The sequence below is a fragment of the Diceros bicornis genome, chromosome X, assembly GCF_020826845.1.
Source record: "Diceros bicornis minor isolate mBicDic1 chromosome X, mDicBic1.mat.cur, whole genome shotgun sequence".
NCBI classification, from domain to species: Eukaryota; Metazoa; Chordata; class Mammalia; order Perissodactyla; family Rhinocerotidae; genus Diceros; species Diceros bicornis.
The window spans coordinates 81,477,671-81,549,759 of record NC_080781.1 but is presented as its reverse complement, the minus strand read 5'-3'; positions in this window follow the sequence as shown (position 1 = coordinate 81,549,759).

Sequence of the window (72,089 nt, the reverse complement as noted above, 5' to 3'; positions counted from 1 at the left end):
TCAGTTAAACAATTTAACTTTACACCTCAAGGAAGAAGAAAAAGAACAAACTAAACCCAATGTTAGCAGAAGGAAGGAAATAATCAAGATTAGAGCAGAAATAAATGAAATAAAAGCTATTAATACAATAGAAATGATCAACAAAACTAAGAGTTCTTTTTCGTAAAAGAGAAACAAAATTGACAAATTTTAGATAAACTAACCAAGAAAATAAAAAAACAAGAGGACTGAAACAAAATTATAAATAAAAGAAGAGACATTACAACTGATTAGCTTGAAGAAATGGATAAATTCCTAGAAACATACAACCTACCAGGACTGAATCATGAAGAAAGAAAATCTGAAAGATCAATAACAAGTAAGGAGATTGAATCCTTAATGAAAAATCTCCCAACACAGAAAAGCACAGGACAAGATGATTTTATGTGCAAATTATACTAAACATTTAAAAAGGGATTAGTACTAATCTTTCTCAAACTCTTCCAAAAAATTGAATAGGAAGGAACATTTCCAAACTCATTTTATGAGGCCAGCATTAACCTGATTCCAAAGCCAGACAAGAACACTACAAGAAAAGAAAATACAGACTAAAATCCCTGATAAATATAGACACAAAATCCTCAATGAAACACTAGCAAGAAATATTCAACAACACATTAAAAAGATGATAAAACATGATGAAGTTGTATTTATCCTTTGGATTCAAGGATGGTTCAACATATGCATATCAGTAAATGTGATACATCACATTAACAGAATGAAGGATAAAAATCATATGGTCATCTTAATTGATGCAGAAAAATAATTTGACAAAATACAACACTTTCATTATAAAATTCTCTAGAAATCAGATATAGAAAGAATATACCTCAAATATAATAAAGACAATATATGATAAGCTCACAGCTAACAGCATGCTCAACACTGAAAACCGAAACCTTTTTTCCTAAGATCAGAAATATTATAAGGATACCTACTGTTGCCACTTTTATTCAACAATGTACTGGAAGTCTTAGCCAGAGCAATTAGGCAAGAAAAATAAATAAAAGTCTTCCAAATTGGAAGCAAGAAGCAAAATTGTCTCTATTTGCAGATGACATGATCATATATATACAAAACTCTAAGACTCCACCAAAGAACTGTTAGAACTAACTTTTTAATTAAGGTATTACATTTTTCAGACCCCAAGTTTCTGTTGGGCTCCTTTTTGTAATTTCTCTGTTGATATTCTCATTTTGTTCATATGTTGTTTTCCTGATTTCCTTTAGTTCTTTGTCCATATTTTCTTTTAGCTCATTGAACATAGTTTAGCTAGTTGTTTTAGTTTTTTTCTAGTAGGTCCAGTGTCTCTGCTTCTTCAGGGATACTTTCTCAAAATTATTTTCTTCCTTTGAATGAGACATGCATTGCTTTTTCCCCATACACATTGTTATTTATTGTTCAATATTGGTCCTTTGAAAAAACAGTCACCTCTCCCAGTCTTTGCAGACTTTCTTTGTGTTGGCATAGTCTCCAATTAGGTGGACTTGCTCTGAGCCTAGTGATTCCTCAAGATGGAAGCTTAATGTTTTCTCAGGTCTCTTCTGAGTGTGCATCTTGTCTATGTTTGTTTTTGGCTTTCTCCAATCAACCATATACATGGCTGCTTTTGAACATCTACACACCTCAAAGAGTTTTACCCCACATTTTCCTCAGTGCCTTGGGTGGTCTATTGTATGTCTTCACCTGTAGTCTCTTGCCCCAGAACCCTTCAGCCCTTTAGTATCCCTTTAGTTTTCACAACCAGTGGCTGTTCCAGTCACTTTTCCCTACCTGAGATCTGAGTTAGTCAAGTCAGAGACCAGTCTTTCAGGCAGAGTTCAGACAGGTTGGAACATTGCAAACGATGTCTGCTCTGCTTCCTCTTGTTCAAGGGAAGGAATTGGAATCTGGGCTGCTGCCTGCTCCAGATCAGGATCGATTGCACTGTGCCATGGAATGGGTGGGGCAAGAACAAATGAAAACCACATGAAATTTTCTAGTGTTTTGAGTGTGGCTTTTTTTATGATTGCATATTTGCTTGATTGCTGTACATCTTTGTCTTTTTTCCAGATTTTCTATAATGTTAGTTCAGCCAGTTTCTAGTTGTTTTTTGATGTTTCTATTGGGGAATGAGAACTGGGAGCTTCCTACTCTGCCATTTTGTTCCATTTTGCAAGGATATTTTTGATGTATATAAAATTAAACATAGAAAATAGTTTCAGTGTTTTAAAGATGTTTTCCTTTTGTTTTTGCTTATACAGTTTCCAAATGGGAAGTCTATAATCATTCTTACATTTGTTCATGTGTCAGGGATCCCTTGGCCACTCCCTACATACAGTGATTCATTAGAAGAACTCAAAGGAACCAGATGTAGTTGTATTCATGGCTATAGTTTATTACATTGATCATCAAGGGATAAGACACATCATTCAGAGTTTGGAGAGATTAAGAATTATTATGTTTGCTTCCTCCTCTGAGGGAGCACACTTGAGTGTGATCTTTTCTTCAGCAACAAAAATGCAAGAACATATGTTCAATGTTTCTGGCCAGGGAAGCCCATTAGAAATTAAATGCCTAAGGATTTGGATAGGGGCTGGTCATATAGGCACTGTCTATCAGGCACAACAACCCAAATTTCAAATTCCTAAAACTAAAGCAGATTTTTAGTGCTCCAAGCAGGCAAAACAACCTCATTGGTGTAGAGAGACTTCCAAAGGCCAATTTCCTAGATGACAGTGAAAGGACAGCCATATAAGTAGGCTCTTTGCAAGATCAAACTTGCTATGTTCATTCCTACCTGCACAGTCCAACCCTCTGGACTTTGGCCAAGATATCTTTACTTCAAAACTACTATTAGCAAGACTTCAGGCAGCAGAATGAAGCCAAACTTCAGTATTCACATCAGTCATGCTCTCTAAGTGTCCTGAACTTAGCCAGTTAAAAGAAATCCCATTAACCATACTGGTCTTTCTTAGAAGTCAGGTGGCTGTCTCTTGTTTCCATATTAACTTTTTAGTATATTAACCTTTTTCATCTGTCCTGAAGCATTGATACAGGTATAGCAGAATATACTAATAATTTGACCAGATGTCACCTTCACCTGCAATGCAGAAGTCTATGGAAATCATGTTATCTATAACAATTCTGGCCAGTGAATTGATGCTGACTTGAATGACTTTTACATCTGAAGAAATGGCATAATCACTTCAGCTAAAATTAGGGGACACATACAAGGATCATAATTCCAGAAGGCACACAAGGGACCTCTAACACAGGTATTTTTTGTAAACAAGTTTTAATTGATGTTTTTGTATACTGTCTAGCAATACTTTTTTGTAACTGGAGTATTGGTCCATTTGTATTTATTATTATAACTACATATTGGGATTTATTTCTGTCGTATTACTTTGTGCTTTCTATTTGTCTAATTTCTTAAATTCTCCTGATTCTACTGAGTTTTAGTTTATTCCATATTTCACTGTGGTACTGTTTGTTTGTGATTACTCTAATTAATTTTAAGATGTATACTTAATGTAGCAACATATAAAATTAACCCAAATCTTCAACTTCCTCCCAGTTCATATAAGAAACTAATTTTCCCTCCTGGAAACTTCTGATACTCATTTCCACAACCCTGTGCCATACTGTGTTGTGGGCATTATGAGGTTTCTTAGCCTTTGGGTTTGCAATCTGTAAAACAGTTTCGGATATGCCTTTGATTATTTAACGAATAATTGATCACAAACAGAAAAAGTGGTTGTAAAGAAAGGGTAGAACATCAAATATTATGTTTAATTAAGCTTATTATTTTTACTTTTTCTGTTGGCTTATTGTTTTCAGCATCCTAGTCCTTAATATTCTCTGATGATAGTTTAAATGAAGCGTGCAGTGTAATTGCAAATGCCCCAATTACATAATAAGTGCAAAGCAGAAAGAAAGTTGTTTTTAGGAACTGATTTTTAGCTACACCTCTACTAAGGAAAAAATATATTGTGTGATTAGCACTTCTAAATGTATTTTGTTGTTGTTGTTGTTGAGGAAGATTGGCCCTGAGCTAACATCTGTGCCAATCTTCCTGTATTTTTTTTTCCCTATGTGGGACGCTGCCACAGCATGGCTTGATGAGTGGTGTGTAGGTCCACGCCCAGGATCTGAACCTGTGAACCCCGGGCTGCTGAAGCAGAGCACGCAAACCTAACCACTATACCACTGGGCCAGCCCCTAAATGTATCTTTTTATCATGTCATGATTACTGAAACATTTCACATAAAACACAATTGGGAGAAATAAAAAGTGCTCTTTAAGATATAGCTCGTTAAATCTCTACATGTAGTAATCAAAGAACATCACTGAAAATTAAGAGGACAGCTTTTAAATGGTATCCCATTCCACCCTCATCTAATTGGCAGGATCAACATCTAGGGCAGAGACTATGCATGCAATTAATAGTATTACCAATTATTGGATTATTTTTAATGGACAACTCACCAATTTACATATGTAACTTAATAATTATGTTGCTATTTCAATTGATCATCACATATACATACAAATGCACTATTAGGGATGCAATTTGCAGTGGATATGAGCATACAACTTTTTCATCAATAGATAACTCTGCTCATTTATATGTGAAAGATAGGTTTCCATATTTAAAATTGAATAAAAACATCACTTGGATATGAATATTTTTTAAACATTATTGGAAAACCATCATAAAATAATTCCCCCCAAATGTGGTATAAAATGTGCCAGAAAGTTGTGTTTAAAAATTATATTCTCACTGGAAATCAATTATCCAGGCACAGTTGCCTAGTTACAAACAATCCTAGTAGATAAGCTGTTAATTAAATTGTATAGTTTTTATGACTTGTAAAACTTTCAGAAATAGTCCATTGAGATTTAGCGTAAGCTGTAATTGTGTATATAATCATAAGTTTTGAGTGCTAACTTCAAATTCATATTTATATAACCTACTGTGAGTTATAACTGTGGAGTATTAAATTGTTTGGATCTCATTCATAAGCAGTTTTGTTCCTCACTCCAATTTGTACCTAACAATGTATTAGACACTCTGCAAAATTTATTTTACTCCTCCTGTGCTACTATTACTACCATTACATTAGAACTATTAATACTAGTGACTCTTTGTTTTGTTTTTACTATATACCAGACATTAGGCTAAGTGGTTTATAAATATTATTTTATTTAATCCTCATAGCAATTCATTGATGTAAGTATTCTTATTTAATTCTTTCATAAATAAGGAATTGGAGAGTTAAAGTGAAAATGTCACTCAGCTATATGCATCATAGCTAGATTTGATCTTTCTGAATAAAGAGTCCACACTTTGTAAGCACTTTGATATACTGACTCTTTATAAATATTGTGTTTCATGTTCACAATATTTTTTCTGAGAAAAGTGATATTTTTTCCTATTTTACTGGTGGGGACACATAGCTTATGAAACTGTGCATTCATTGAACATGATATTTAAAATACATTACCAAACTTTAGCAAAATGCTAGTTGTCATGAATATTGGTCTTGTTTGGCTAGTACAAACCCAGTGTTTTTACCAAGATTTGGGGAAAATACACAATCTATACATAGATCACAAGACTCCATGTAACATGTCAATTGGGGTGATGCTATTCTAAATGGAATATTTTATCAGTATATTTACATTCTTTTTCTTTCTAGTTATAGGACCTGGGATAATATGAGTTTTTCAGCCTCAATTTCATTATAATAGAATGTGGTTAACAATATTGTCCCTGAATGCTTGTGAAGATTAAATGATAATGATGCATCAAAAAGAGCTGGCAGCATGCTTGGCACATAATAACATTCAGTTGATGTTAGCCCCATCAGTTCTTTGCTTTCTTTATTTAAACCCTCCACCACTATTTTGACTTGATGCTTATAGTAGTGTATCCTCACTATTGGCTGTTGTTTGTTGCTTTCACTTTAAACAAAATACATTGGTTTCAAAATTATTAATATAAGATATGGAAATTGAGGTAAACTTTAGAAGTGCTAAAACATATAAAGAAAAAACTAGAAATTAAGCAGAATCTTACTATCAAGACATAATCAATATAAATATTTCAGAGCATTTGCCTCCCAAGATTGTACTTAGTTTATTCTGGACTCACCTGCTATATGTAATAGTAATAAAAATAGAAAAATAATTTGCAGTAAAACATAATAAAAGAATTCTAAAGTTCATTTGGAAAAAATAAATAAGTGAAAAGAGCTAAAAATTTTTGAAAATGATCAGTGATCTGCCAGATTATAAATGTATATTATTAAGCATCTTTCTTTCCTTTTCTTACACCACATTCAATGCATCAGGAATCCTATCAACTCTACATCCAAGATTCATAGTCAGTCCTCTTTTTTACATCTCCACTTCTACCCTTTGTACCACATTAAGGTACAAAACAGAAGTTTTTAGCACCTCTCATTTTTTTTTTTATTTTAAAGTAGCTATAGTAATTGTTTTAAAGAATGTCTGTCTCATGTTTTTGAATTACCTAATGACTTCCCTTTAGACTCATTAAAAAAGAACTTGGGCTGAGTGAGTAGTAAATAGTATAATGTGACATTTGAATAATGATTGGATTTTTACAAAGATCTCTATTCTATGGGAGAATGTGCATAGGAGAAATTTCCAAACTATTTTATCCACATTAAACTTTTTTAGTCCTAATATTTTCGGCGTTATACTTGAGGACTTATAATATTTTGGGGAGATCTACATTTAGTAGACTAATTAACTACAAGTAAACACTTTGGTAACTGGGTTTTAAGTGGATTTGCTTGATCAAATTCATTGTTATCTGAGCTGATTAGGACATTTTAAAGTTTTCATTATAATGTTTAACAAATATTTGATGTTCTGGTTCTCAAACTTAAGAATTACCACATTACCTTCTACATAAAAATCTTAGAATGTGACATTTCTAAATACATTTTATCATTGACCTCAAGAAGAAATATTTTGAAACATTATTTAATCTTATTGATGATCTATGAGAAAAGGCCCTGTAAGTATGGCCTTGACAAGTCACTTAGGCTCTCTGAATCATACTTTTCTCATCTGTAAATTGGAATGCAAAATTAATAACTAGTTTAATTAAGTGTTCTGTATTCCTCTTCTATTGCTGTTGTAACAAATTGCCACTCACTTACTGGCTTAAAACAGCACATTTGTTTCCAGGAACCAAGAGTCCTTGCACAGCATGCTCAGATTTCACCAGACTGAAATCAAGGTGTTGACCAGGACTGCATTTTCATCTGAGGCTCAGGATTCTCTTCCTTAGCACACTGGTTGTTGACCCACTTCAGTTGATCATGGCTATTTTCTTACTAGCTCTTGGCCTCTCAGCTTCTAGAAGCCACTACAGTTTCTCATCATGTGGTCCCCATAGGCCATGTAGTTTAAAATAATGCTGTCTGCTTTCTTCCAGGTCAACATGAGAGCATCTCTGATTTCTCCCTGTCCAATCTATCAGGAGGGAGCCTCATATAATTGTAATACAGTCATGGGAGGGACTGTCTCACCATGATTGGCCATACAAGGTAACCTAATCTAGAAAATGACTATTCCATTATATTCACCTGTTCCACCCACACTCAAGCCTAGAGTATTTTATAAGGTGTGTACACTAGTGAATGGAAATCTTGATAGCTATCTTAGAATTATACCTACCACAAGTTCAGATTAGTTTGGTTTTAATTAACTGATATTTGATTCTCTCTCCCTACTATGTAAATACATTGAACATGACATAATCACTTCTGTTGTACTTCTAGATATCCTAGGACATATCATCTTATGTAGGATTATCCCTAGATACCTTGTGATAAATTGTTTTCAATATCTTTTCCTCTAAGCTTTTTTTTAGGAACTTTCACATCCTCTCAAACTTGGTTTTGGCAAAATTTAAGTTAGACATTTAACTTCTTAGGGTTTAAATATATAGTGGAAGGAAAGAACGTGGGTTGTAGAATTATGATGGAGTTCAAGACTCACTACCCCAAAATATGGCACTTTGGCACATTGAATATTTTAGGCTAAGTTTGAGAAAATGGCAGAAGCAGGAAGGTCACTCTGCCCTCCCCATTCCTTGCCCTTCTTCCCTGAAACAGGCCACAAAACTCCCATGTGAAAGATACCCTCCACACACCAGGAGGAAGGAAGACATTCTTATTACCAGAGATGGAGAATTTGGGGCTGAGAAATCTGTACAAACAAACCTTGTTAAACAAACCCTCATCTTCCCAGTTACTTGTTCATCACTTGCTACCCCTAGCCCAAACCCCTTTGTCTTATCAATTCTTCACAAATTTATTGTTTCTTTGTCGAAAAGGTATAAAAGCTTCTTGCTTTGGTCACTTCTTTGGGTCTTCATTCTCTTATGAAGGGTCCCAGGTATGTGTAAAAATTTAATAAAATCTGTATGCTTTCCTCCTGTTAACCTATAGTTGTCTATTTAGTTTTTAGACCCCTAAGAAGGCTGAGGAAAGCCTTTTCCTCCCCTACAGTCACATATAAATCAAGTCCAGTTCTGGCTTGAACACAGTAAATTACCTTCTTTACCAACTCCATTAATTCTCTCTGAGACTCAGTTTCCTTACCAAAAACAAAGGGAAATAATACTTAACTCTTAGATTTGTTGTGAGAATAAAATGACAATGAGTGTGATAGCTTTTGGTAAACTCTGTTGCTTGTCACAATGTAGACACTCAGCAAGCCAGTCTTTAATATCTTACTATTTCCAGTGATTTTGATGTGGGGGTTGTTGATTGCTACTTATGAAGGTTGCATTTAAGCAATTATTTATTATTTGCTCAACTTTACATAATGCTACGGAGACTAGACTTAGTCTCCGTACTAAATTTAGTTTAGTTTCTGCAAGTTTAGTTTCTGCTAATGTAAAACCAAAGCTTCTACTAGTTTAGACTTGACTTTACCATGATTGCAATTTTAAAGTGTTTTACTGTTTTAATGGAAAGTAAAAAGTTTCCATATGTATTTAAACATTAGAAAAACACTAAATACATTATTAAAACCTATAAAAATAATTTTCTCTTGTAAAGAGAGAACTTATGTGTCAGAGTGAAATAACTATGATCTGTCCTGTACCTCTCTGTTATTATCCAAGTCATCAAAAAAGAAGTAAAAAACATCTTGTAGTTGGTCACCAAGAAAAGATAAAATACATGTAATAATGATGACTGTTTCTCTTAATAATGCTTTAATCTGAATTATAAAATACTGTTAGTAATTTAAAAGAATGGAGATTTTATCAATTTAATTTAACTTTTTAGTTATCCATAAAATTAAAATATCATTCTATTTTAGCATTATGTACCATTCATTATTTTGATAATTCAGTAGGTCAAATTATTACCCTTACTAAATGTCATTTCAATTTGGTCTTTTTTATACTCAAAAACTTCATGAGACTCAATTATGTTATTTTCACAATCAAATTTTAGTATTTTATTAGAGAATAAAACTTGTCTTTCCAGAAACTAATTAATGTTTTCTTCCTAAAGTCATGTATATAAATTTTATTGAATAAAATAAGATGATTAATTAGAGCAAACTGCTAATGGTTTCTCTAGTGACCAGTGAAATATTAACCGTTATATTTGTTATTCTGTCCTGGGAGAAAGAATGGAGATGCTACATATATTCCATTTTGCATTAAAATATCTCATGTGATTTTCAATTTTCTGTAATATTCGGTTTGTACATGTTACCCATATGTTTTATCTATCTCTTCAGAGATTTGCTTGTGGATTCTGATCTCTCCATATTGAATATATCAGTTCCACATTTGTAGTTGCAATATATAGGAGTAATATTGAAATAAAGCATATGTGAGAAATTTACCTTCAGCAACTTTTTTCCCCCACTGACAAAAATATGTCATGGAGTCATGCTGCAGGAAATTCCAGTCATTTGTTGGCTGAATACAATATAGTCTCTTTTTAAATTATTATTTTTTAACACAAAAATATGATCACAGTATGTATATTACTTTGAAACTCTTTAAATTATTTTAGTAGAATGACATGGACATCATTCTAGGTTAATACTTCCTGTTCAAAATCAATTTTTCCTAGCTACATAATATCCTGTAGTTTGCTTTCACCACAATTTATTCTAATTTGAAAATTTAGTTTTAGCCATTTTAATCAGTATAAACAATACCGAAATAAATATTTTAGTACATATATCCTTACCTACTTTTTAAACTTGTTTTGTTGTTTTTATTTTAGGCTGAACTGCAATGAGATTGCTGGGTCAAATAAATGTGTATTTTTAATTTTACTAGATATTTCCAAATTAGTTTTTCAAATGGGTCTAGAGATGCACATTTCAACCAGCACTATATACAAAGTTTATTTCCAAGGTATTCATCATTACTGAATCTAATTCTCTTTTTAAATGTTTTACAATCTCTTGAGTCAAAAAATATGGAATATTAAGACTTAAAATTGCTATTTTAGTATCTCAGCAAGAGCATTTTTTGTTCCAAGGGATAGATGTCCAATTCAAGTTTCTGAAAAAAGAAATGGGAATCAATTGAATCATATAATTGACAAGTCCATGGGGTAGATATAAAGGCAGGGAAGGATGCAGAGGATCTAATAATATAACAAGAACTTGACTTGTTTCCTATTCTTGGTTTTATATTTATGAATTGATTTCAATCTTATACAGATTTTAAAATTATTCTTTACCCAGTGCATTAACTTTCAAGAATAATTATTTATATTTGAACATGTTTTATATCCACATTTCAATGTTTATTTAGACCCTTCTATATTTTACTGATTTTAGTCCCCAAACTTGTCATTTTTTATCCTGTGTCATTGTTGGTCGCTTAACTGTGCTTCATCTCTTTCTCAGTTACAATATGCTTTCAAGCAACACTTTTCTAGAATGTTTCATGGGTACCATATTGTCTGATGTCTTGTAAATCTGAGAATGTTCTATCACATATGAAAAACATTTGACTTGTTTTACAGTTTGATATCACTACATTTTCCATCAAAACTCTAAATATTGCTACATCATCACTTAGCATTTTTCATTGCATAGAAAAGATATAGAAATGACTTGCTATTTGGTTCCTTTTTAGGTAGCTAAGATTTATTGCATAAATGTGTATCATGCTCTACTTTTATCCTTAAAATTTAAACATTTTGCCTTTGTCATTGCCAATGGAATTTCTAAGTAGAGATCTCTTTTCAGTAACTTTTCCTGGAAATATATTAGTGCTCTTCAAAACAAGTGCTTTTTCTTTCTTTTTTTCTTTTTTTTTTGCTGAGGAAGATTTGCCCTGAGCTAACATCTCTTGCTAGTCTTCCTCTATTTTGTATGTGGGTCACCACTGCAGCACGACCACTGACGAGTTGTGTAGGTCTGCACCCAGGAACCAAAACCAGGCCAATGAAGCAGAGTGTGCTGAATTTAACCACTAGACCACCAGGCTGGCCCCAATGAGTGCTTTTTCAACTCAAGAAATTGTTATGCTCTGCCTTTTTAATAAAGTTTGCTTCTTTTTGTTCTGCTCTTATCTTCAGGCATATCATGTATCATGTAAATATCTTCTCTCTGATCTCCTTATCTGTTGTCTTTTCTTGCATTTTTTTTATCCTTGTTTCCTTTATCTCACTCATGATTTTCAATTTTTGGTCCTTTTTCTCTGAATTTGAAGAGTGCTCTTGCATATCCTCTAAAATATGAATTCAAATTTTATACTGATTCGTAGACATTAATTCTGCTGTTATATTTTGGTTATTCTTGTATTCTTTCTTTATCACATCATGTTACTTTTCATCTCAACTCATTTTTTCTTTACAATTTTATGCTCTACTTTCAAAGTCTATTTTCCTTTTAATTATTTTGAAGGTGATAATATTTTTGTTGAAATTCTATTTTGGATTCTGCATAGATAATTATTTAAAGTATTTATATTTCCAATCTTAGGTATTTTTTCTTATTTCAAGTTGCCATCTTATTTTTTTATCTATTTACTGTCACTTAAGACTATATTTTTTCAGGTTGAGATTTTGCAATAGAGTGTGAATACATCTTAAGTAGGTTCCCTCCCCAACTGTTATAGGCTAAACTTATTCTTGCATCTACTGGTGTGGATCAACTTTATGTGTAGAATTCTCAGTCCAGTTCCTAGTGTACATGTACAGTATACTTCTTAAATACTATAACTAGGAAAATATTTAATTCAAAGGAAATAATGTTAGCAAAGAGATCCCTTTTTCTCCTCTTGTACAAGAACATTAACATGACTGCATAAAGAATAAATAAAGAAGGCAAGAGGAAACTTTTGGAGGAGATGATATGCTTATGGCATGGATTATGGTGATGGTTTTACAGATGTATGCTTATCTCCAAACTCCCACTGCTGGTGGGAGTGCAAACTGGTGCAGTCACTATGGAAAACTGTATGGAGATTCCTCAAAAAATCAAGGATAGAACTACCATATGATCCAGCTATTCCATTGCTGGGTGTTTATCCAAAGGACATGAAAACACCAATTTGTAAAGGTACATGCACCCCTGTGTTCATTGCAGCGTTATTCACAATAGCCAAGACTTGGAAGCAACCTAAGTGCCCATCAAGGGACGAATGGATAAAGAAGCTGTGGTATATATACACAATGGAATACTACTCAGCCATAAGAAACGATGAAATCCAGCCATTTGTGACAACATGGATGGACATTGAGGGTATAATGCAAAGTGAAATAAGTCAGAGGGAGAAGGTCAAATACCATATGATTTCCTTCATTAAGTAGCAGATAATAACAACAATAAACAAACACATAGGGACAGAGATTGGATTCGTGGTTGTCGGGGGGGAGGGAGGGAGGGGGGTGAAGGGGATGGTTCGGTATATGTGTGTGGTGATGGGTTGTAGTTGGTGTTTTGGTGGTGAACATGATGTAATCTGTGCAGAAGTGGAGGTGTAGTGATGTACACCTTAAATTTTTACAATGTTGTAAACCAATGTTGCTGCAATAAACAAAAAATTAAAAAAAAAGAAATGCTCAAATACATTATGTTTTAAATAAATGTAAATTAGAACAATAATGAGTTAATTTCTGCTTATTAGACTGGAAAAATTAGAAAGCTGGTAAATCTGTTTACAGGATTGCTGGGATCTTGAACTACTGTTTCAAGCGTTCCTTTTATTTTTTTTTATAATTGTGGAAAAATACACTTAAAATTTACCATCTTAACTATTTTTAAGTATACACCTCAGTGACATTAAGTACACTCACATTGTTGTGCAACCATCACCACCATTCATCTGCATAACTCTTTTCTTCTTACAAAACTGAAATTCTATCTTATTAAACAAAAACTCCCCATTACTCTCCTCCCCAAACCCCTGAAAACTATCATTTTACATTCTGTCCCTATGAATTTGACTACACTAGATACTTTAAGTGGAATCATTTAGTATTTATCCTTTTATGACTGGCTTATTTTACTTAGCATAATATCCTCAAGGTTCAGTCATGTTGTAGCATATGTTACATGTCAGAATTTAGTTCCTTTTCAAGGTTGAATAATGTTTCAATGTGATTTATATATATATATATATACACATATATATATATATAGTTCCATATATATTTTCCCATATGAATATGTCTGTTTTATGTCAATACCACACTATTTTGGTTACTCTAGCTTTGTAATATGTTTTGAAATCAGTAAGTGTAAGTCTTCCAACTCTTCTCCTTTTTGAAGATTGTTTTGGCAATTTGTGATCCCTTCAGATTCCATATAAGTTTTAGGATAATTTTTTTTATTTCTGCAAAATAATCATTGATATTTTGGTGAGAATTGCATTGAATCTATACTTTGGGTAGCATTGACATCTTAACAATATTAGGTCTTCCAATCCATGAATACTGGATGCCCTTGCATGTATTTGTATTTTCTTTAATTTTTCAGCAATGTTTTATAGTTTTCAGTTTACAAGTCTTTTGCCTACTTGCTTGTTTATTCCTAAGTATTTTATTCCTTTTGATATTATTGTAAATGGAATTTTTCATAATTATATTTATTGATTGGTCATTGTTAATGTCTAGAAACACAACTGAGTTTTGAATGTGATTTTGCGCAATTTTTCTGAATTTGTTGCATAATTCCAACAGTATTTTGGTGGAATGTTTAGAGTTCTCTACATAGAAGTTCACATTGTCTGCAGAAAAGAGAGAATTTTATTTCTTCTTTAGATTTTGAATGCCATTTATTTATCTTTCCTGCCTAATTGCTCTGGCTAGAACTTCTAGTAATATGTTGAATAGAAGTGGTAAAAGCAGGCATCCTTGCCTTTTTCTTGATTTTAGAAGAAAAGCTTTCAGTCTTTTAACATTGAGGGTGATGTTATCTCTGGGTTTTTCATATATGATTTCTATTATGTTGAAAATTTTCCTGCTCTTCCCTCTGGTTTGATGAGTGTTTTTTTATTTTTTTTTTAATGAAAGGTTATGGGATTTTATCAAATGCTTTTTCTGCATCATATGAGATGATTATGTGGACTTTTTTTCTTCATTCTGTTAATGAGGCATATTTCATTGATTGATTTTCATATGTTGAAACACCCTTACCTTCCAGGAATGAATCACACTTGGTCATATTCTATAATCCTGTTACTATGCTGTTGAATTAAGATTGCAGGTATTTTTTGAGGATTTTTACATTAATTTTCATCAGAGACGTTGGTCTGTAGTTTTCTTTTCTTATAGTGTCTTGGCTTTGATATCAACGTAATGCTGGCCTCAAAGAATGAGTTTGAAATTATTGCTTACTCTTCAATTTTTTGGAAGAGTTTGAGGAGGATTGTTCTTAATTCTTCTTTAAATATTTAACAGGGTTTACTGGTAAAGCCATCGGGTTCTGGAACTTATTTTTGTAGGGAAGTTTTTGGGTACTGACTCAATCTCCTTCCTATTTATAGATTTACTCAGATTTTCTATTTCTTCATGAATCATTCTTGATAGGTTGGTTGTTTTTAGAAATTTGTACATTTTATCAAAATTATCAATTTTGTTAGTATACAATTCATCACGATATTTTCTTATAACACTTTTTATATCTGTAAAATTTATAGTAATGCCCCTTCTATCATTTATGATTTCAGTAATTTTCTTTTCTTCTTAATCAATCTAGCCAAAGATTTATCAAATTGGTTGATCTTTTTGAAGAACTAGCTCTTGGTTTTATAGATTTTCTGTATTGTTTTCCTATTCTCTATATTTGTTCATATTTGTTCTAATCTTCATTATTTCCTTCTACTAGCTGTGGATTTTTTTCTAGTTACTTAAGATTTATAGTTAGGTTGTTGATTTTAGAATATTTTTTATTTTTAATATCAGCATTTACAATTTAAATTTCTCAACACTGCTTTTACTCAGTCTCATTATTTTTGGTATGTTTTGTTTTCATTTTTTTCAGATATTTTCTAATTTTTCTTTTGATTTCTACTTTGATCTATTGGTTTTTAAAGTGTGTTGCTTACATATATTTGTGGATTTTCTGATTTTCCTTCTGTTGTTGATATCTATTCCATTATGGATCAGAAATGGAATGGATCATATGGAATAGTCCAATATTCCATTATGATCATAAAAGATACTTTGTGTGATTTAAATCCTTATAAATGTATTAAGACCTCTTTTGGGGCCTAAAATATAGTCTATGTTAGAGACTGTTCCATGTGCCATAGAGAAAATTATATATTCTGCTATTTTGAGTGGAGTGTTCTGTATATATCTGTTAGATCCAATTGGTCTATAGTGTTGTTTAATTCTTCTATTTTCTTAATGATTTCTGTCTTGTTTTTTTCCATGCATTATTGAGAGTGAGCTATTGAGGTCTCCTACTCTTATTGTGGAGCAATTTCTCCTTTTTTTTCTGTTAATGTTTGTTTCATTTAGAAGCTTTGCTCTTTGATGCATAAATATTAACAATTGTTATATCTTCCTCATGAATTGACATTTTTATCATAATATAATGTCTTTTTTGGTCTCTTATAACATCTTTTGACTTAAAGTCTATTTTTTCTGTTATTGATATAGCCACTCCTGCTCTCTTTTGGTTACTATTTGCATGGAATATATTTTTCCATTCTTTCACTTTCAACCTATGTTCATGCTTAGATCTACATTGAGTACCTTGTAGACAGCATATAGTTGGATTCTGTTTTCTTTTAAATCCATTCAGCCAATCTATGTCTTTTGATTGGGGAGTTTAATCTCTTTACATTGAAAGTATTTACCGATAGAGAAGAATTACTATTGACATTTTGTTATTTATTTTCTATATATCTCATAGTTTTTTTTTTTTTCTTATTGTCTTTCTCTGTGTTTAGTTGATTTTTCATAGACATAGATTTTTATTTTTTTATTTCCTTTTGTGTATATTTCATTAATATGTTCTTTGTGATTTCCATGGGGATTATATATAACATTCTAAAGTTATAACAATCTACTTTAAACTGATACTTATTTAACTTACAAATTACATTAAAAAATGCTACACCTTGCACCTCCACTAATTACAAACTATCACCACACACATGTACCGAATTAGCCCTTTCACCCTCCTCCCTCCCCCTTTCCCCTCTGGTAACCACCAATCCAAACTCTGTCCCTATGTGTTTGTTTATTGTTGTTATTATCTACTACTTAATGAAGGAAATCATACGGTATTTGACCTTCTCCCTCTGACTTACTTCACTTTGCATAATACCCTCAATGTCCATCCATGTTGTCACAAATGGCTAGATTTCATTGTTTCTTATGGCTGAGTAGTATTCCATTGTGTATATATACCACATCTTCTTTGTCCTTTCATCCCTTGATGGGCAGGTAGGTTGCTTTCAAGTCTTGGCTATTGTGAATAACGCTGCAATGAACACAGGGGTGCATGTATCTTTATGCACTGGTGTTTTCAAGTTCTTTGGATAAATACCCAAGAGTGGAATAGCTGGATCATATGGCAGTTCTATCCTTGATTTTTTGAGGAATCTTCATACTGTTTTCCATAGTGGCTGCACCAGTCTGCACTCTCACCAGCAGTGTATGAGACTTCCCTTCTTTCCACATCCTCTCCAACACATGTTGTTTCCTGTCTTGTTAATTATAGCCATTCTGACGGGCGTGAGGTGATATCTCATTGTAGTTTTGATTTGCATTTCCCTGATAGTTAATGATTTTGAACATCTTTTTATGTGTCTGTTGGCCATCTGTATATCTTCTTTGGAGAAATGTCTGTTCAGGTCTTTTGCCCATTTTTTAATTGGGTTGTTAGTTTTTTTGTTGTTGAGATGCATGACTTCTTTATATATTTTGGAGATTAAGCCCTTATCAGATGTATGGTTTACAAATATCTTTTCCCAATTGTTAGGTTGTCTTTTTCTTTTGTTGATGGTTTCCCTTGCAGTGCAGAAGCTTTTTAGTTTGATGTAGTCTCATTTGTTTATTTTTTCTGTTTCTCTTGCCTGGTCAGACATGGTGCTTGAAAATATGGCAAAGAGCATACTGCCTATGTTTTCTTCGAGAAGTTTCATAGTTTGAGGTCTTATATTCAAGTCTTTAATCCATATGGAGTTAATTTTTGTGTATGGTATAAGGTAAGCGTCTACTTTCAGTTTTTTGCATGTGGCTATCCAGTTTTCCCAACACCATTTGTTGAAGAGACTTTCTTTTCTCCATTGTATGTTCTTGACTCCTTTGTCAAAGATTAGCTGTCCATAGATGTGTGGGTTTATTTCTGGGCTTTTGATTCTATTCCACTGATCTGTGTGTCTGTTTTTGTGCCAGTACCATGCTGTTTTGGTTACTATAGATTTGTAGTATATTTTGAAATCAGGGAGTGTGATACCTCCAGCTTTGTTCTTTTCTCTCAGGATTCCTTTAGCTATTTGGGGTCTTTTGTTGTTCCATATAAATTTTAGGATTCTTTGTTCTATTTCTGTGAAAAATGTTGTTGGAACTTTGATAGGAATTGCATTGAATCTATAGATGGCTTTAGGAAGTATGGACGTCTTAACTATGTTAATTCTTCCAATCCAAGAGCATGGAATATCTTTCCATTTCTTTGTGTCTTCAATTTCTTTCAGCAATGTTTGATAGTTTTCAGTGTACAGATATTTCATCTCTTTGGTTAAGTTTATTCCTGGGTATTTTATTCTTTTTCTTGCAATTGTAAATGGGATTGTATTCCTAATTTCTCTTTCTGCTACTTCGTTGTTAGTGTATAGAAATGCAGCTGATTTTTGTATGTTGATTTTGTATTCTGCAACTTTACCGTATTTGTTTATTACTTCTAAAATTTTTCTGGTGGATTCTTTAGGGTTTTCTATATATAAAATCATGTCATCTGCAAATAGTGAGAATTTCACTTCTTCCTTTCCAATTTGGATCCCTTTTATTTCTTTTTCTTGCCTGATTGCTCTGGCTAGGACTTCCAGCACTATGTTAAATAAGAGTGGTGAAAGTGGGCATCCTTGTCTGGTTCCTGTTCTTAGAGGGATAGCTTTCAGTTTTTCACCATTGTCGATGATATTAGCTGTGGGTTTCTCATATATGGCCTTTATTATGTTGAGGTACTTTCCTTCTATCCCCATTTTATTCAGAGATTTTATCATAAATGGATGCTGTATCTTGTCAAATGCTTTCTCTGCATCTATTGAGATGATCATGTGATTTTTATTCTTCATTTTATTAATGTGATGTATTACATTGATTGATTTGCAAATGTTGAACCATCCCTGCATACCTGGAATAAATCCCACTTGATCATGGTTCATAATCTTTTTAACGTATTGTTGTATGCAATTTGCTTGTATTTTGTTGAGGACTGTTGCATCAATGTTCATCAGTGATATTAGCCTGCAGTTTTCTTTTTTTTGTGTGTCATCCTTGTCTGGTTTTGGTATCAGGGTAATGTCAGCTTCGTAGAATGAGTTAGGGAGCTTCCCCCTCCTCAATTTTTTGGAAGAGTTTGAGAAGGATAGGTATTAAGTCTTCTTTGAATGTTTGGTAAAATTCACCTTGGAAGCCGTCTGGTCCTGCAATTTTATTTTTAAAAAGAGATATAAAAGGTACGGTATCATACATTTATTGAATTAATTTTGTTAAAATATCCATACTACCAAAGCTATCTATAGATTTATTGAAATCCTCAGCAAAATACCAATGACATTCATTACAGAAATAGAAAAAGAAATCCTAACATTTGTATAGAACCACAAAAAACCTTGAATAGCCAAAGCATTCTTGAGAAAAAAGAACAATCCGTAGATATCACACTTCCTGATTTCAAACTATACTACAAAACTAAAGGAAAAAAAAAATTATGGTACTGGCATAAAAATAGACATGCAGACCAATGGAGAGAACAGATATCCCAGAATTAAACCCCCACATAGACAGAAAACTAATATTCAACAAGTGAACCAAGAACACCCAATGGGGAAAAGATAGTCTCTTCAATAAATTGTGCTGGGAAAACTGGATAAACATATGCATAACAATGGAATTAGACCCCTATCTTTCACCACTCATAAACAATAACTTGACATGGATCAAAGACTAAAACATAAGATCTGATACCAGAAAACTCCTAGAAAAAAACAGGGGAGAATCTCCTCAACATTGGTTTTGGCAATGATTTTTTGGATATGGCACCAAAAGCGCAAACAACAAAAGTAAAAATCAGCAAGTGGAACTACCTCAAACTTAAATGCTTCTGCACAGCAAAAGAAACAATTAACAGCACAAAAAGGCAACCTATAGAATGGGAAAGAAAAATTTGCAAAACATATATTGGATACGGGGTGAATATTCAAAATATGTAAAGAAGTAATACAACTCAATAACAAAAAGACTCAAACTGATTTAAAAATGAGCAGAACAACTAAATAGACATTTTTCCAAAGACATACAAATGGGCAGCAGGGACGTAAAAAGGTGCTCAACATCACTAATCATCAGAAAATGCAAACTAAAACCACAGTGAAATATCACCCCACACCTGTTAGGATGGCTATCATCAAAAAGGCAAGACATAGCAAGTGTTGGAGAGGATGTGGAGAAAAAGGTACCCTTCATACTGTTGGTGAGAATGTAAATGGATCAACCATTATGGAAAACAACATGGAAGTTCCTCAAAAAATTAAAAATTGATTTACCATATGATTCAGCAATTCTAATTCTGGTTATCTTCCCAAAGGAAATTAAAACAGGGATATCAAAGAGATACATGCATTTCTATGCTTATTGCAGCATTATTCACAATAGCCAAGATATGGAAACAATCTAAGTGCTCATCAGTTGATGAATGGATAAAGAAGATGTGGTGTATTCCATATATATATGGAATATTACTCTGTCATTAGAAAGAAGGACATTCTGCCATTTAAGACAACATAGGTAGAACTTGAGCACATTATGCTAAGGGAGATAAGTCAGACAGAGAAAGATAAGTACTTTATGATGTTACTTATATTTGGAATCTAGAATACCAAACTTGTAAAAGGTCCTAGTTAAAACCTAAGTGTGAGTTTTCATGCCTAGCCATAGGCAATTACAAAATCTTTACTTGGAAGCTACACATGGGGAAAACTGCCTTCACCACACCAGACGTGACGCGGAGCCAATGTATTGCAAATTCTGAAGGGAGTTGCAGTCAAAAATTTATGTCCCCTTTGGCTGGTCATGCTCTTATGCATATTTGCATTCCTAACTAATCTCCTTTATTCCTAGGTCTCTCTGTCTGGGGCCTTCCGCTGAGATCTTTTTCAGGTGCCTCAGCTGAGGCCTCATTATTGTGGAGAGGAGGAAGAAAACTAGAAGATACTTTTCTCTATTCTGATTCTGTACTCATTCCTCTTCCACTCCAGCCATCTCCCTCTTCACTCCCAGGGCTCATAAAACTGTAACAGTCTTTTGTTTTGGGCTCCCTCAACAGTGAGATGACCCCCATCTGTGCTGATCCACCTGGACATCAACCAATGTGCCATTCCATGGGGGAAAATTGAACAGGGAAAAGTTGGCACATTCTTTGGTTTTAGTTTCTTGCTTATACTAACATAGGAAGTGATTAAAGGCTTAATTGTTACTTTCATTTTTGGTTTGTTGCTTTAATTGGCTCCTCCCACCTGACAGCTCAGTGTTCTCAGTCTCTCTGGCTCAGCTGAGCTCCTGACAGAGTCTATTTACCATGCTACCTCCATACAACATTGTTAAACCTCTGATCCTGCTCCTCAAGGAATGCAACCTTGTGTATACACCCAGTCACACCGGGATGACAGTGATTTTAGCAGGGCTCTCTTTGACTGCTTCTTTCCCTGACCACACCCAGCTGTTCAGCTCTACTTATTGCTGGTGGATGCTCTGTGTTATTCAACAATGCTCTAGGGCATAAATTGCTCCTCACACTAAACCAATAAAATTCAGACTAATTTGAAAGGATAGTTGCCAAGGCACTGCTTTCTGCTGGGTGGGAAGACAACTAATTAATATTAATCCAACCTAATATGTATCGATGTAACATTTCCTCAAGCAGCATCTGCATTTTACCAAGGATTTTTCTGGCATTGATATCTCGCCTTGTTGTTCAAGATTCTGATATATTCTGAGATATCTCTGGAGGTCCAGAAGCACTTCCCCTTAGCTCACATCACATAAGCAGGGATGCAAATTTAGGTTCTTACTGTTGCTTTTAATTTTCTTCTCAGTGATTTTGTATTATTAAACAAGATCCATGTATATATGGATGGTAAACTTAGGTAAAGACTATTCTCCCAAATTATGTTTCTCATCATAGGGACTGAAATTTTCATGGTGGCCATATAGACGGAGGAATAAAAAAATAAATTCACAACTCTCTAAAAATGGTTTGATACACTAATTTCTACTTTGAGTTTCTGAGGCATATAACAAAGATTCCATGTAGATTATCTCATATAGTTGGCTTATCTTGGTTTTCACTTGTTTATTCCCTCTTTAAGAATTTTCCACTTTTTATCAGTTTATTATTCTGTCTTTTTTATATACACTTATTTTCATGTTCTATAAATAATTTAGGCCTTTCGTGACACAGTAAAATAATGTGTAGTTAAGTTGTAACTTCCTAAGAAAGTACAACTTAAATTATGACAATCACAAAGCAGTTCTACCAATTTTAACATGTGGAGTAGCAATAGTGCAAGTTAAATGTCATATTTTTGATTCTGAGGTGCTAACATATAATTTTAATCATGACATTACAGAGATATGTATTGTTGTTTATGAAAGAATATTTTACTTTTGATAAGACATATTGCTACAGTAGAAACTAGACAGATCATTATAATTCATTTTAAAATATGTTATACTGAAATAAAAGTTCCTATTAAAATGCTTCTGAAGAATGAACGTTTTCAGGACAAAAGGTAAGATGAAGTTCTTCTTAATTTGCAACTTTTTTTTCTGCAAATACTAAACTTCAATAAAATATTTGAATTTCTCTTCATAACTTTCACATCCATATTTTATTTGATCATTTTAATCCTGAGATGATGATGATTATCTACACTGTAGAAATTTAAAAAAATAAAGAAAATGAACTTCAAATAACTCCTGCCAAGAGCAGAATCCAATCTTCTAGCTCCTTTTCTCATGATCCTTTTGACACAGATGTTTAAATCTTTTCCAAATCATTTTATATATTGAAAGCATTCATTGATTCCTTGTTCCAGGTCTGTGACTTTTTCACATAGACATCACACTATAAAATAGAAATATTCATATACATTTACACATGTGTGTATATATGTATAGACTATTTTAATATATGAAATTCATGTAATATGTAGCAAATATAATATAATTTCTGCATCTTAGCAGTTTATAATTTACTAAAAATGGGACTGGCATGCAGAAGGAAATGTAAACTTCATAAAAGATAAAATGATATCTTATTTATCTTTGCTGTGTTATCCTAGCAGTTTCCAGTTTCTTTCAATGAATGTGATCACATATATGTTTATATATGTATGTGTCCATAAGATATAAAAAAGGTATGTATAAATAAAGTGGTATGTATAAATCCTTTTAAAATTTATACCTCTTCTTCATTTTCTACCACAAACACACGCATAATTATATTCAATCAATAGAATATAGAATAATATTTAGGATAAAAAATATGTTTTACTGAGTAATACTCTACTCCCTACTCAGTCATAGCATCAATCATGTTCAAAGTAAAGACTATTCTCATACATGCAAGGAATTAGTAAAGCTGCTAACCATAGATATTTTTACCGGATACATACCCAAGTTCTCTACCCACCACACAAGAGGGGCTAAATAAAACTGGAATGCCAGGCTTATGGCAAGGAAAGAGTTTTTATTTCAGGTGACATCAGCTGGGAGACGAGAGTTCTCAAATTTGTCCCATCTCCCCAAAGATGGGAGGCAAGGGGTTTTAAAGGTTGCAAGGGAGAGCACATGCTGGGGTTTTAGGTAAAGGAGGGGGAGCATGTGGACGTTCTGGCTGGTACCTTCCCACCAGCCTGCATTTGGCCTTGAAGACTGAATTTCTTTCCCTTGACTGTCTGGAGTTTTCTGGTTAGTTTTCCTCTTCAGCCTGAGTTTGGCCTTGTGAGGCTGAATCTTGATGTCTGGACCTCGATTTCCAGGGAAAGACAGCTCACTCATACACTAAGGAGGGATAGAAAGACCTAGTTAGTTTTAAACAACAGTTGATTATGCTGAATATGCACAGCTCTAGTTAGCAAATCTTATCTCACAGTTTTTGCTCTCTTCTTCTAGCCCTGGGAAGATTTTTTTAACCTCTTCATGCTCAGTTTCAACATGTTGCTTAAATAATCCAAATTGTTAATTAAAAGTAATAGCAGAGAAGTCATGCACTATGGAAATTGTGGACAAGAAAAAGTAAATAATGACAATGTATGCAAGTGTTACATGTTAATATATATGTAAAACATAAGACAAATGTGAAATTTACATTTGAAATTTACTAATGTAGCTTTTTATTATGGTAAAATATACAGAACATAAATTTCTCATTTTAACCTCTTTTGGGTATACAGTTCAGTGGCACTAAGTACATTCTCATTATTAACCAAATATCAACACCATCTATCTCCAGAACTTTTTCATTTTCACAAACTGATACTCAACCCCAAGCAAATACCATTCTATTTTCTGTCTCTAAGAATTGACTACTCTAGGTACCTCATATGAGAGGAATCATACAGTATTTGTCCTTTTGTGTCTCCATATTTCACTTAGTATGAGATCTATAAGGTTCATCCATGCTGCAGCATGTACCAGAATTTCATTACTTTTTAAGTGCAGGTATTATTCCATTGTATGTATACACCACAATTTGTTTATCCATTCATCCATGAGTAGACACTTGGATTTTTCCACTTTTTGCCTAGTGTGAAAAATGTTACCATCAACATGGGTGCACAAATATCTGTTTAAATCTCTGCTTCCAATACTTTTGTGTATATACCTAGGAGTGAAATTGCTGGATCATATGGTAATTCTGTTTAACATTTTGAGGAAGGGTTAAACAGTTTTCAATAGAGGCTGCACCATTTTACATTCCCACCAATAATGCACAAGGGTTCTAATTTCTCCACAACTTTGCCAATAATTGTTATTTTCTGTTTACCTTGATAAAACACATCTTAATTGATGTGAAATGTTATCGCATTGTGGTTTTGATTGAATTTTGCTAATTAATGATGATGATATTTTCATATGCTTTCTTGGCCATTTGTATATGTTTTTTGGAGAAACATACACTAAAGTCCTTTGCCTATTTTTAATTGGGTTGTTTGGGTTTGATATTTTTTCTTTTGGTTGAGTTATAGGAGTACTTTATATTTTCTGGATATTGATTCCTGATAAGATAGATAATTTGCAGATATTTTCTCCCATTCTTTGAGTTGTCTTTTTATCTCACTAATGACGTCCTTTGATACACAAAAGGTCTTTTTTAAATTTTGTCAACACTAATTTATTCATTTTTAAAAGAGTTATTTGTGCATTTGGTGTAATCATTGCTAAATCCAACGTCATGAAGCTTTATCCTATGTTTCCTTCTAAGAGTTTTAGCTATTACATTCAGGTCTTCAATCCACTGTGAATTAATTTTTGTATATGGTGTAAGGTAAGGGTCCAAATTTATGCTCTTGTATATGAATATCCAGTTTTCCCAGCATTTATTGAAAAGACTGTCCTTTACTCATTAAAACTTTTTGGCACCCTTGTTGAAAATTATTTGACCATGTATCGGAGGGTTTGTTTCTGGGTACTCTCTTCTATTCCACTGGTTTCTATATGTCTCTTTATTCTAGTACCACACTATTTTAATTAGTGTAGCTTTTGTAGTAAGTTTGGAAATCAGGAGGTGTGAGACCTCCAACTTTGTTCTTTCTTATCAAGATATTTTTTTGACTATTCAGGATCCCTTGATATTCCATATGAATTTTAGGATCTGTTTTTCTATTTCTGCAAAATCAAAATTTGAACTTTCATAGATATTGCATTGAATCTATAGATTGCTTTGGGTATTACTGTCATCTTAAAAATATTAAGCCTTCGAACCATGAACTTGGAATATCTTTCTATTTTTTTGTATCTTTCATAATTTCTTTCAGCAATGTTTTATAGTTTCCAGTGTACAAGTTTTTTACCCCACTTAGTTAAGGTTATTTCTAAGTATTCTATTCTTTTTTCTGGGAAAATTTTATTTCTCCATCATATCTGAAGGATATTTTCACTGGATATAGTGTTCTTGGCTGAAAGTTTTTGTCTTTCAAAATTTTGAGTATATCATTCCACACTCTCCTAGCCTGTAACATTTCTGCTGAAAAATCTGCTGAAAGCCTGGTAGGGCTTCCTTTACAGGTTATTCTCTTCTGCTTTGCTGCCCTTAATATTTTTTCTTTATCGTTGACTTTTGCCAGCTTTACTAATATATGCCTTGGAGAAAGTCTTTTTACGTTGATGTAATAAGGAGTCCTGTTGGCTTCTTTGACATGTAATTCCAGCTCCATGTCCAGGTTTGCAAAGTTCTCGGTTATTATTTCTTTGAACAAGCTCTTTGCTCTTTTTTCCCTCTCTTCTCCCTCTGGAATACCTATACTCCTTATGTTGCATTTCCTAATTGAGTCGGATATATCTCAGAGAATTTCTTCATTTCTTCTTAGTCTAAGTTCTCTCTCCTCCTCCATCTGAAGCATTTCTGTGTTCCTAACCTCCAGATTGCTAATTCTATCCTCCATATTATCAGCCCTGTTGTTTAAGGACTCCAGATTTTTCTTTATCTCATCCATTGTGTTTTTCATCTCTAACAATACTGTTTGGTTTTTCTTTATAGTTTCAATCTCTTTTGTGAAGAATTCCCTCTGTTCAGTAATTTGGTTCCTGATTTCATTGAACTGTCTTTCAGAATTCGCTTGTAGCTCATTGAGTTTTCTTATGATGGCTGTCTTGAATTCTTTGTCATTTAGATTGTAGATTTCCATGCCTTCAGGATTGATTTTTGGGTGTTTGTCTTTTTTCTTCTGGTCTGGAGTATTAATAAATTTCTTTACACCATTTGATGGAGTGGATTTATGCTGGCTGGTAGTGATAGATTTTGGATGCAGGTTCTGCCTACTGCCAATTTGGGGGGGAAGAACTGTGTAATCTGAGCCCACTGCCATGATCCCTGTCAGCTGTGCCTGTCCAAGCCTGGGTCACTTCTTGGGATCACAGTGGCCCTGTGGTGTTTCCCACTGAATGGGAAAGTAGTCACATGGGGGGCTCAGGGCTACTGCTGCCTGCTCCCACAGACCCCAGGGGTTGTGCTCCCTGCTTCTGGGCCACAGGAGTACTATGGCTGTTCATGGAAGCCAGGAGCTTGTTTGCCCAGACTGGGATCTCAGCCATCCTCTGCTCTTAGGTAACACCAGCTGTTGTGCTTGGTGGGTGGGACTTCCCCTCTGGGGCCAAGCCAAAGCCACTCCCTGGGACCAGGTGGAATTGTGGATTTTCCCACCAGATGAGAGTGTGTTCACATGGGGGCTCAGATCTACTGCCACCTGCTCTCATAGTCCCCCTGAGACATGCTTCCTCCCTTTGGGGCCACAGCGGTACTATGGGTGTTCATGGCAGCCAGTAACTTGTTTGCCTGGACTGGGATCTCACCTGCCCTCTGCTCCTAGGTCGCACCAGCCATTGTGCTTGGTGGGTGGGACTTCCCCTCTGTGACCAAGCCAAAGCCACTCCCTGGAACTGGGTAGGACTGTGTATTCTCCCACCAGATGAGACAGTGATCACACAGGGGTTCAGGGCTACTGTCGCCAGCTCTCACAGTCCCACCAAGACACACTTCCCCCTTTAGGGCCACAGCAGTACTATGGGTGTTTATGGCAGCTGGGAGTTTATTCACCCAGACTGGGATCTCAGCCACCCTCTGCTCCTAGGTCACACCAGCTGTTGTGCTTGGTGGGCAAGACCTCTCCTCTGGGACCGAGCCAAAGCCACTCCCTAGGACCACTGTGGGGTTGTGGTTTATACCACTAGATGGAAGAGTGATCACACGGGGGCTCGGGGCCACTGCCACCCGCTCTCTCAGTCCCGCTGAGACATGCTTCCCCACTTTGGGGCTGCAGCAGTACTACGGGTGTTCACAACAGCTGGGAGCTTGTTTACCTGAGTGGCAGCTCAGCTGCCCTCTGCTCCTAGGTAGCACTGGCCTTTGTGCTTAGTGGGAGGGGCTGCCACACTGTGTCTAAGCCTGTGCCACTTTCTGTGTGCTGTGTGGCCCTGAGTGCTCCCCCACTAGCTGGGGAAGTGATCATACATGGGGCTCAGGGCTGCTGTCACCTGTTTCCACAGTCGAGTTGAGGTACGCTCCCATCCTTGTGGCCACAGTGGTGCTATGATCACTGCAGTTGGGAAAGTAATCACACACGTGTGCTGGGCTGCTTGGGATCCAGATGGTGCTCACCTATCTCCACCACCTCCTTGGAGGTGGGGTAGTCCATCCACCTTCAGATACACAGCTGCTTGGGTCTCTCAAGTGTCCTGGTGTGCTGCGTGGGTGTCCTCCACTGATTGATGAATGTCGTTTTAGTAGTAGTTGGAAAGGGGAGAGACACAGGGAAAAGCTCACTCTGCCATGTTGTTGACATCACTGCAAATATTTTATTCTTTTTTGATGTTACTGTAAATTGAATTTTCTTAATTTACTCTTTAGAACTTATATTGTTAGTGTATAGAAATGCAAGTGATTCTTGCATGTTGATTTTATATCCTACAACTTTGCTGAATTTGTCTATTAGTTTTAACAATTTTTGTGAATCCTTAGTGTATTCTACATATAAGATTATATCATCTGTGATCAGAGATAATTTTATTTCTCCTTTTCTAATTTGGATATTTTTGTTTCTTTTTCTGCCAAATTGTTCTGGCTGGAACTTCTAATACCATGTTAAATAGATGTGGCAAAAGCAGGTACCCTTATCTTGTTCCTAAACTTAGATGGAAAACATTCTTTCTGTTTTCATCGAGCATATGATATTGTCTGTGTGTTTTCTGTATATGACCTTTATTATGTTGAGGCACTTTCCTTATATTCGTAATTTCGTGAAATTTTTTTTTTTTAATCATGAAAGGTTGTTGAATTTTGTCAAATGCTTTTTCTGCATCAATGGTCATGTAAGGTTTTGTTTCCTTTATCAGTGTGGTGTATATGTTGATTGTTAGATTGATTTTGTAAACCTATTTTTCATTAAGATTTTATTTGTTTAGAGCAGTTTTATGTTCACAGAAAAATTGAGGGGAAAGTATAGATATTTCCCAAATATTCTCTTCCCTCACATATACATATACTCCCCCATTATTCACATCCCCTACCAGTTGGTACATTTGCTACAATTGATGAACCAACATTTTGTTGTTAGTGCCATGGAATCAATTTCAACTCCTAGGGACCCTGTGTGCAGCAGAGCTGAACCCTGCTTGCTCAGTCTTTTTGCCACATCCTCTCATCTTCTGGTGCTATGTCAGACAATGCTCCATTGCTATTCATAGGGTTGTCATGGCCAATGTTTTCGGAAACAGGTGGCCAGGTCCTTGGCTTTCAGCATCAAAACAACACACAGCTGCCCCAGTATGACAACTGACAGATGGGTGGTGTGGTTCCCTGACCAGGAAACAAACCTGAGCTGTGCCAGTGAGAGTGCCAAATCTTAACCACTAGACCACCAGTGCTGGCTAGAGCACCAGGATTATCTGGACCTACACTGACAAATCATAATCACCCAAAGTCCATATATTACATTATGGTTCACTCTTTGTGTTGTGCATTCTATGAGTTTGGACAAATGTATAATAACATGTATCCTTCATTACAGTATTATATAGAGTATTTTTATTTCCCTAAAAATTATCTGTGCTCTGCCTATTTATCCCTTTCCCTTTCCCTACCAACCCTTGGCAACCACCAAACTTTTATTGCCTCTACAATTTTGTCTTTTCCAGAATGTCATATAGTTGGAATAGCACAGTATGTAGCCTTTACAGATTGACTTCTTTCAGTTAGTAATATGCATATAAAATTACTCCATGTCTTTTCATGGCTTGTTAGCTCATTTCTTTTTAGTGCTGAATAACAGTCCATTGAATGGATATAACACAATTTATTTATCCATTCAGTTACTGCAGACATCTTGCTTGCTTCCAAGTTTTGGCAGTTATGTATAAAGATGCTATAAACATTCATGTGCAAACTTTTGTGTGAACATAAATTTTCAAATCCTTTGGGTGAATGCCAATGAGCACAAACACTGGATCATATGGTAAGAGTATGTTTAGCTTTGTAAGAAAGTACCAAACTGTCTTCTAAAATGACTATGCCATGTTGCATTCACACCAGCCATGAATGAGAGTTTCTGCTGCTGCATGTCCTTGTCAGCATTTGATGTTGTCAGTATTCTAGATTTTGTACATTTTAATAGATGTGTAGGGGTGTCTCATTGTTGTTTTAATTTGCATTTCCCTGATGACATATTATGTGGAGCATCTTTTCGTATGCTTATTTGACGTCAGTATATCTTCTTTGGTGAGATCTATGTTAAGGTCTTTCACCCACTTTAAATCAGGTTGTTAGTTTTCTTATTGTTGAGTTTTAAGAGTTCTTTGTGTATTTTGGATTATAATACTTTATTAGATGTGTCTTTTGTAAATATTTTCTCCAAGTCTATAGCTTGTCTTCTCATTCTTATGACATTGTCTTTTGTAGAGCAGAAGATTTTAATTTTAATGAAACCCAGCTTATCGATTATTTCTATCATGTATCATGCCTTTGGTGTTGTATCTACAAAGTCATTGCCATGCCCAATGTCATCTAGGTTTTCTCCTATGTTATCTTGCAGGAGTTTTATAGTTTTGCATTTTACATTTAGGTCTGTGATCCATTTTGAGTTAATTTTTGTGAAGGGCATACGATCTGTGTCTAGATTCATTTTTTTGCATGTGGATGTACAGTTGTTCCAGCACCATTTGTTGAAAACATTGATTGGTTTTTGTCCTACTTTGGCATAGTGTATAATCCTTTTAATACACCATTGAATTATGTTTGTTGTACTTTGTTGAAAAACTTTTTTCATCAATATGCATAAAGGATGTTGATTTTTAGTTTTCTTCTAGTGTCTTTTTTTGGCTTTGGTATAGGGTAATGCTAGCCATCATAAAACAAATTGAGAAATGTTCTCCATCTTCAAGCTTTTGAGGGATAGCTTAAGCAGATGTGATAAATAAACTTAATGTGGTAGTACGCTAGATAGGATCCTGAAACAGAAAAATAATAAAAAAGTAAAAATTAAGGAAATCTAATCAAGTATAGGCTTTATTTAATAAAGTGAGAGTGTATCAATATTGGTTAATTAATTGTGACAAATATATTATACTAATGTAAGATGTTAGTGTGGGGAGAGAGGGAAAATCCCCCTCTGCCCTTTCCCTTAAGGTTCTTATGGCTGGCCAAATAATTAACAAGACAGGTTAGCAAGAGAAAATAATACCAAGTTTAATAACATGTATACATGGGAGAAACTCAGAAATGAGCAACTCGTCCCTCTGTCTAAGCTGCTTGCTTAAGTATTGTAGCTAAAGGCGAGGAAGGTGTTGGGGGTGGGTAGTGGTCTGGTACTTCAGAGGGCAAGAAGACAATTCTTTTCAGGGTCATCTATAGATAATGTGGTCAGGGAGAGATAGAGTTTTTTGACAAAAGAGGCTTGGTGCCCCTCCCATTGTAACATCTATTTTACATTATCATTACAGCCATCATGATAGAAGATCTGTTCCAGGAAGGAGCCACCATGTCAAATTCTTTGGGCAGTTAGTGGGGGAGGTCAAATGTCCCTCAGAGAAAACAATCAAGGTAAAGAGAAATATTTCAGGGTGGCCAAATCTTGATCTCCCACATTAGCAATAGAGGAAACTGGGTGTGAGGTATAAGGGAACTCTCTGTACTATCCTTGCAACTTTTCTGTGTATCTAAAATAAAAAATGTGTTTAAAAAAGAATATGTACCTTGAAACAACAAAGAAGCTTTAAGAGAATTTCAGAAGGTGAAATGTGTTAGATTAACTAATCATCCCTCTTTGCCCAAGACTGTCCCACTTTTAACACTGAAAATTCTTCCTCTTGGTAAATGCTTCAGTCACTGGCAAATCGTTACAATTATTCACCCTTAGTGTGACTTGGTAAGTAATATTTGAGGTAGCTAGACCTCTGTGGGCTTTTCATCCCTAAGCCTGAATTCATTTATGATGTTCATATATGATCTTCTAGCGCTTGTATGCCTTGACATGTTGGTGATTGCTAAGCTTTTTCTAATCATAAAATATTTTTATATCATTATCCCATAGTTCATGACAGCAACTCTGCCACCATATCTGCCGTATTTAATTTCACCTAATCTAGGCAAGAGTTTAAAGTACATTTGCAGAAAAAGGAGTTAGAGGTGTATCATTGATAACATACTAAAAAAACTTATGATAAGCTACTTCTGTCTTCTGAATCTGTCCAAAGTCGGTTGCTTGTTTAGAGACTACAAAGGCACATGAACTGTTGGCCGTACGTCTATGTCTGTGGCCAATAGGAGGAAAAAAAATCCTTTCATTTGTATTTTATAGTTTTAAAAAATTCTTGCTTATAACCCAATACTTCTTCATGTTCTTATTTCTATAACAACTTGTTTCATGGATAAAATGGAAAAATCTCCATGTAGCTCTGAAAGCAGCAAATGAGTCTTGAGGCTTTTACTTGTGTCATTGTACTAGCTATTCTACTATATTCATGTGGTAAAACAAATTAAGAGGGTTGGTTCTCTATTGTCAAAATATTTTTCAGAAGTTGTGAGTGTGTGTGTGTGTGTTCCATTAGCATCTAAAAAAACTATTTGATATGCCTAATAGGCGAGCTTAATCAGCAAGTACTTAATTAGTGCTTAGTTCTCTAATTTTGACACTGTAACAATGAACTTAAGTTCCAGTAATTAATTCTAGTTGCACCAGTTTTTCCCAATCTTACCTGGACATTAGAATTACTTGGGTACCTTTCAAAAATTCCAAAGACCAGGCCACATCCTAGATGAATTATATCTCACTTTCTTGGGGTGGGACATAGATATCAACAGTTTTTGAAGCTCTCTGGATGACTCCAGTGTGCAAATAAATTTGAGGACCACTGAGTTACATTCTAAAATACTTTTTTGGACAATTTAAATGGTTCCAAGTATGTATAGATAACGTGTGTGGAAAAAGTTTAACATTCTTAAAAAATTCTATTAACAGCAAGAAATGTCTTAACATTATTAGCCTCTGATATCTTTACCATTTATTCATTGCCAAATGTTAGTATATAGATTCCATACTACAGAAGGTTTTCTGTACTAAAGTGAAAAATTCATTATGTTCTTGATGAAGAATCATACCCTCTCTGCATTCTTATTCTTCTTTCTTTTGTGATCATAGAATTGTGTGCATATTAACAAAGCAATTGTTTCCTAAAACAAGCTCTTACAGGTTAAGAAATGATCTATTTAACTACTCTAGATCCTCTCATTATCTTAGAGTTTAAAAACCATTCCAGAGAAACAGCCCTAAAATGATAGTATACAATTTTGTGTTCTACAGTGAGGGAATCGGTTAGTTACAGGAAAAGGAATTAACCACTGTGTCATTTAGAAGTTTTTACAATTAAAAGTTTTATTCCTGGAGGAACTACAAGACAATTAAATGAAATGCTAACAACAAATTAAATGCTTTATAGGTCAGTCATCCCATTAGGTCTCTTTAGGGAAGCTGTTCTCATATAAAGCATGCCATAACCTATTTGCATAATGATTCTATCTTAACCGTGCCTTCTGCTCTTTTATGGCATGTTGTTTATCCTGACGCATGGCTGATATAGGAAAGATATAAAGGATGTAAAAGCTGCTATTTATGGCAGATAAAATTTGCAGAATCCAAGCATAGTAACCTCAGCATATTAAACCTGACAGTGAGTCTTTAAAAGCCATAGATGTGATATAGTATAAAATACATTAAGACTATGCCTTCACAGGCAAAGAAAAGCAGAGGGTTAAAGTAATAATATAGGTAATTTGAACCAAAAAGAAATCCTCCTATGGAAGAAATTAACATTTGGTTGCCTGATTTTTTTACATTGTTCATCTACACAGCCTAAATGAACTTTGGATGGTCCAACCTGTTGACCTTAAGCAAATAGACAGCTGGTTATTTCTCCAGCAAAAATGGGTTTATTTTAGATCAGCAAAGAATTGCAATTTGGGGTCTGCAATCATGGCAAGCCACGTTCAAGTTCCCCACAACTAGGAGAGGAGAAACTCTTTTATAGAGGGAAAGAGGATGTTGAGAGGGCTATTGTAAACAAAGTGTCCATTGGAGGAGACTGGGAATTCAAACTGTAGCGGTTTTTCATTGGCTGAGTTGTGACAGTCTCTCATTGGCTAAACTTCTTGCTGGTTAAGAAAAGGAAGTGTTTCCTTTTCCTGTTGGGCTGTGCTATCAGTGTAGGGCATGAGAGCTCCCCCTTTTGGCCTCCAAACTCCAATCTAATGAGGATTCTGTTTATTAATTTTCACAAACTCTTTATTTCACTTTGCTTATGTGCACAAAAGTAAATGCAGCATTTATAAATTTAGCTATTTCTTTTGGTCAAGCAATTATAGTGTATTTCATGGTGAAAAGAAAATACATATAGTACTTATATAACTAGCCTTCTTTTATTACTTATTATTAAATTTATTCTAAAATGGGGGAAGAAATAATTATCATAATATCTGTGTATATAACTTTTGCCCACCTTAGCAGCCTTCATTTATCTTTGAGCTTCTAATTTCTCATTTCCTAAGTGATTTGGGAAATGTTGATCAGAAGATTGAATAATCAAAATGTACATGTCTTCTTTTGACTTTCACAAACTTTCATCATATATATATATTTCATAGAGGAATTTATTTTAACACAGATATATTTTGCTTTGTATTTCAAGTTTCATTAATTTAATAGAACTTTATAAAATTATGGTGTCCAACGTATTTTTTTTGCTATAAATTCTATTATTAGTTTTACTAATGTGTCAAGTTGATTCTCCAAACTAAAGAGATAGACTTCAGCGTAAATATTTCAAGGAGGTTTCTTTTGTGTGTGTAGATTCCACTGTGTACAACTTGATGATTTGGTATACAAATTGTGAAATAATCAAGCTAATTAACATATTAATCACCTCACACAGTTTCCTTTTTATGTGTGCGTGGTGAAAACACCTAGGATTTATGTTCTTTGAAAATTTCAAGTCTATAGTATATTATCTTTATGTAGAGTCACCACACTACCCTTTAAATCTCCAGAACATACTCCTCTTCCATAACTGAAGAATTGTACCCCTTGACCAAAATCTCCCCATATACCCCTCCCCCTAGCCCCTGGTAACCACCATGTTACATTTTGCTTCTACTGAGTTTGAACCTTTTAGATTCCACTTATAAGTGAGTTCATACAATATTTCTCTTTCTGTGTATGGCTTATATCACTTAACATGTCCTCCAGGTCCATACATGTCACAAATGGCAGGATTTCCTTCCTTTGTAAGGTTGCATAATGTTCCTTTGTGTATATATATCACATTTTCTTTATCCATCTACCTGTCAATGGACATTGAGTTTGCTTCCATATCTTGGCTATTGTAAATAATGCAACAATAAACACAGGAATGCAGAAGTTTCTTTGAGATACTGACTGTAATACTTTTGGAAAAATACTCAGAAATGGAATCACTGGGTAAAATAAATTTTTATTTTTTGAGGAAACTTCATACATTTTTCCACAATGGACGAACAAATTTATAGTACCACCTACAGTGTACAAGGGTTCCCTTTTCTCCACATCTTGCCAGCATTTATCATTCTTTTTTCATTTTTTTAAATAATAGCCATTCTAATAGGTGTAAGATGACATCTCATTGTGGTTTTGATTTGCATTTCTGATGATTAGTGTTACTGAACACTTTTTTATATATCTATTGGCCATTTGAATTCTTCTTTTGAGAAATGTGTATTCAGATCTGCCCTTTTTTTTTAAATTTTTGGAATATTGCAGTAACATTGGTTTATAACGTACAAATTTCAGGTGTACATCATTATACTTCTATTTCTGCATAGATTACATCATGTTCACCACCAAAATACTAATTACAACCCATCACCACACACATGTGCCAAATTATCCCTTTTGCCCTCCTCCCTCACCCCGTCCCCTCTGGTAACCACCAATCCAATCTCTATCTCTATGTGTTTGTTGACTGTTGTTATTATCTACTACTTAATGAAGGAAATCATACGGTATTTGACCTTCTCCCTCTGACTTATTTCGCTTTGCATTATACCATCAATGTCCATCCATGTTGTCACAAATGGTTGGATTTCGTTATTTCTTATGGCTGAGTAGTATTCCATTGTGTATGTATACCACCTCTTCCTTATCCATTCGTACCTTGATGGGCACTTAGGTTGCTTCCAAGTCTTGGCTATTGTGAATAACGCTGCAATGAACACAAGGGTGCATGTATCTTTATATATTGGTGTTTTCAAGTTCTTTGGATAAATACCCAACAGTGGAATAGCTGGATCATATGGTAATTCTATCTTTGATTTTTTGAGGAATCTCCATACTGTTTTCCATAGTGGCTTCACCAGTTCGCACTCTCACCAGCAGTGTATGAGAGTTCCCTTCTCTCCACATCCTCTCCAACACATGTTGTTTCCTGTCTTGTTAATTATAGCCATTCTGACAGGCATGAGGTGATATCTCATTTTAGTTTTGATTAGCATTTCCCTGATAGTTAATGATTTTAAACATCTTTTAATGTGTCTGTTGGCCATCTGTATATCTTCTTTGGAGAAATGTCTGCTCAGGTCTTTTGCCCATTTTTTAATTAGGTTGTTAGATTTTTTGTTGTTGAGATGCATGAGTTCTTTATATATTTTGGGGATTAACCCCTTATCAGATGTATGGTTTGCAAATATCTTCTCCCAATAGCTATGTTGTCTTTTTCTCTTGTTGATGGTTTCCCTGGCTGTACAGAAGCTTTTTAGTTTGATGTAGTCCCATTTGTTTATTTTTTCTATTGTTTCTCTTGCCCGGTCAGACATGGTGCTTTAAAATATGTTGCTAAGACTGATGTTGAAGAGGGTACTGCCTATGAGTTCTTCTAGAAGTTTCATAGTTTCAGGTCTTACATTCAAGTCTTTAATCCATTTGGAGTTAATTTTTGTGTATGGTGTAAGGTAAGGGTCTACTTTCATTTGTTTGCACGTGGCTATCCAGTTTTCCCAACACCATTTGTTGAAGAGACTTTCTTTTCCCCATTGTATGTTCTTGGCTCCTTTGTCAAAAATTAGCTGTCCATAAATGTGTGGGTTTATTTCTGGGCTTTCGATTCTATTCCATTGATCTGTGTGTCTGTTTTTGTGCCAGTACCATGCTGTTTTGGTTACTATAGCTTTGTAGTATATTTTGAAATCAGGGAGTGTGATACCTCCAGCTTTGTTCTTTTTTCTCAGGATTCCTTTAGCTATTCGGGGTCTTTCGTTGTTCCATATAAATTTTAGGATTCTTTGTTATATTTCTGTGAAAAATGTTGTTGGAATTTTTATAGGGATTGCATTGAATCTATAGATGGCTTTAGGAATTATGGACATCTTAACGATGTTAATTCTTCGAATCCAAGAGCATGGAATATCTTTCCATTTCTTTGTGTCTTTTTCAATTTCTTTCAGCAATGTGTTATAGTTTTCGGTGTACAGCTCTTTCACATCTTTGGTTAAGTTTATTCCTAGGTATTTTATTCTTTTTGTTGCAATTGTAAGTGGGATTGTATTCTTAACTTCTCTTTCTGTTACTTCGCTGTTAGTATATAGAAATGCAACTGATTTTTGTATGTTGATTTTGTATCCTGCAACTTGACCATATTCGTTTATTACTTCTAAAAGTTTTCTGGTGGATTCTTTAGGGTTTTCTATACATAAAATCATGTCATCTGCAAATAGTGACAGTTTCAATTCTTCCTTTCCAATTTGGATCCCTTTTATTTCTTTTTCTTGCCTGATTGCTCTGGCTAGGACTTCCAGTACTATGTTTAATAGGAGTGGTGACAGTGGGCCTCCTTGTCTGGTTCCTGTTCTTAGAGGATAGCTTTCAGTTTTTCACCATTGAGGATGATATTAGCTGTGGGTTTGTCATATATGGCCTTTATTATGTTGAAGTACTTTCCTTCTATCCCCATTTTATTCAGAGTTTTTATCATAAGTGGATGCTGTATCTTGTCAAATGCTTTCTCTGCATCTGTTGAGATGATCATGTGATTTTTATTCTTCATTTTATCAATGTGGTGTATTACGTTGATTGATTTGTTAATGTTGAACCATCCCTGCATACCTGGAATACATCCCACTTGATTGTAGTGTATAACCTTTTTAATGTATTGTTGTATGTGATTTGGTAGTATTTTGTTGAGGATTTTTGCATCGATGTTCATCAGTGATATTGGCCTGTAATATTCTTTTTTTGTGTTGTCCTTGTCTGGTTTTGGTATCAGGGTAATGTCAGCTTCGTAGAATGAGTTAGGGAGCTTCCCCCCCTCGTCAATTTTTTGGAAGTGTTTGAGAAATTTGGAAGTGTATTAAGTCTTCTTTGAATGTCTGATAGAAGTCACCAGGGAAGCCGTCTGGTCCTGGACTTTTATTTTTGGGGAGGTTTTTGATTACCGTTTTGATCTCCTTACTGGTGATTGGTCTATTAAATTCTCTACTTCTTCTTGATCCAGTTTTGGAAGTTTGTATGATTCTAAGAATTTATCCATTTCTTCCAGATTGTCAAATTGGTTGGCATATAGCTTTTCATAGTATTCTCTTATAATCTTTTGTATTTCTGAGGTGTCTGTTGTAATTTCTCCTCTCTCATTTCTGATTTTATTTATTTGTGCCTTCTCACTTTTTTTCTTCGTGAGTCTAGCTAAGGGTTTGTCAATTTTGTTTATCTTTTCAAAGAACCAGATCTTGGCTTTATTAATTTTTTCTATCGTTTTTTAAGTCTCCACTTGATTTAATTCTGCTCTGATTTTTATTATTTCCCTTCTTCTACTGATTTGGGGCTTGGTTTGTTTTTCCAGCTTTTCCAGTACTTTAGGTGCATTGTTAGACTGTTTATTTGAGATTTTTCTTGTTTGTTGAGATAGGCCTGTATTGCTATAAACTTCCTTCTTAGAACCGCTTTTGCTGTATCACATAAATTCTGGCATGTCGTATTTTCATTTTGATTTGTCTCCAGGTATTTTTTGATTTCTTCATTGACCCAGTCGTTGTTCAGTATCATTTTGTTTAATCTCCACGTATTTGTGGCTTTTCTGATTTTCTTCCTATAGTTGATTTCTAGTTTCATACCGTTGTGGTCAGAAAAGATGTTTGGTATTATTTCAATCGTCTTAAATTTATGGAGACTTGTTTTGTGGCCTAATATGTGATCAATCCTGGAGAATGTTCCATGTGCATTTGAAAAGAACGTGTATTCTTCAGTTTTTCGTTGGAATGCTCTGTATATATCTACTAGATCCATCTGTTCTAGTGTGTCATTTAAGGCCAATGTTTCCTTATTGATCTTCCATTTGGATGATCTATCCATTGGTGTAAGTGGAGTGTTAAAGTCTCCTACTATTATTGTGTTACTGTCTATTTCTCTTTTTATGTCTGTTAATAATTGTTTTATATATTTAGGTGCACCTACATTGGGTGCTTAGATATTTACAAGTGTTATATCCTCTTGTTGGATTGTTCCCTTGATCATTATATAATGTCTTTCTTTGTCTCTTTTTACAGTTTTTGTTTTAAAGTCTATTTTGTCTGATATGAGTACTGCTACCCCAGCTTTCTTTTCATTGCCGTTTGCATTGAGTATCTTTTTCCATCCCTTCATTTCAGTTTGTGAGTGTCTTTGGGTCTGAAGTGTGACTCTTGTATGCAGCATATATATGGGTCTTGTTGTTTTATCCAGTCAGGCACCCTATGCCTTTTAATTGGAGTATTTACTCCATTGATGTTTAAAGTAGCTTTTGATAAGTATGTACTTACTGCCATTTTTTAACTTTTTTTTTCTCAGTGTTTTAGTAATCCTTCTCTGTTCCTTTCTCCTTCTAGACAGAATTGATGGTCTCTTTAGTTTGACCTCTGTCTTAAAGTTCTACTCTTTACCTCCCCTCCTCCCTCATTTTATGTTTTTGATATCATATCTAACCTCTTTTTAGTGCATTTGTATCCATTACCCTCTTATCATGGAAATAGATACTTTTCCTATTTGTGGTCTTCTCTTTTCCCCTTAAATCAGTGCTTTTAACATTTCTTGTAGCACTGGTTTCTTGGTGAGAAAATCCTTTAATTTTTGCTTGTCTGGGAAAATTTTGATCTCTCCTTCCATTTAGAATGATAACCTTGCCGGGTAGAGTATTCTTGGCTGTAATATTTTTCCTTTTAGCACTTTAAATATATCGTGCCACTCTCTTCTAGCCTGTAAGATTTCTGCTGAGAAATCAGCTGATAGCCTTATGGGGTTTCCTTTGTATGTAACTTGTCTTTCTCTTGTGGCTTTTAGGATTCTCTCTTTATCTTTAATTTTGGACATTTTATTATGATGTGTCTTGGTGTGGGCGTCTTTGGTTTTATCTTGTTTGGGGCTCTCTGTGCTTCCTGTACCTGGATGTCTGTTTCCTTCCTTAGGTTAGGGAAGTTTTCATCTATTATTTCTTGAAATAGATTCTCTGCCCCTTTGTCTCGCTCCTCTCCTTCCGGGCCTCCTATAACATGGATGTTAGTGTGCTTGATGTTGTCCCAGAGGTCCCTTAGACTGTCCTCACTCTTTTTAGTTCTTTTCTTTTTTACCTTTTCAGCTTGGGTAATTTCTTCTAGTCTTTCGTCCAGCTCACAGATCCGTTCTTCTGTATCCTCTACTCTGTTTTTGAGTCCCTCTAGTGAATTTTTCATTTCCAGTGTTTTATTCTTCATTTCTGATTGGTTCTTTTCTATATCTTCCATTTCTTTGTTGACATTCTCACTGAGTTCATCTATTCTTCTCCCCACATCAGTGAGCATCCTTAATACTCTTTGTTTGAACTCTCTGTTTGGTAGGTTGCTCATTTCTGTTTCACTTAGTCCCTTTTCTGGGGTTTTGTCCTGTTCCCTTACTTGGAATGTATTCCTTTGCCTCCTCATTTTGCCTCTTTCCCTGTGCTTGTGTCTATGTATTAGGTAGGTCAGCTACGTCTCCTTTTCTTGCAGAGGTGACCTTATGTAAGTAATGTCTTATGAGGGCCAGCAGTGTGCTTCTCTCTGTTCTGAATTTTCCAGGAGTGACCGCTATGTGGGCTGTGTGTCCTTCTTTTGTCACGTGGTTGATCTTCCCGTAGGTGCCCATGGAGGCTGAGCTATGCTCCTGGCCAGCTGTTGTAATGCTCAGCTGCTTGTAGTTGTTGTGGGCCCTTCAGTCTATTTACCAGGTGTGGGGAGCCCCAGCACAGTTGGCTGCAAGTTCTAATACCACATTTGTGTTGCAGTATTTCTTTTAAGTGAGTAGGCCCCCAGTGTGGCAGGTTGTTAGGCTCAGGGGCTTACAATTGCTATAAGCCTCCAGCCTTTAGATCTCTTGTCAGCTCTCTGAGGATTGCAACTGGGTGGAGCTGGCCTCAGGCATGGGACCACCCAATTGTTTCAGGCTTTGGAAGGTGGGGCAAACCTCCTATGTGGGTCTTTGAGAAGCACAAGTCTTCTGCAGCTGACAAGCCCCACCACCCACTGGTCCACACACAGTCAACACAGTCCTGTCCCGTGTGCATGCCCTGACCTCCTGAAGTGGACCCAGTCTCTCCACGGTGGGAGCCCCACACACCCCACCAGCGCCCCACACTCTTCATCGCCTCCTTGTGCATGCCCTGCCCCACTGAAGTGGGCTCAGTTGCTAGGCTGCAGAGCATCCAGTCACCAATCTATGCAGGCCCACAAGTTGCCTGAGGGCTTGTTGTTGGGTGGGGTTAGTCTCTAGTGTGGGCTGCCTGCCCTGGCTAAGCTTGATTAAATCTGTGCTCTCGTGGGTGGGGCAGACCTGGGCTAGCAGGCCCCAGGGAGAACTCCAATGGCGTCTGTGAGGTCTGTCCATTTTTAAATCATATTTTTTGCTATTGAGTTACATGAAGTCCTCATATATTTTGGATATTAACCTCTTCAGGTATTTTGTTTGCAAATATTTTCTTGCATTCCATAGATTACCTTTTCATTTTGTTAAAAATTTCCTTACTGTAGACATGCCTTTTAGTTTGATGTAGTCTCACTTATTTATTTTTGCTTTTGTTGCCTATGCTTTTGATGTCATGTCCAAAAAATCAACACAAAGACCAAAGTCAAGGAGGTTTTCCCTATATTTTTTTTCTAGGAGTTTTATGATTTCAAATCTTATGTTTAAGTAATTATTATTTTGAGTTGATAGTTGTGTGTGGTGTAAGATAAGAGTCCTATAACATTCTATTTTTTTTTTTTTACATGTGGGTGTCCAGTTTTTCCAGCACCATTTATTGAAGTGACTATCTTTTCCCCATTTTGTGTTCTTGGTGCACTTGTCAAAGATTAATTGACCATACATATATGGCATTGTTTCTGGGCTTTCTATTCTGTTCCTGTGGTCCATGTGTCTGTTTTTATGCCAGTACTAAACTGTTTTGATTATTATAGGCTTGTAATATTATTTAAAATAAGGAAATTTGATATCTCCAGCTTTCTTCTTCTTTCTCAAGATTGCGTTGTCTATTCAGGGTCTTTTGTGGTTCCATATGAATTTTAGGATTGTTTTTTCTATTTCTGTGAAAAATGTCATTGGAATTTTGATAGGTATTGCATTAAATCTATAGATGGTTTAGGGTAGTAAAGACATTTTCAAAATACTAATTCTTCTAGTCCATGGACATGGATACCTTTCCCTTTTTTTGTGTCTTCTTCAATTTCTTACATCTGTTTTGTAGTTTTCAATGTACAGATTGTTTATCTCCTTGGTTAAATGTAGTCCTATTTTATTGTTTTTGATGCTATTGTAAATGGGATTTTTTTTCAAATGGTTCATTGTTAGTGTACAGAAAATCAACTGAATTTTATATATTGATATTGTATACAGCAACTTTACTGAATTTGTTGTATAGTTATAAAAGTTTTATGGTGGATTCTTTAGAGTATTATACATATATGATCAGTAATCTGTAAACAGAGACAAATTTACTTCTTCCATTACAAGTCAGATATCTTTTATTTCTTTTTATTGCCTAAGTTCTCTAGCTAGGACTCCAGTACTGTCTTGAATAGAAGTGGCAGGAGTGAGCATCCTTGTCCTGTTCCTAATCTTAGAGGACAAACTTTGTTGGGTAAAGTAGTGTTGGTTGGTAGTTTTTTTTCTTTCAGCACTTTGAATATATCATCCCGCTCTTTCCTGACATGCAAGGTTTCTGCTGAGAAATCTGCTTATAGTCTTATGGGTGTTGTCTTTTATGTAACAAGTTGCTTTTCTCTTGCCACTTTCAAAAATCTGTCTTTAACTTTTGACATATTAAGTGTCTAAGTGAAGATTTTTTGATTTTCAGTCTATTTGTGGTTTTTGGACATAATGAATCTGGATATTCATTTACTTTTCCAAATTTGGGTAGTTTTCTGTCATTATTTCTTTCAGTAAGCTTTCTGGCCCTGTTTATTTCTCTGCCCCTTATGTGACTCAATTTGTATGTTGTGTATTGTTTTCTTTGATGGTGTTCCAAGTTATGTAGGCATTCTTTCTTCTATTTCATTCTTTTTTCTCTTTGTTCCTTTGACAGTATTGTTTCAAGTGGTCTAATTTCTGTTCGTTTATTCTTTCTTCTGCGTATCAAGTTTGTTGTTGAGGCTCTCTAATGAATTTTTCAGTTCAGATATTGTGTTCTTTATGTCCATAATTTCTGTTTGGTCCTTTTTTTGGTTGCTATCTCTTTGTTGTACTTCTCATTTGTTACATGTATTATTTTCCTGATTTTGTTTAGTTTTCTATCTGTGTTCTTTTGTAGTCACTGAGCTTGTTTAAGTCTATTATTTTGAACTCTTTGTCAGGAAAATCATAGCTCTCCATTTTGGGGGTCATCCACTTGAGCTTTATTGTATTCCTCTTGTGGTATTATATTTCCTTGATTCTTCATTTTCCTTCAAGTCTTCCATTTCTCTCTTTGCGTTTGAGGAAGAAGTCCCTTCCCCTGTCTTTACTAACTGGCCTCAGGAAAGAAAGATCTTCACCAGCCAACCCAGTTAAAGATTTTGGAGGTCTTTCAAGCCTTTCATCTGGATATATCTGCTCCACTTCTCCTTTTCCCTCTTGGGTAAGGGAAGTCTTAGGATTGTTTACCTTCTCTACATCCCACAAAGTCAGATCTAGTATTGAGAGCCTCCCATTTATTTTCCCCAGGGCAATCCCCTGAAATGTTCAAGGTTATGTACCTTCTCCCAATCCTGTTGAGTCAAGCCAGCTACTGATATCAATATAAGGCCTGTGAATGTTTGCGTGTGCCCTCTGTGGAAGTGTGTCCTTGCTATCCCGGGAAGATTGCACGTGCTGTCTGTGGGAGTGTGCTCACTGTCTGTGGAGGCTATCATGCACCTACAGAGTGGTGGAGGTGCATATTGGCCAATTGTGTGGGACATTGCAGGTGAGGCATCCTAGAGACATTGTGAGAGGGCCTCTCAGTGGAGACATGAGCCAGTTAGTAGGATCTGTGGATAGTTTTTTTGAGATTCATGCAACTGTTGCTATGAGCACTTACCTGCTTTCCATGATCCTATCTTCCCTCAGACTACACAGCTGTGCTAATCCCCTCAGTGATCTGAGTGGGGAGATGCAGAAGTGGGCATCTTGAGAAATTTTCTGCAAGGCTGAAGAAGCCAAGTGTTCACTCTTCTCACTCTCCTCTGTGGGAAACATCACGGGCCAAGGGAGTATCTCTTAGCACTGAGCTGTGCCACCTTGGGGGAGGGATGTCATGGTTAAAGTGAAGCTGTTCTTTTTATCCTCAACAATACATATATTCTCAGATATTTTCTCAAAGTGCTGGAATCTCTTCACTATACTCCCAGGTTCACCATACATGGAAAGTTGTCAAAGTTAGTGTTTCTGTGAAGGTGTGAGAGTTGGAATCTCCTATTCCACCATCTTGCTGATGTTACTCCTCAAAGATACTGTTCAATTAGTTAAGTTGTTGCTTAGATTTAAAATTTTAAAACAACTAAATTTCATTTTTTTAAAGAATTATTTCACAAGTCCAAAATTTAAATGTTCTCTCCCTATTTAGAGTATGGACATTATCTTTGGTCAAATAATACGGGGGAAGAAATTTGCTAACAAAAAGGTTGTGATGGTTAATTTTATGTGTCAATTTGTCTGGGCTATGGAGTGCCCAAATATTTGTCAAACATTATTCTGGGTGTGTCTGTGAGGTTGTTTTTGGATGAGATTTACATTTATATTGGTAGACTGAGAAAAGTAGATTGCCCTCCCAAATGTGGGAGGCCCTCATCCAATCACTTGAAGGCCTGAATATAACAAAAAGAATGACTCTCTCATGAGTAAGGGGGACTATTTCTGCCTGACTGTTTGAGCTAGGACATCATTTTTTTTGTGCCTTCAGATCTGAACTGAAATGTTAGCTCTTCTTAGGTCTCAAACTTGACATATTTCAGGCTGGAATTTATACAACTGGCTTTTTTGATGTTCAGACCTTCAGGCTAGGACTGAGACAATACTATTGGATCTCCTGCATCTCCAGCTGTCTAACTGCAGATATTGGGATTGTAACCTTCATAATTGTGTTCTCTAATTCATATATATATATATATATATATATATATATATATATAAATTGTTTCTATTTCTCTAGTGTAATAGAGAAGAAACTACTTACTAATGCAAAGATGAAATTTTTGTGTGTGTCAAATGAGTATACAGAAAAATCTTTCTCTTGTTGATTTCCTCCATGCTCCCACCTAAATATCATAAGGAATCAAAACTAGGAAAAGGGACCAGAGGAGACAACATTATCTTGGCAGAGTAAGAGGATCCCTTTGTATTTACCCTTCAATCTACAGCAAGTAAAGCATCCATAACCCAATAAAGGCTACATTACCCAACACACCAAGATGCTGGAGAGATCAACACATCAGTACATACAGAAGTGGGTGGATTGGATCTCATAGAGGAGGCTAGACAGGAGAAGAGCAGAGGTAGAGTCCTGGACCCCCGTGTCTGAGCTAGCCACCCTAAGCCCCAAAGAACCTGTTGGGCAGCAGTGGAGGCATGTGTGTGTCTCTAGTCAGCCAGCTGCAGCACCATCTGTGGCCGTGGGAAGTAGAACAGCAGTGGAGGTGAAGCCCCATGATCTCAGGCCCCTAGCCATAGCTCAGACCCTGGTAGCAGTAGCAGAGGTGCGCACAGGGCTCTGACATCCCAACTCTAGTGGCACCTGTGGCCACCAGGTAATAGGTACCAGCTGAGGCAGTGCCCCCTGAACCCAGCTCCTTTCCCACCCTACTCCTCCCCCCACCACTGTGGCAGAGCTTCAGACCCAGATGATCCCAGACACAGTGGAAGTGTCAGTCATCCCGGTGCCCCCAGTGGCAAAGCCAGGGGCCACAGGCACACCAGCAACAGCAAGGCATCATTGACCCTTAAGAGGCAAAGGCAGCAATGACAAGAGTACCAGAAACATCTCAAATAGAGGTGGTGGAAGGTGAAACATGCATATCTTCATATATAGCCAGAGGCAGCTCAGGTAAGAGAAACCAAAAATTAGCATTATAGTACCACCTACTGAAAAATAAAAGAAAGGCTTCTAATGTTAAAGTGGTTGAAAAGTTTGAATCAAAACAAACAAAACTATACCTAAATAGGAAACCTGTTTGCTATGACAAATGCACCAGCACAGGTATAACTGAGCAATCACCACAAAAAGATATGGTGAAATGGCATCACAGAAAGAAAATAGCAATTCTCCAGAATTCAAATATAAAGTCATGGAAGATTGTGATTTTATTGATAAAGAATTTAAGGTACTTGTCATGAAGAAACTCGATGGACTACAAGAAAACTCTGAAAGATAGTTCAATGAGCTGAAGAATAAAACCAACAAACAGAAGGAATATTTATCCAAAGAGATTAAAACTCTAAAAAGGGAACCAAACAGAGATTCTGGAGTTGAGGAACTCAATAAATGAGAGTTTATTGAGAAATGGAGCAGATCATATGGAAAGGAGAATTAGCAAGCTCAAAGATAGAAACGTAGAAATGATGCAGATAGAAGAGGAGAAAGAACTAAGACCAAAAAAAGTAGAAATTCCACGGGAATTATACAACTTGATTAGAAAGGGAAAAATAAGAATAATGTGTATCCCAGAAAGAGAAGAAAGACAGAGGGAGCAGAGATCTTATTTAAAGAAATAATAGCTGAGAACTTCCCAAATCTGGGGAAGGAACTGGATGTACAAATCTATGGTGCTAATAGAACATCCAACTATCTCAACACAAAAAAACCTTCACCAAGACTCATGGTAATAAATCTGTTCAAAAATCAATGACAAAAAAAGAATATTAAGAGCAACTGGGAACCCAATACAAAACAAAACAATAACCTACAAGGGAATCCCCATTAAGCTATCAGCAGACTTCTCAGCAGAAGCCCTACAGGTCAGGAGAGAGTGAAATGATTATCTTTCAAAATATTGAAAGATAAAAACTGTCAGCCAAAAATACTCTATTCAATAAAGTTGTCTTTCAGATATGAAGGAGAAATAAAGAATTTCCCAGACAACAAAAGCTGAGGGATTTCTTCGCCACTAGATCTGACTTACAAGAAATCTTGAAAGGAGCTCTCCCACATGAAACGAAAAGGCAAAGTTATACAAAGAAATGGTATACAAAGAAAAAGTATACCAAAAAAATGAATAAATTCTTAGAATCATACAACTTTCCAAAACTGAAATAAGAAGAAATAGAAATTCTGAATAGATTGATCACTAGTAAGGAAATTGACAGTAAACAAAAACCTCCTAAAAAAACAAAAGTTCAGGACTTCTCTGGTGAATTCTACCAAACATTCAAAGAATATTTAATACTTATTCTTCTCAAACTCTTCCAAAATATTGAAGAGGTAGAAAGGCTTCCTAACTCATTTAACAAGGCCAACATTACCCTGATACCAAAGCCATACAAGGACAATACAAAAAAAGAAAATTACAGACTAATATCATTGATGAACATAGATGGAAAATCCTCAGCAAAATATTAGCAAATCAAAATCAACAATACATTAAAAGCATCATACATTGCAATCAAGCAAGACTTATTCCATGGATGCAACGATGGTTCAACATCTGCAAAACAATCAATGTGATATACCACGTTAACAAAATGAAGAATTAGAATCACATGATCATCTCAATAGATGCAGAGAAACCATGTGGAAAGATTCAGCATCCATTTATGATAAAAACTCTCAATAAAATGGGTATACAAGGAAAATACCTCAACATAATAAAGGCCATATATGACAAACCCACAGCTAACATCATTTTCAATGGTGAAAAACTGAAAGCTATCTCTTTAAGAGCAGGAACAAGACAAGGATGCCCACTCTCACCGCTGTTATTCAACATAGTATTGGAAGTCCTAGCAAGAGCCATTAGGCATGAGAAAGAAATAAAAGGGATCCAGTTTGGAAAGGAAGAAGTAAAACTGTCATTATTTGCAAATGACATGATTTTGTTTACAGAAAACCCTAAAGAATCCACCAAAAAACTGTTAAAAATAATAAATGAATAGGGTAAAGTTGCAGGGTACAAAATCAACATGAAAAATCAGTTCCATTTTTACACACTAAAAACAAATTAGTAGAAACAGAAATCAAAAATACAATCTTATTCATGATTGCAACAAAGAGGCTAAATACCTAAAAATAAATTTAATCAAGAAGGTGAAAGACTTGTACATTGAACACTATAAAGCATTGTTGAAAGAAATCAAACAAGGCACAAAGAAATGGAAAGATATTCCATGCTCGTTGTTTGTAAAAATTAATATGGTTAAAATATCCATATTACCTAAAGTAATCTACAGATTTAATGAAATCCCTATGAAAATCTCAATGACATTTTTTTATAGAAATAGAACAAAGTATGCTAAAATTGATATGGAACAACAAAAGGCCCTGAATAGCCAAAGCAATCCTGGAAAAAAGGACAAAACTGGAGGTATCACACTTCCTGATTTCAAAATATATTACAAACCTATAGTAATGAAAGCAGCATAGTTCTGGCAGGAATACAGACACACAGGTCAATGGAGCAGAATTGAGAGCTCAGAAATAAGCCCACACATTTATGGAGACCTTATTTTCAACAAAAAAGCCAAGAACATACAATGGAGAAAGGAAAGTCTCTTCAATAAATGGTGTTGAGAAAACTGGGCAGCCACGTGCAAAGGAATGACAGTAAACTGTTATCTTTCTTACACCCCCCCATACACAAAAATTAACTCAAAATGGATTAAAGACTTGAATGTAAGCTCTAAAACTATAAAACTCCTAGAAGAAAACAATAGGCAATATGCTTTTTGACATTGGTCTTAGTAGTATCTTTTTGAATGTGTCTCCCTAGGCAAGGGAAACAAAAGCAAAAATAAACAAATGGGGCCACATCAAACTAAAAAGCTTATGCACAGCAAAGGAAACCATCATCAAAATGAAAAGACAACCTATCTATTGGGAGAAGATATTTGCAAATCATATATTTGATAAAGGGTTAATATCCAAAATATATAAAGAACTCACACAACTCAACAACAAAAAAATGAACAACCCAATTAAGAAATGGACAAAGAATCTGAACAGACATTTTTCCAAAGAAGATATACAGATTTCCAATTGGCACATAAAAATATATACAACATCACTAATTATTAGGGAAATTCAAATCAAAACCACAATGAGATAATCACCTCACACCTGTCATAATAGCTATTGTTAAAAAGATAAAATAACATGTGTTGGAGAAGATGTGGAGAAAAGGCAATCCTCATACACTGCTGGTAGGAATGTAAATTGGTACAACCACTATGGAAAACAGTATGGAGATTCCTCAGAAAATTAAAAATAGAACTATATCATCCAGCTATTCCACTTCTGGGTATTTATCCAAAGAATATGAAAACACTAATTCAAAGAGATATATGCACCCCTATGTTCATTACAGCACTGTTTATAATAGCCAAGACTTGAGAAACAATTTGAGTGCACATTGATAAATGAATGGATAAAGAAGATGTCGTATATATGTATATACAGGGGAATACTACTCAGCCATAAAACGATGAAATCTTGCCATTTACAACAAAATGGATGGACCTTGAGGGTATTATGCTATGTAAAATAAGTCAGATGGAGAAAGACAAATACCATATGACTTCACTCACATGTGGAAGATTAAAAAGAAACAAACAAACAAGCACATAGATACAAAGAAGAAATTGCTGGTTATCGAACAGGGAAGGTGATGGGGAGAGGGCAAAAAAGGTAAAGGGGGACCTTTGTACAGTGACAGGTGGAATCTGGACTTTTGGTGGTGAACACAATGTAATCTATACAGAAGTCAAAATATAATGATGTACAGCTGAAGGTTATATAATTCTATAAACCAATGTTGCCTCAATAAAAAAAAGAACTTTCAACTTAGCAAGAAAAAGACAACCTAATTTAATAATGGGAAAAATGATTTGAATAGACATTTCTTTAAAGGATATATACAAATGAAACAGTGAAGACATGAAACGATGCTCCATATCACTAATCATTAGGAAAATGCAAATCTAAACCACAATGAGATACCACTTCACAATAACATGTTTTTAGGAGGTTGAGGAGAAATTGGAATTCCTATACATTGTTAGTGAGAATGTAAAATAGTGTAGTTGCTTTGCTTTGGAGAATAGTTTGGCAGTTCCTGAGAAAGTTAAACATAGGGTTAGATACAATAGCAATTTTTCTCATAGGTATATAAGCAAGAGAACAGAAAACATGGTTACTCAAAGGGAAAGGAAGTTGATCTAACACAGGGATGTAGCAAGAAGAATATTGAGAGAGTCAGGACAGAAAACATTTTTTTAAATTAATTATTCATTCACTTAGTATTATACTCTGCTTTTTGTCCTACATTTTTTAATAGATATAGGAAAAGCTGGAGAAGACCCAGAGAAGAACGTCATGAGAGTCTAAAAGTTTGACATCTATCGCTTGTGGAAAAGCCTTAAGACCTGTTTTAATTTAAAGAGGCGGAATGATTTCATGACAGCACTTAAGGCAATGAAACTTGTCAGGAAACTAAATACAAAAATTAGAAAAGTATTGGAATATGTATATGATCTTCTTATTCTTGAAAAGAATACTTATTTGTAAAATATTTTCTGATAAAAGAAATTGTTCTTTCCATTATGGAAATGTTCCTTTGTCACTCCAACCATATTCTAATAAAGTTGCAAATAACGGTGAATGGTTCAGTTTCTATATCACCCAGGCCCTCCTGAATATACATCCCTATCTACCTGATCATCAGCTCTCATCTACTTGTTTTATTGGTTGATCATAGGGCTATGCATGATATTGAACATGGGCCAATCAGAGTGTTGACCTATGCTTTATATATTGAAAAACTGAGAAAGAGGTTCTCTCTTCACTCTTTACCCTCTGAGATCATTAATGGAGGAACAACAAGAGCCTGTAGCAGGTTGAGGTCATGAGCCACCTCACCCACCAAACACAACCTACTACCTCAATTCCATTAATTCTATGTGCTATATCAGTGTTCTCTTAAAGAATTCCTTTAATTTTATTTATAATAATCTACGTTAGGCTTTGTTACTTGTGGTCCAAGTATTCCTTATGAATACACCATACTTGATACATTAGGAACAAGCTGACATCATCTTTTATAGCAGATGCCACAAATTGGTACTCTCTATGCCAAATCCAATCCATAGCAGCAGTTTGCTAGTAAACCAGCTCTCTAGAAAATAAATAATAAGAAGGAGAAGGAAAAGAATTTTTATGCATTGCGTATTTCTGTGGTGTAAATACTCCCACCATGTCCAATTTCAAGCTACCGATGTGATTTCATTGAAGCACCATTGGAAAAATATGTGCACAATTAGCTCTCATGAGCAGATAAGAGATGGCTCCACCGATCCAGAGATATGTTTGGGAGAATAAGAGAATGATTAGATTCAGATAGTGTTGGTCTGCAGGGTTATCAACATATGCATTCATTGCTATTATTTAAAAACTACTTAAAATATTGGCCTTTAATGTTCTTTCTCAAAATCACAAGACTTTGTTTTCCTTCACAAATAGATAAAATTGTCTAAAACTGCATTTCTTTTTCCATTGTCTCACTGACCCCTATTATCCCCATAACAATAAGACTAAGTGTCAGTTGCCATTTATGCTCTTATACACAACCCATATTTACACTATTTCCTTGGCCTCTGAAAGCATTTGAGTTTGAGATCTCTGCCCTACACTGATTGGTTGCATTAACACTCTCCCAAACCAAGGTGCAGCATTTCAATTTTTAATGACTTTTCTAATCTGCTATTTATTAGCAGTTGAAAAACAACTGGAGTATCCACTAAATTTCCTTTTTAGATTTATTTATTTATTTATTTATTTATTTTAGGGAGAAATATCTATAAAATGTACAATGAAGTCCTTTGGGGCATATAAGTTAAAATTTGTAACTGATCTGATGGGCCCTAACAAAGAATCTTAGATAACACAACAGAAGTCGCAGATATGTACATAACATAATATTGAATCTTCTCTTGGGTTCACTGCTTTGTTTATTTTGCTTAGCTGAAGTTAGTGGTTTTTTGATATTTCAATTGCTATTAGCTGTCTTGGAATATGTATTGAAATTCTAATTAATTTTGAATGGTCTGAAAGATTCTTCAATATGAGCAGAGCTTATCTGGATATTTGCAGATAGGCCAAACAACAAATGAGTAAATTGTCATATATTGGTTAATATTTAATTTGTTAAATTGAAAATTGGTCAGCCTACAATATAATTGTTTTTCTCTGTTATATACAGTAACATAATACTCCGAATTAATTTCTTTGGTCAAGGGCTAAGTGATTTGAAAAGGTTTAGGATATTAATCTTAGACTATATAATCCTAAATGAATAAATGATCTTGGAGAATTATTCCTGGGATACCAATCATATGGAGGATATCTTTATCCTGTTTCTTGAATGTTAAGCACGAAATGAAAGTATAGTGTAGTGTTCTGTGCAACAGTGGAATCAGAGAATCTTGAATTCTAATCCCATATCTCCTAGTCAAGAAGTTTTGGATAAGTAACTTATTCTCTGTGTCTTAGTTCTTTCATTAGTAAAAAGAACAACATAATAGCACCCAATCTATTAGCTTGATGTGAGTGTTATAGGGTACAATATATGCAAATTTTGTATTATAGAACTTGGATAATTGTTAACTTTCAATAATATTAACTATTATTAGTATAAACTATTATAACAGTTAACAGATCAGCAGATGAATGTTGAACCACTTCTATAGCAGCAACTTTTCTACTTTTTCTGTAGGAGGCTTCCTTAGTATTCTAGGATAGTGGTTCTCCACCATAACTTTACATAAGATTCACCTGGAGAGCTTAAATATACTCCCCCAGATCACTTCTTGAGAAATTCTGATTTAATTTATCTGGGGATGAGGCAAGATCTTCAGAATTTTTAAAAATTTCCCAGATAATTGTAGCGTGCAGCCAAGATGCAGAACTGCTAAATAAATCAGACACCACACATTACGGACAATCTGCTTATATAAATTATTGATTATGAAAGTTCAAATGGATATTGTTGGATGAAATGTACAATCTCAACTGCATACTTTTGTAATTATTAGACTGGAAATTTCACAGTCACAGATTTAGCATTGCAGTTTTATCTGCTTGCATTCAACTCTGAAAGCTCCATGACTGGCATTAATCTGTCCTGTATTGGGTCATTAATTCAATGAATGGGAAGAAGAAGCTTGCACTCAGAACTGAGACAGTGGTTGAGTATAGCGAACAACACAATATCTCCATGACAATAAGCATTATTTTTCTCAACTTGTGTTCTTGTATGTATAACACTCAGGAAGATAGATGAATACAAACACATGCGCGCGCGTGTGCGCATGCGGGCACACACACAGAGTAGGTTTTTCATGGGCTGTCTCACTTTAGGTCACCTTGTCCTTTAGGTTTAAGATGAGGTTACTCCAATATTATTCTAATCTCAGTGGAAAGCCCAGTGTCCTACCTAGGATTTCTGTGCATTCCTACTAGCCTTATGCTTTCAGGGTCACACTGACTCAGACTAATTGCCTCAAAATCTTAGTTCCCATTTCATATCATGGGGATATAGCCATTTCTCTGCCCTGGTTTTGTCAGAAATGTAGAACTCATTCCTTCAATTCTAGAATAGGATACTCCACTTTATATTTGAATAAATAAAAGATAATTTAAACCTTTTTCCTCAAAGCAAAGAACAGTATCTCTCCAAAAATAAATTTTAAAAATTATTGGGAAATTTAAAATAGAAAGTTGTTCCAACTTCTAGCCATTTATTTCCTAAACTCCTGGGTGTCTAGTCTCAGAGAACTCTGTTACAACTCTTTACTCTACAGAACATTTGTGGTCCTTTGAAAGTGTGATTTCCCTACACAATCATTTTACAGAGGATGCTCTCTGGGCACAGCTTTTTCAAAGAGTTCTCGTATTAGCAATAAATTATACTGATGGATCTGCTATTACATTTTTTCTTACACTTTAAATGAAAACATCACCCTCGTCTTTTACATCATTAGACAAGGAATTATTTTCAACCAGTTACCTATGTTTTACTTAATAGACTGTTCCAAATTCCACATTAAGATTCAATCTCTTTATTGCAGCTCCTGATATCACACTTAACTATCCAATTAAAACTTATACCTATCAGTGTTAATGCAAGTTCCAGTGGTGGCTAACCATTTTTTTATCCTGTAGTGTGTCTTAGTTTGGCTACATACTGAGAGGAAATCTGCAAATCCTTAGTCACCTTACTTACCACAATTAAGATGTCAGTGTAAAGTCAATGTTCCCACCCAAACAAAAAAATGAGAGATAATTACTCATAGTTGAGTATTAGACATGTGCAAGTAATGCTGCACACTGATCATTTTAACTATTTGGATACACAGAAACCTAAATGAAATAGTCAGTGTAATTAGCATGTAGCAGTTGAAATTCTCAGTTAGTAAACTCTCTGGTGGGAAAAGGAACATTTTTATCCCACATAACTTGAATACTCAATGCAGTTGACAAGTCTCAGAGCACTTCCCTAGATGTGCATGACTTATACTGAGAAATTCACATAGTGAGAAGCATTTCTTCAATTACACCTGTGTAACTATGTAATTCCTCTGCTTTCAGTGGGATAATTTTGCTCATAGATGTTCAAGTGATCATTCACTATCGTTTTTTCATATATCACCTTTCAAAGGCAAGAAGTTTGTGTATACTAAATATAGAGACTGGTTTTTCAAATTGTTTCCAGGTAGGTTGTCCATATTATCAATATTTTCCATTAATTGAAGAAGCAATACACCTCATAATTTATTTTCCATTCAGCTGCTATCTTAGGCCAAAAATTAGATCCAGTATATATTTTAGAATTATTCCACGTGGGCCAAAATCATCATGCAAAGATCTCAGAATCAGAAGATAGCATTCTCGGAAAACAAAATCATTTGTATCCTTTGTCCTCACAAGTAGTCTTTAAGTATTTCTTAAACCATGTTTTGGTTTTACTTATCTTTAATCAAAATTCTATGTCTCCTACGGAAGATGCTGGTTCTCTTCTCATCTTCTTATTGTGTATTCTTTGAGTCTTTTTATTCAAGCTTGGTTCTTGATTTAACTAAGGTTATATACTTAACTGTGACTATCTCTGAAGACAATATCATTAATTTCTGTTATAATTCCCACAGGGAAACATCCACACTTTGTTTTTTTTCCCAAATAGACTTAATGATAATAGCTTATTGGAAGAGACTGAACCAGAAAGCATCAGGATCCTTAATGTTGTTCACAAACTTATAATAATCATTTTTTTTCTACTACTACCTCATCCATCATGATTGGCAGCATTTAGCTTGGCTTTGTGAACACATAGATACGTCAATTGTTCTCAGTCCACATCTGACAGGATAACCTTTACTTGAATCTATCTGTACTTCACTTCCCAACTAAGAACTAAGGATCAATAAACTCAGTGGCATACTTTCACTGACATAATGTGCAACTGTGAGCTCCATTTTATGACTCTGCTATAGGATATCTTCTAAATCTATAAAAGTTTCAAGGGCAAAGAGGGGATTGGGATTGATTTTCCCCAGGTCTTTCAAATGTCTCCTCTATATTAAAATCACAGTTCTGATGTAATTATCCCAAATTATGTAAGTAAGGGGTTTTTAAGTCCTAGATTTATTCATTTAGTAAAAAATTATTTCTAATACCTATTCAACCTTAAAAAAGGTCTCTTTTGTGAGCACAGTAGATTTCTTTCACTTTCCCTCTCTCTCCCCTGCCTCTCTTGCCTTTCTTCCCTCCCTCCCTCCTTTTCTCACTTCCTCTATTTCTGCCTGCCTTACTAAATTTTTTTTTCATTAGTGGAGTGGGATACATTGAAAGGTAATCTATCCTAGCCCTTTCTTTTTAATACATGTTTTAAAATAAACTTTCTAATTTTTACAAAAGTACTGAGTGGACTTTTGACTGTGATTTCATTTAGTATAAAAATCAGTTTGGGGAGATTTTACATGTTAAGAATATTGAGTTTTCTGATACATGAACAAGTAGTATCTCTTCATTTAGACCTTTTAAATTTTTTCAGTATTTTTTAAAATTTTATATTTTCTTAGCAGTTTTAGGCTTGAAAAATATTGAGAAGAATGTACAGAAATTTCTGATATACCTCATGTACCCACACATTCATACTCTTCCCCGTTATCAACAATATGCACCAAAGTGACAACTCTAAAATGTTGACATAGGAGACCTCAGCCTCCATCCCCCCACAAAGATAAAAAGTCAGACAGCTATCCACAAACTAAAACAGCTCTGAAAAATCTCTGTAGTCCACTTAAGAAATTTTAGCAACACAGTGGTACAAAAACCATGACAATACCTTCACAAGAAGAGAAGGAAGACAGCTTTATTTTACCTCCATTACCCCATTCCCCAAGCTGGCATTGCTCAGCACAAACAGGGACTTCCCAGGGAGAAAGAGTTTCCCTTGCCAGAAAAGGAAGAGTTGGGTGAGTGTTCAGCTTCCACAGCTTTTTGTGGCACTGTAAGAAAGTCATACTTTGGTTTTGCTCCATTCAGACTTACAAAGCTGAGACATAGAGAGGCAGCTAGAACAAGGAAGGAAAGCAGGGACTACTAATGACAGCCATGCAGCAATATTGATCATGGTTCATAGTGACCTGCTCTGTAGACAAGCACAGCAGATTTCACCACTGAAGAAACTAACAGCCAGCACAGTCACCACAGACACCTTGCAGGTTTCACCAGCTTTTGCCCCACAAGTATTTGTGTTCACAGATGCCAGCCACTTGAGTCCCTCCCTGATGCCTCCTCTCCCACCCCCGCTGGAACCAGAAACCACAACAGCAGTCAGCCCAGGCCTTGCAGATGTGGGAGTAAAAGACACTAGCCTAGACACTTGTGGTTGGGCCCCACTGCTGTGTGCACACTTGGGGCTAACCCCACTAGCTGTGTACTTGCATGCCACTGGCCTTATACCTGTCACTGGCCTACACTGCATGCATACACCTGATTAGAGACTGTGCACTATGAAAGAGCATGCCAATAGCCAAGGGCCCCACAGATGCTTGTGGGCCTGTATCAGATCTTGTCTTCTGTCACTGGCCTGCACCAGCATGTGCACACCAGCATCTAAATCCTCCAGTTGTGCACCGGCCTGCCCCCCACCCATCCTCCATCATTGGCCTCCATTGCAGTGTGCATGCCTGGGGGAAGTCTATGCAGCCATAGGAGAGAATGCAGACAGGCAGGACCCCCACAGCTACTAGTGAGCCCATCATTGGCCTGAGCCCTCATTGCCTGCCCTGGCTGCCATAACAACTTATGATCTGCATCCATCCCTGCCACTACATAGGCATCAGCATGTGGTCCCCACAGCTGAATGTGTGCACAACACTAACTCAAGCCACCACTACTGCCTACCCCTTGGCTCCTAACTGCTATATCTGGAGGTGACACCAAGGAACCCAAAAACCTTGCAGTCAATGCAGTCCCCCAGCATTGCTTGCAAAGGACCACACAGGTGCTGATGCTGTGAACACCAGTGGCCTGAGCTGAAGAAACATCACACCTCACTGTACCTGGTGCCACCACACACCCCTGTACTTGGTGCCCTGCACCACTAGACCCACAGTAACAGCATGTTCCAGTATGTCCCTACCCATATGTGAAGTTTTCTTTTACCGAAGTCAGTCTATAAAGTCTGAAAGAGGTGACAGCTTCTTCACATGCACAAACACCTACTCAAGGCTATAGAGTCATGGAGAATAGGAAAACAAAACTTTGCAAAAGGAATTTAGTAAATGTCCAGTAACTGGCCCCAAAGAAATGGAGATCAAGGAATTGCTTGACAAGGAATTAAAAATAATTATTCTAAAGATTTTCAGAGACCTACAAGAGAACACATAAAAATAATTTAACACTATCAGGAAAGCAATACAAGAACAAAATGAAAGGTTCAACAAAGAGCTAGAAAACAGAAAAGAACCAATCAGAAATTTTGGACCTAAGAATATAATGATTGAACCAAAGAATTCATTACAGAGCTTCAACAGCACACATTACCAAGCAGAAGAAGGAATCAGTGAGATAGAAGAAAGATCAATTGAAATTAAGCAATCAGTGGAGCAAAAATGAAAAAGAATCAAAAGGAGTAAAGAAAGCCTATGAGACTTATGGCATACCACTAAGAGAAATAATATGTGCACCACTGAATTCCCAGAAAGAGAAAAGAGAAAGAAAAGGATAAAAAGTTTTTTTTTAAAGAAATAATGGCTGAGAAGTTTTTAAACCTGGGGAGAGATTTGGACATTAAAATTCATGAAGTGAATATGTCATCTGAAAATTTCAATCCAAAATGTTCTTCTCCAAGACAAATTACAATATAACTGTCAAAAATTAAAGATAGAGAGTTTTAAAAGTAGTAAGAGAAAAAACAATCTCTCATGCAAGGGTACTCCCAAAAGGCTATCAGCAGAATACTCAGCAAAGACTTTGCTGGTCAGGAAATAATTGGATGGTATATTTAAAGTGCTAAAGGAAAGAAACTGCCAACCAAGAATACATTACCCAGCAAAGCTGTCTTCAGAAATGAAGGTGAAATAAAGACTTTCTCTGACAAACAAAAGCTGGGAGAGTTCATCACCAATGGACCTGCCTTAGAAGAAATGCTAAAAGAAGTTATTCAAGATGAAAGGTAAGGAGGAAAATTAGTAACATAAAACCATATGAAAATATGCAACATACTGGTAAAGGTAAGCAGACACTGGTAAATACTGACAGATTCAGAATGCTATAATACTGTAATATTGTGGTATGTTAACATTTTACCTCTACTATAAAGTTTGAAAGACAAAGTATTAAAATTATATCTATAATAATTTATTAATGGATAGATAATATGAAAAATATAAATTGTACCATCAAAAACACAAAAAGGAGAGGAGTGAAAAGATAGAGTTCTTGTATGTGATTGGACTTAAATTGTTATCAGCATAAAATAGGCTATTATATCTATAATATGTTTTATGTAAGCCTCAAGGTAACCACAAAGCAAAAACCTACAGTAAATACACAAAAGATAAGAAGAAGGTAATGAAAGCATAAAATTAGGGACAATCATCAATTCAAAAGGAAGGCAGAAAGAAAAGAAGAAAGGAACAAGGGAACCACAAAACAGCCAGAAAACAATGAATAATATGGCATTAGTTGGTTCTTATCTAGTAATAATTACTCTAAAGAAAATGGATTGAATTCTCCTATCAAAAGATATAGAGTGGCTGAAAGGATTAAAAAAAAGGAAAAGACTCAATTATAATGTTGCCTACCAGAGACTCACTTTAGCTTTAAGGACACTTATAAGCTCAAAGTGAAGGGATAGAAAAAGATATTTCATGCCAGTAGAATCCAAAAGAGCAAGGATAGCTATATTTATATCAGGAAAATAGATTTTAAGCCAAAATTCAAAAAAGAGATAAAGAAGGTCATAATATAATGATAAAGTGGTCAATTCATCAAGAAGATATAACAATTGTAAATACCTATGCACCCAACTTTGAAGCACTTAAATATAGTAAGCAAATACTAGCAAATCTGAAGGGAGAAATAGAAAACAATATAATGTTAGTAAGGGACTTCATATTCCACTTTTAACAATGGAGAGATATTCCAGACAGAAAATCACAAGTAAATGTTTGACTTCAACCACGATTTAGACCAAATTGACCTTATAGATTTGTACAGATGTTCTTTCAAACAGCAGCAGAATACACATTCTTCTCAAATGCACATGAAACATTCTCCAGCATAAATCATCTGTAGGTCACCAAACAATGGGTTGTAATTAGTATTTGGGTGGTGAACATGATGTACTCTATGCAGAAATAGAAGTATAATGATGTACACCTGAAATTTGTACAACGTTATAAACCAATGTTACTGCAATAAAGAAAAAATTTAAAAAAAAAATTAGCAAATTTAAGAAGATTGAAATCATGCCAAGTATACTTTGTAATCACAATGCTATGAAACTAGAAATCAATAACAACAAGAAAATTGGAAAATTCACAAATATGTGGATATTAGACAGCACACATCTGACAACTAATGGGTCAAAGAAGATATCAAAATGAAATAAGAAAACATCTTGGAACAAACAAAAGTGCAATCACTGCATATCAAAACATATGGGACACTTTGAAAGCAGTTCTGAGAAGGAAGCTTATAACAATATACACCTACATTAAGAAAAAAGAAAGATTTCAAATAAACAATATAACTTTACACTTCAAATAACTAAGTAAGAAGAGCAAACTAAGCTCAAAGTTGGCAGAAGAAAGAAATAACAAAGACCAGAGCAGAAATAAATGAAATAGAGAACAGAAAAAAAATAATAAAGATTAAAAAAACTAAGAGTAGGTATTTTAAAAGATAAACAAAATTTACAAAACTTTAGCTAGACTAACAAGAAAAAAGGGAGAAGACTCACATAAATAAAATCAGAAATGAAAGAGGAGACATTACAACCAATACCAAACAAATAACAAGGGTCATAAGAGACTGTTATGAATAATCATATGCCAATAAATTCAATAACCTAGAAGAAGTGGATAAATTCCTAGAAACACAAAATGTTCCGAGGCAGAACCATGAAGAAATAGAATACCTGAACAGATCAATAACAAGTAAGGAGATTGAATCAATAGTCAAAATCTTCCCAACAAAGAAAAGCCAAGGACAAGATGACTTCACTGGTGAATTCTAAACATTTAAAGAAGAACTAATGCCAAAACTTCTTAAACTATACAAAAAGTTGAAGAGGAAGAAACACGTCAAAACTCATTACCTGAGGCAAGCATTACCCTGATAACAAAGCCAGGTAAGGACACTACAAGGGAAAAATAAAACTATAGACCAATATTTCTGAAGAACATAGATACCAAAATTTTCAACAAAATATTAGCAAACTGAATTCAAGAGCACATTGAAAGAATCTTACCCCATGATCAAGTGGGATTTATCTGTGAAATGTAAAGATGGTTCATCACATGCAAATCAATAAACATGATTTACCACATTAACAACATAAAGTACAAAAATCATATGATCACCTTGATAGATGTAGAAAAAGTATTTGACAAAATTCAACATGATTTCATTTTAAAAACTTACAAAGAATTGGTTATAGAAGGAATATATCTCAACATAATAAAGGCCATATATGAAAAGCCCACAGCTAGTAATATACTCAACAGAGAAGGATTGAAATGTCATCCTCTAAATCAGGAACAAATCAATGCTGCCCACTCTCACCACCCCTATTCACATAGTGATGGTATTAATAGCCAAAGCAATCAGAAGAGAAAAAGAAAAAATGCTTTCAAATAGGAAATGAAGAAATAAAATTATCTTTGCAGATGGTATGATCTTATATATAGAAAGTTTTAAAGGTCTACCAAAAAACTTATAACTAACCAATGAATTCAGTAAAGTTGCAGGATGCAAAATCAACATACAGAAATCAGTTGTATTTCTATACACTAACAATGAAACATCTGAAAAAGAAATAAAGAAAACAATGCCATCAAGATAGTATCAAAAACAATAAAATACTTAGAAATAAATTTAACCAAGGAGGTGAAAGATCTGGACACTAAAAAGTAAAAGATACTGATGAAAAAAATCGAAGAAGACACAAACAAATGGAAATATATCCCATGTTTACGGATCAAGACAATATTGTTAAAATGCCCATATTATCCAAAGTCAACTATAGATTCAATGCAATCGCTATCAAAAATCCAATGATGTTTTTTACAGATATAGAAAAAAAATTACATCCTAAAATTTGTGTGGAACCACCAAAGATCCTGAGCAGCCTAAGTAATCCTGAGAAAGAAGACAAAAGCTCAAGGCATGAAACTTCCTGATTTCAAACTATGCTACAAACCTATAGTAATCCAAATAGTATGATACTAGCCATAAATATTGACAGAGACCAATGGAACAGAATTGAGAGCCCCAAAATAAACACACACATAGATAGTCAACAATAATTTGACAAGGGGTCCAAGATTATTCAATGGGAAAAGGATAGCTACTTCAATAAGTTGTATTTGGAAAACTAGATAACCATATGAAGAAGAATAAAATTGGACCCCTATCTTACACCACTCACAAAAATTCACTCAAAATGGTATAAAGCCTTAAACATAAGAACAGAAACAATAAAATTCCTAGGATAAAACACAGGGAAAAAACTCCTTGAAATAGATCTTGGCATTGATTTTTTGGATATGATACAAAAATCACAAGCAACAAAGGCAAAAATAAATAAATGAGGCTACAAGAAACTAAAAACTTCTGTACAGCAAAAGGAACAATCAACAAAAAGTTAAGGCAATCTACAGAATGAGAGAAAATATTTGCAAATCACACATCTGATAAGGGATTAATATGCAAAATAAAGAACTCATACAACTCAATAGTAAAAAAAAAAAAAAACAAAACATTAAAAAATGGGCAGTGGAACTGAATAGACATTTTTCCAAAGAAGACATAGAAATGGCCAACAGGTACATGAAAGGGGCTTGATATCACTCATCATCAGGGCAACACAAATCAAAACCACAATGAGATAGCATCTCACACCTGTTAGAATGGCTATCTATCAAAAAGACAAGAGATAACAAATGTTGGCAAGGATGTGAAGAAAAGGGAACCCTTGTGCACTGTTGGTGGAAATGTAAATTGGTTCAACCACTATGAAAAACAGAGTGGACCTTCCTCAAAAAATTAAAAAACACTCACCAAATTGGTACACTTTTTTTCATGAAGGATGAGTCTACATTGACACATCGTAATCACACAAAGTCCATAGTTTAAATTAGGGTTCACTCTTGGTGTTGTGTATTTTATTTGTTTGGACAAATGTATAATGACATATACCCATCATTATAATATCATACAGTGTATTTTCACTGCCCTAAAAGTTCTCTATGTTCCACCTATTCATCTCTTCCGCCTGCTCACTTCAGGCAGCCACTGATCTTTCTATTGTCTCCATAGTTTTGCCTTTTCTAGAAAGTCATATAGTTGGAATCATACAGTATGTAGCCTTCTCAGATTGGCTTCTTTCACTTAGTAATATGCACTTAAGATTGCTCTTTGTCTTTTCAAGGCTTGATAGCTTATCATCTTTTTGTTCTTAAGTGAATATCACTGTCTGGATGGACCAAAGTTTATTTATCCATTCACCTACTGCAGAATATCATGGCTGCTTACAAGTTTTGGCAATTTTGAATACAGCTGCTACAAATATTTGTGTGAAGGTTCTTGTGTGGACATAAATTTCCAAGTTGGATAAATGCCAAAAAGCGTGATTGCTGGATTATATGATAAGAGTAAGTTTAGCTCTGTAAGAAACTGTTAAGATTCCAACATGGCTGTACCATTTGGCATTGCCACCAGCAATGAATGAGAATTCCTGTTGTTCTACCTCTTCATCAGCATTTGGTGTTGTCAATGTTCTGGATTTTGGCCATTCTAAATATGTGTGTAGTGGTATCCCACTGTTGCTTTAATTTGCATTTCACTGATGATATATGTTGTGGAGCATCTTTTCCTGTGCTTATTTTTCAGTTTTCAGCATATAAATCTTGCACAAATTTTCTAATTTTACTCCCAGGTGTTTCATGTTCTTAAATGTAATTTATATGATGTTTTTATTTAAATTTTCAATTGTTCTTGATATTATGTAAAAATATTATTGAACTTTGTATATGGATGTTTTTCCCTGTGAACTTGTAAAAGTCACTTAGTAGACTGAATAACTCTTTGAAAATTTGTTTGATTTGCTACATACTTGATCATATTGTTTGAGAATGGATAAATTTATTGTCAAAGAATAAAGACAGTTGTATTTCTTCTTTTACTGTCTTTCTTTTTCTTTTCTCATTATAAAAGCTAAGACCTCCAGTACAATGTTGAATATAATTGTGCAAGTGAACAACCTTGCCTTAATTCCATTCTGAGATTGAAAACATTTAGTCTTTTATCATTAAGCATGATGTAATTTATTTGTAGAAGCTCAAGTTTAGGAAATTCATCATAAGATTGTGGAGAATTTTTATCATGAATAGATGCTCAATTTTGTCAAGTACTTTTTCTTGAGTTGATTTATTGAGATGATTACATGATTTTTTTTTAATTAGCTGATAGGGTGAGTCATATTGATTTTCAAATGTTTAACCAATCTTGAATTCCTTCTAGGATAACTTCTACTTGACTATGATGTTTATCATTTTTATGTATTACAGAATTCAATTTTCTACAGCTTTGTTAAAAATTTTCAATTCTATATGTATTAAGTATATTAGATGATAGACATGTTTCCTTGTAATATGTTTAATTTTGATATCGAGGAATGCTGACCTCATAAAATGACTTGGGAAGTGTTCCATCATATTCCATGTCCTGAAAGCAGAGGATTAGTAGAGAAATAGAAAATTTGTACAAAATTGTAAACCAGCTATACCTAACAGATATCGACAGAACATGCCACACAACAATAGCAGAATACACATTCTTCTCAAGTGCACAGAGAACATTCTCTAGGATAGACCTTAGGTTAGACCATAAATTAAGCCTCAATAAATACTAAAAGATTAAAATACACAGTCTATCCTCCATTCACAATAGAATGGAATTAGAAATTAATAACAGAAAGAAATTTGGGAAATTCACAAAGTTTTGTGGAAATTAAATAGCACGCTATTAAACAAGCAATGTCTAAAAGAAAAAAAATGAGAATTAGAAAATATTTTGAGAAGAATAAAAATGACACACTATACCAAAACTTTTGGGATGCAGGAGAAGGAAAATCTCAAATCAGTGACCTAATTTCCACATCAAGACACTGGAAAAAGAAGAGCAAAATAAGCCTTAAGCAGAAGGGAAGAAATGATGAAATTGGGAATAGGAAAACAATAGGGAGAATAAATGAAACCGAAAGTTGGTTCTTGGAAAATATTAACAAAACTGATGTAATCTTTCTTAGGCTGACAAAGAGAAAAAGAGAAGACTCAAATTAGTAAAAACAAGAATACCAAAGGGGACATTAGTACCAACCTAAAAGAAATAAAAATAGTTTTAATTAAATACCATAAACAACAATGTATGTAAACAAATTAGATAATTTAAATGAAATGGACAAATTGGAGAATGCCAAAAAATTGAAATCAAGGTGTCAATAGGATTGGTTCCCTCTGGAGGCTCTGAGAAGAAACTGTCCCACTCTTTTCTCCTAGCTTCTGGTGGTTGCCATCAATCTTTGGCATTTCTTGCCTTGTAGATCTATCATTCCAATCTCTGCCTCCATCTTCACATTGCTGCCTTTTGTATGTCTCTCTTTCCTCCTCTCTTCTTATAAGGACATCAGTCACTGGATATAGGACTCACCCTAAATTTAGTATAATATCATATTGAGATCTTTAATTACATCTGCAAAGACCCCTCTTACAAATAAGATCACATTCTGAGGTTCTGAGTGGACGTGAATTTTTGGGTATCATTATTCAACTCACTGCAGAGATTAACAGCTAAGTCACGCAAGATTTCTTTTTTGGGTAATTAAAATGTTCTAAAATAGATTGTGATGATGATTGCACAACTCTGTGGCTATGCTAAAAGCCATTTAACTATGCGCCTTAAATGGGTGAATTGTATGTAAATTATATTTCAATAAATCTCTTAAAAATTAAAAGTGAGAAAAATTGTCTTTGTTAATGTTTGCATTGTGGGAGATCAAAAATGGCCAGCAGAAATATATCTCTTTACCATAATTATTTTCTCTAAGGGACATTTGACCTCCCCCAAACTGCCTAAAGGAATTTAACTCTGGGTGTAGGCAGACTGGCAGGGTCCTTGCTAAACCCATTCTTAACAAAGTTCTGTTTACCACATATTTACATTTGTAAAGGTATCTCCCTCTGTGTAGTGGTAAGAGAGGGGGATGACCTTATCTGTGAAAACTCTTATCAGGACAGAAGAAGAAGACTTAAATCTACATACCCTTGATTACTGTGATTTCTGTCTCCCTCCCCACCCCCAACATCTTCCTTTGCCTTTAGCTGAAGATGGTATTTAAGACAAGGATCATTGCCATTGTGCTGAGAAACTCAGTTTCCCTGGTTTCTCCCATGTATACATGTTATTAAACTTGGTATTATTTTCTCCTGCTAACCTGTCTTTTCATTATTTGTCCAGCCAGAAAACTTTAAGGGAAAGGGCGGAGGGGGATTCTCCCTCTTCCCTGACAGCATGTATTTACCATTTTATGTTCTCTTTATTAATTTTTATGGGCCTGGACTTCTATCTGAAATATTTTTGTTCTTCCTGAAAAACATTGTTTAACATTTTGATTTTGCAGATCTCCTGGCAATAAATTATCTCACTTTTTATTGTTTGGAAAAGTATTAATTCTGCTTTTATATTTGAAAGATATTTTCATTGGGTACAGAATTTTATGTTGAAATTTTTTCCAGTTCTTTAAGGATGTATCTCTACTGTCTTCTGGCTTGTATAGTTTCTGACAAAAAGCTTAAAACTATTATTAAAACTCCATCCTCATGACCTAGTCATGTCCCAAATGCCCCATGTCCAAATACCATCACTTTGGGGTTTACGTTTCAACATATGAATTTTGAGGAAGACAAATATTCAGTCTATAGCATGGATAAATTCATGTGTTGCATGTATTTGCTTACTTCAGTTATGTCTATAAGGCATAATTGAAATAAATTAATAAAGCCAAATTTTTACTTTACTCAATTATATTTCTAAGGCCAGTCACAGGTTATACCATAAAGTATAAAGTATTACTATAGATTAGCTTTCAACTAAAGTGGTAATATTTACAAAATGACCAGGATAGATTTATATTCACATGATGTGTGTGCTTTTTTGCAAGCAAAACTTATCTATGTGTAAAAGAAAAATTCCCCCGTTATTTTTCTGTGACATTCTTAAGTAATGAAGACCTGAGTATGAGAGCTTTGCCTAAGTAGGACACACCCACCTCAGTTAAAGGATAATTCTTTTACATATCTAAAGAATGTCCTCTGAGACACAGCTTAGAACAGAGGATTTATTCCATAAAGCCCACATTCATTGAGCATGCACAGTAAATATCTTCAGTAAGAATTCAGTGTAAAGGAGCTACACCACTATTCAAAAGGAGCAGAGAGGTGAACATGACAATAAAAGGGGCAGTTAAGAGGTAGTCATATCCAGCAATTTTTAAATTGTGCTTTTCTTATTTTGTGCCTTTAAAAAAAATCAATTTGAGAAGGTTGTTTGCAGATAATATTGGATGAAGAGAATGAACTGATGTGCAGGTCTAGAGTGCAGAGATCAGAGAAGACTGACCCGGAGAGGACCAGTCAGTACTGCTACGGCTAATGTAGTTGCAGGTAGCTTGTTAACTGAGGCCAATGGAAAAGTTAAAAGCGCAGCAAGTTTGGTGAAAGCTGATAATTAACCCTCTATCGCCTCTATTATTTTTATGTTTTGGTTAGAATCAGTTGCCAATAACAGATGGAAAATTGATTACAGCAATTTCGTCTTCAGGTGTAATTAGCAGACCAGAAGAAGGCTCTGACTGTGAGAAGAGAAAGGGTGAATAATGGTAAGAAATTACCGTCCAAACATGTAAACAAAAACTAGCCACTTAGAACTAGATAACTGGGAGCTGAGTCAAGATGGCGGCATAGGCAGACTCTGAACTCACCTCCTCCCGCGGACACAGCCAATTTACAAAACTACTCGTGGAAAAATTAACCCTGAGACAGAACTGAAAACTGGATAAGAGGAACTCCCGCAAGAAAGGACAATCCTAATTGAGGTGGAAGAGGCAGAAACTCCCTTCGGGAGAGAAAAAACGCCGCCTTTGCAAGCCGCCAGCTTCACGGCCGCCTGGGAGCTGCCCACAGGTACGCAGCCCTCCCTAGAGGCGAGGGGGCTGAGCCGGGGAGTGCCCCAACTGTGGGCATTTTGTGGACCCAGCAAAACCGAGACAAGTGGCAGAATAACTGACTTTTCCTACTACTAAAACATTGGGGAGTACCCCCAGAAAAGCTGGTTCACAAAGAAATTAAAACCGCTCTTAAAGGGCCCACACACAATCTCACCCGTTTCAGAAAGCAACTGAAAATCACCAGAAAGAAAAGTGCGTAGTGCTTTGGTGAAAAGAGACTCACCTGATAGGCCCTGAGTGCATCTCAGTGAGAGGTGAGACCTCTCCAGGGACTGGGACATTGGCAGCGTCCATTGTTGTGGCCTGGTGTGGGCGTGCTGACACAGACGCCATTGGAGTTCTCCCTGGGGCCAGCTAGCCTAGGGTCTGCCCCACCCGCTAGAGCACCCATTTAATCCAGCTCAGCCAGGGCAGGCAGCCCACCCTAGAGACTGGCCCCACCCAACAACAAGCCCTCAGGCAATGTGTGGGCCTGCATAGATTGGTGACTGGATTCTCTGCAGCCTGGCAACTGAGCCCACTTCAGTGGGGCAGGGCGTGCACAAGGAGTGGGTGGAGAGTGTGGGGCAGTGGTGGAGAGTGTGGGACTCTGGCTGTGGAGAGACTGGGTCCACTTCAGGAGGTCAGGGTGCACACACGGGACAGGACTGTGTTGACTGTGTGTGTGGACCTGTAGGTGACAGGGCTTGTCAGCTGCAGAAGACTTGTGCTTCTCAAAGACCCACATAGGGGGTTTGCCCCACCTTCCAAAGCCTGAAACAATTGGGTGCTCCTGTGACTGAGGCCAGCCCCACACAGCTGCAATCCTCAGAGAGCTGACAAGAGACCTAAAGGCTGGAGGCTTATAACAATTGTCAGGCCCTGAGCCTAACAACCTGCCATGCTGGGGGCCTACTCACTTAAAAGAAATACTGCAACACAAATGTTATATTAGAACTCTCAGCCAACTGTGCTGGGGCTCCCCACACCTGATAAAGAGACTGAAGGGGCCACAACAACTGCAAACAGCTGAGCATTACAACAGGTGACCAGGAGCATAACTTGGCCTACCTGGGTGAATACAGGGAAAGCAAACAGGCCACAACAGATGGACACACGTAGCCCACATAGGGGTCAACCCTGGAATATTGAGAACTGAGGGAAGCTCACTGCATGACTCCTAAGGCATCACTTGTATAAGATCACCTGTCCAAGGGCAGGAGACACAGTTGACCTACCTAATATGTGGTCAAACACACAGGGAAAGAGGAAAATGAGGAGGCAAAGGAATATATTCCAAGTAAGGAAACAGGACAAAACTCCACAAAAGGAACTAAGTGAAACAGAAATGAGCAACCTACCCGAAAGAGTTCAAACTAAGAGTGTTAAGGATGCTCACTGATCTGGGGAGAAGAATAGATGATCTCAGTGAGAATGTCAACAAAGAAATGGAAGATATAAAAATGAACCAATCAGAAATGAAGAATACGATACCAGAAATGAAAAATTCACTAGAGGGACTCAAAAGCAGAGTAGAGGATACAGAAGAACAGATCTGTGAGGTGGATGAAAGACTAGAAGAAATTACCCAAGCTGAACAGGTAAAAGAGAAAAGAATTAAAAAGAGTGAGGACAGTCTAAGGGACCACTGGGACAACATCAAGCACACTAACATCTGTGTTATAGGAGTCCCGGAAGAAGAGTGAGACAAAGGGGCAGAGAATCTATTTCAAGAAATAATAGATGAAAACTTCCCTAACCTAAGGAAGGAAACAGACATCCAGGTACAGGAAGCACAGAGAACCTCAAACAAGATAAACCCAAAGAGGCCCACACAAAAACACATCATAATCAAAATGTCCAGAATTAAAGATAAAGAGAGAATCCTAAAAGCCACAAGAGAAAGACAAGTTACATGCAAAGGAAACCCCATAAGGCTATTAGCTGACTTCTCACCAGAAACCTTAGAGGCTAGAAGAGAGTGGCACGATATATTTAAAGTGCTAAAAGGAAAAAACTTACAGCCAAGAATACTCTACCCAGCAAGGTTAACATTCAAAATGGAAGGAGAGATCAAAAGTTTCCCAGACAAGCAAAAATTAAAGGAGTTTGTCACCAAGAAACCAGTGCTACAAGAAATGTTAAAGGGACTGATTGAAGGGGAAAGAGAAGACCACAAATAGGGAACATTATCTACTTCCATGATAAGAGGGTAATGGATACAAATGCACAAAAAAGAGGTTAGATATGTATCTAAAACATAAAATGAGAAAGGAGGGGACTTAAAGAGTAGAGTTTTTAGACAGAAGTCAAACTAAAGAGACCATCAATTCTGTATAGAAGGAGAAAGGAACAGAGAAGGACTACTAAAAAACTGAGAAAAAATAAAAAGGTAAAAAATGGTAGACAGTACATACTTATCAATAGCTTCTTTAAATGTCAATGGACTAAATGCTCCAATTAAAAGGCATAGGGTGGCTGATTGGATAAAACAACAAGACCCGTATATATGCTGCATACAAGAGTCACACGTCAGACCTAAACACACTCACAAACTGAAAGTGAAGGGATGGAAAAAGATACTCCACGTAAATGGCAATGAAAAGAAAGCTGGGGCAGCACTACTCATATCAGACAAAATAGACTTTAAAACAAAAACTGTAAAAAGAGACAAAGAAGGGCATTACATAATGACCAAGGGAACAATCCAACAAGAGGCTATAACACTTGTAAATATCTACGCACACAATGTAGGTGCACCTTAATATATAAAGCAATTATTAACAGACATAAAAACAGAAATAGTAACACAATATTAGTAGGGGACTTTAACACTCCAATTACACCAATGGATAGATCATCCAAAGAGAAGATCAATAAGGAAACATTGGCCTTAAATGACACACGAGAACAGATGGACCTAGTAGATATATACAGAGCATTCCATCCAAAAACCGAAGAATACACATTCTTTTCAAATGCACATGGAACATTCTCCAGGATTGATCACATATTAGGCCACAAAACAAGTCTCCATAAATTTAAGAAGACTGAAATAATACCAAGCATCATTTGTGACCACAATGGTGTAAAACTGGAAATCAACTATAGGGAGAAAATCAGAAAAGCCACAAATACGTGGAGATTTAAAAAAATGCTACTGAACAATGACTGGGTCAATGTAGAAATCAAAGAAGAAATCAAAAAATACCTGGAGACAAATGAAAATGAAAATACGACATGCCAGAATTTATGGGATAGAGCAAAAGCGGTTTTGAGAAGGAAGTTCATAGCTATACAGGCCTATCTCAACAAACAAGAAAAATCTCAAATAAGCAATCTAACAACGCATCTAAAGGAACTGGAAAAAGAAG